We start from the raw sequence: 72,089 nt of genomic DNA on the forward strand, positions 1-72,089 counted from the left end.
TTTTCAAGCTAGGAATATACTTACTTTAAATAGGTGCTATTCAAATTTTATATTTTCTCCAGAGTTAGTTTCATTAATTTGCCTTCCAAGGTACTTCTTAGAAGTTATCAAATTTATTTCAAAAATCCTTTTAAATTCTGTAAAATCTGTGATATTGTCTCCTAGGTCTTGATATTTCAATTTTAAAAATGTATAATTGATATTGTGTAATAGTAAGTAAAGGTCTAAGGGATCATGGGAGGTGGGAGAGGTAGGGGAAAGGAAAGAAGGGAAAAAATATGAGAAAAGGAAAAAAATGGAAACAAAATCTTTGCAAATAGGGAAGGGTGGAGGGGGTGAAGGGAGTGCAGGGGAAGGGGAAAAAAATAAGAACCAAGATACTCATGTAATGGTGCAAGATCCCAATGATGTATGTAACTGTATTTTATACCTAAAATGTACCAATAAACTTAATGGGGGAAAAAAAAAGAATAAGCATGAGTCATTTGTAGGAAAATGGATGCAGTTTAAGACCATAATGCTGGGCCAGGGATTTAGCTCAGTGGCACCATGCCTGCCTCACTAGCGCAAGGTGCTGAGTTCGATCCCAGGTACCAAAAAAAAAAAAAAGAGAGAGAGACCATAATGTTAAGTGAAGTAATCAGACACACAAGCTTAAATATTGCATGGTTTCTCTTATGAAAAACTCAATATATAAATAAAGTGCAAAATAAAAGATAATGGGAAGTAGTGAGAGTTTTGGCATATGGTAAGATAACCAAGCGATGAATGGAGGGAAGTGAAATGAAAAAAGAGACTGGAGAATTTGAAGTGCTATGTAGATGCACCAAGTCCCTACTAGGAATGTGATCATTATGTAAAAAAATTGATTGATAGATAGATAGATAGACAAACAGCTGGATGGATGATAGATTTAGAAGTGGTCTAAGACACGCAGGAAGGTAGGAGGAGAGGGGAAAGGGTTAAAAAAGGAATTAAGAAACATCATGTACATGCACCAACTTCCCGCAATGTCAACCATTATGCACTAAAACATGTACCAATAAAAATATATAAAAATATGAAGCTACTAAGACTTGAATCCCACTGCGTACCTCTCCGATTCTCCCTCCTTTCATGCGGTTTAGCCACTGACCTAAATAATTTATGTATCTCATATATATCTTCTTGCATGTTAACTATATATATATATATATCCCACGTCTTTAAATACATATGTTATCTATTATTGAGTGATTGTTTTGCATATTTGTAAACTTCATGTGCAAATTATCAAAAATTTGTATCCTTACGTCCTCAAGAAAGGATATGTTGAGGATTGTGTCCTCAAAAAAAGATATGTTGCAGTAATAACAACCAGAATGACTGATTAAGACTTTATCTTGAAATAGAGAATGTGAATGCAATCAAGTTGAGACATACAAGAGTACAGTGGGGCCTTAATGTGAACAATGTCCATATATAAGTAAGAGAAAGAGACAAAAGGTAAAACACTATGTGAAAATGAAGAGATTGGAGTAATGTATTTTCAAGCCAAGGGATAATAAATATTGATGGCAACCACCAGAAACTAGGAGAGGCATAAAACAGACTCTGTCTCAGCCTCCAGAAGGAATCAACTCTGACAACACCTTTATTTCAGACTTATGGCCTCCATAACTATGAGATAATTAATATCTATTATTTTGAGCCAGAGTTGTGGTAACTTCATATGGCAGTGCTAGAAAATGAACACATCCTTCCCAGAATTGGGTTTCAGGAGGCTAAAAATTCATCTCTTCCCCATTCCAGACCTACCTATCTTGTTCAATTTAACATTTTGCTAATCAGTTTTTTGTTTGTTTGTTTGTTACTCTGACAAAATATCTGAGATAGCCCAACTTAAATGAGCAAAGATTTATTTTGGTATGATGGTATCAGGATATCATTTTGCGCTCATAGTATCAGAGATTTCAGTCCTTGGTTAGTTTGCCCTTTGCTCTGGGACAACAACAATGTTGAGACAGTACGTCATGGCATGGGCATGTGATCAAGAAAGCCGGTTACATCATGGCAGCTGGGAAGCAAAGAGAAACAGGAAGGTGCCAGGGTCCTGATATCCCCTTCAAGGGAACATTTTCAATGACCTAATATCCTTTCACAAGGCCTTACTTCCTAAAGATTTCACTACCTCCCAATACACTCTTGGGTTAGGGATGAGGCCTTCAATACATGGACCATTGGAGAACATTCAGGGCCCAAAACCTAGCACATAACAAGTCAGTGAAGTAAGACTGCTACGGCTTTACGTGAAGTTCTGTGTCTCCCTCCATTATGTTCAAGAAGTGGTTTTCTAAGTTTTTGTGTACAGAACCACACAGAGAACTTGTAAAACCCTGAATGCTTGTCTGCCTTAAGAATCTGATTCAGTACATCTGACATGGAGACTGAGAAATTATTCCAAACAAGTTTTTGGCTTCTGTTAGTGCTACTGATCCACAGTAGTGCATTAGTATCATTTGGTCTGCTGACAAACTAGGTCATTCATAGACTTTAAATAAAATGTAGTAACTTCTAGACTCTATCTCTTTCATTACACAAACTGTTTATAACTTTATATTTTAAATTATTTTGGACTACAGTAAAATAATTTAAAACATGTTGGCCAAACACAGGAAGGAAATGTGCTTTGGGCCAAAACAGAAGTTAAAGATACAAAGATAGCTTTGTGTCAGCGTTATTCACATACAAAATTCTGCAGGTTATACATTTCAAACTAGATTTTATTTTTATATGAACATATGCACTCAAATATATCTTTAAGAAGACAATTGTAAAGTAAGATGTCAGTTGAAGTCATTTCTATGTGATGAACTTTGAAACAAACCCAGAATTCTGGGCTACTGAAAACTACACAATTCATGAAGAACAAATTCATTTTTTCCTTTCTCCGTCCATTTCTTTCTATGCTTTCCAACTGTAGGATGAAATAAGAGACAATTAATGTTTATACACCATTAACACACACTAATGACTTTTAAAATCTGACCTAATCCTATGTACACCTGCATCTCAGTAAGGTCAAACAAACAAAAAAACCTTTTCTTCTTATAACACAGACTCTTTGCTATCAGAGTGCTCAGTAACTTAATGGCTTCAATAATGCGATCAAAACAATCTTACTGCTTTTTTGGTGAGCACTATAAATGCCTGGTTGTTTTTCTTTGAGAAGCTACTCTGTGATTTAAATAAATCTTTCTGCTTGTGTTTATTTCATTTACATAAACTATGTATATTTCCTTAAACTCCTGGGTCTTCCGTTTTCATATATGCAAAATGAGAATGAGGTTATCAGATGTCCACAGATCTTAAAAAATTCAGAAAGAAACAAGTAGAGGTGTATAGATGAACTTCTAATTCAGTAATAAACAATAATCTGATTGTTTCTTTTTGTTTGAATGCTCTATGAAATCTAAAATGAACCAGTATTTCTGGATTGGTCACGAAGTGTCTAACTTGAACTCCTCACTGCTTTCCTACTCTGTCAACAGTCAACCTTCTGAAAGGCATTGTTTTAATAAGAGACTATATTTCTGTGATCATGTGATGAAGACCCACTTAGTACATGGCCCACCTGCTTTAGCTGCTGCTTCTGGTGATCTTTCTCTACTGGTCTGCATTGTAAAGGCTGTTAAATTTCCTGTTTGTAGTAATTTTTATAGCTACAATAAAGGTCTTTAGATAAAGGTACTTTAGAATGAAGTACATGTCAGAATATGTTGGTTGCCTTCTCTTTATCTAATACACAAGCACATTGTTAACATTAAACTTTTTAAAAGTAAATTTTAGTAATATTTTATTCACTGAAATTTGAAAACATAAAGCTATCAGTACCAGCAGTATGTGAGGAATGGTTAGTTAATACTAAAGGATATAAACCAATACCTGAATTCCTAAGAGATGTTGACCTGTCACTACAGGTACTTTTGGTGTCCTTCTTCCAGTTCTTCATTTTTGTCCTCTTTCTCTTCTTCTTTCCCTTCACCTTGTTGATCTTCTTCATCCAAAGATTCATAGTAATGTAGCAATGCTTCCTCAGCAAGGAATGACAGAGACTTCGGGGCCATGACATCATGTGAAAAATATTACAACTTACACACAGTTTCAGCATCCAGTACCTTATACTCTGAAAAACCTGTAAAGTAGAATCATGTAAGAAAAAATAACAAAGAATATTGGGTCCCATTCCTATTGGTTGATACAATACTTCCATGGCTCTCACATTTCTTCTGCTCAACAGTTATAGTGACATTTCCCCCTCTTTCTCATTCCCTGTGTTGCTTATTTTTTCTGAGTCATGGGACAAAAGGGATCAGAATTATCTGAGTCTGATCATATATGCTAGGTTTTTTTGTCAGAATTTTCTTGAAAAAGAATTTGTTTGACTTAAAGACAAATTTATGATGAAGTTCATTGGTTCCTCAAGCCCTGAAAATGTAAGTTTTACACTTTTCAACCGGTACATCATTTTCCTGGTTCATCCTACCAATAATTTTTACATTTTTTACAGCTGTCAACCAAAAGTGAGGAACGAAACTATTTACCTTTCACCCTGAGTTTCTCCTTCCATTTCCTCCCAAGCACCTTTCTGAACATCTGCTAAACAGTAATTCAACTTCTGTCTGTTGTACACTGAGTATCTTCCATCCCTCATCAAACACAAAGCGGTAGAAAGCAACATTCTTTTTTTCATGACTGTAACTTCTCTAGAGATCTGGGCATCTTTGGGGCACACTGGGCCATAAGATTTTTGACAACACATTTGAGAGATGCAAATGAAAACAACGCTGAGATTCCACCTCACCCCAGAAAGAATGGCTGCTATTATGAAATCAACCAATAACAATTGGTGGCGGGGCTGTGGGGAAAGAGGAACCCTGCTCCACTGCTGGTGGGAGTGTAGACTGGTGCAAGCACTGTGGAAATCAGTATGGAGATACCTCAAAGAGCTAGGACTGGAAGTCCCATTTGACCCCACTTTTCCCATGCTAGATATCTTCCCCAAAGAATTACAAGAATCATACCACAGTGATATATGTGCGCCCATGTTCATAGCAGCACAGTTTGTAATAGCTAAATCTTGAAAACAGCCCAAATGCCCACCAAGTGGAAACTGGATAAAGAAAATGTGTTTTTTTATAAAAAAGAGTACTACTCAGGCATAAAGAATGAGAAATTAGAGACATTTGTAGCTAAATGGATCCACACTGAGGGGATACTCTTAAGTGAAATAAATAGGACACACATGTGTAAATACGGAATAATTTCGCTGGTGTGAGAAACTGAAAGTGTAAATAAGGACCAAAAGGTATAATAGATAATGTGAAATGGAAGAAAAGGGACAAAGGGGAAGGGGAAGAGGCAGTGGTAGGGGAAAGGAAAGAAGGGAATGGAATTAATATGAGAAAATGAAAAAATGGAAACAAACTCTTTGTAGATAGGGAGAGGTGGAGGGGTTGAAGGGAGGGCAGGGGAAGGGGGAAAATATAAACCAAGATAGACTATGTAAAGGTATAAATTTCCAATGATAAATGTCATTATATTGTATACCGAAAATGTACCAATAAGATTAATTTTTAAAAAAAGATTTTTGACAACACTGACTTGCTGCTTAAAGCCAGACAAACTCTGGACTTGGCCTTGCAAGGGAGTCAGCTGCAGCTACTAAGGAGGCAAGGGCGCAAGGACTTTGCTGCCACTCCCAGCCTTGACCCCTCTGTTAGATGCCCAGTCTCTCTGGACATGAGCCATCAGCTGGAATCTCATCCCCTTGGACTTTGGCTTCCACTGCCATTTCCTCTGCCTTCTGGGATGCTGCCCTAGCCATACGGTCCCTCTGCCTCCCACCACAGGGCTCCTCTGCTGGGTATTCATCCCCCCAGCCCTCGGCTCCCACTCCCGGCTCTTCCTGCTCCCCGTGCACAGGGAGGTTCCTCTCCCAGGTCTTCAGGTAACCCTGGGGTGGTGCCTTACTACCACCGCCATTTGAGGACAGGGTCATTTTAGCAGATACTGGATACAAGGGACCAGGCTAGATCACAGGAGGGGGACCACAAAACCCAGGAATCACTCACTGGTACCTGCCGCTTCTCCCCGCTCCTCACTGTCTTCTTCCTCGCGTTCTTTTTCCTCTTCATCTTTCTCCTCTACCGGCCCCCGGTCCTTGTCGAAGGCGGGTTGGGCCACCAATTGCTCACTCTCCTTTTCCTCAAAGTTTCGGAGAACCATCTGAAAGGCTAGAAGTCCCACCGCTCCCGCCGTCAAAACCAACAATTCCGCAGGCACCTCGACATCATGGAGGGGTTTCGGGCCCAGGCTTGTTTCTTCATCAGCTTGGCTCTGTCCTCCTGGGGCCGGGTCGTCCTCACCGGTAGCAGACACGGCTGAAGCAACGTGCAAGGAGGACCAGAACAGGAGTAGAGATCAAGCGTTTGTTTCCGACGCTGGCGAAGATGGCGGCGCTGCTGGTTGCCACGCGGCCTGCTGGGAGCGTTGAGGGCATTGAGGCCAACGGTTGCCTAGGGAACAACAGACTGAGAGAGCACAAGTAGAAATCTGGCCACAGTAAGGACAAATCCATTACGACTGTGCCTTTAGCCCCTGGTATGGAGAAAGGCAGGAAAGGTTTGGATGTGCAGATGGTGGATGAGGTGACAAATATTCAGATGTGCTATTGATCGACAAGGCAGAAAGGTTTGGATATGCTGGTGATGAGAGAAGAGCCTGGAAGGGTCAATAAAGGATTAAGCCCCCCTCCCGCTTTCCTGAAGCTCTTTGAGCTCATTTGCTGGGTAGTGAACTTTAATAGGTAGGCCCTGTGTACAATGAATGAGCAAGATCCTCAGTTTCCCTTAAGGAGTTTGGTCCCTGGGCTAGCCTAAAAGCTTACATGAGCCCTGTTGTTTTTATGTTGACATTGCTGGCAAAACTGATGTATAGTCTTCCAATAGTCTGGCGCCCTAGCAAATGAGAAATGTGATTTGTTTCACAGTGTCAAAGTGAGGACAATTTCTATCAGTCTGCTCACAGTCATTTATTGTAAAAAGCATATAAATTAAATATCAGCAATGTGTAGAAAGAAACTGAGACAGAGGGAGAATTTGGACACTGTAGCATAATTAAACCCACTTAGAAAACATACATGTTAAAATAAATTCTATCAGAATGGAGAATTGAGATGTTAAAAACAGTTCCTGGAAGGTGTTTAATGAATGCTCTATAATTCACTTCCAGCCTAAGAAGAGTAAAGGAGGGAAAGGTACTACTTTTAACGGTCCAGGCCTAAATATCACAGATAGTAAAAGACGATGCTCCTAGAATGATTTTTGAGTCAGCAATCCAAGATTCTTTGTTGTATTCACTTCTGCTTACCAAAGATTTTGGGTGTAAATAATTCTTAAAATTATGAAGAAATAAAATCAATTTTATACTTACTCTACCATTATTACTGTGCATAAAACCCCAAAAAAATACCGACAGTGTAAATCATATTTCATCCTGTCTACATTATATTCCAACAACCCTTAGTCTTGCATGGTAATCAGGGTCTGTTTGTCTTATTGGTAAGTAAACTCCTTTCTTTGCCTACTGAGCCACTCCTTCGAGGAACTGGAGTGGTCAAGTAGTAGTAGTAACTTCACATTTAGTAGAACACTACCTGTGTCACTTACTGAAAAGTTGTTCTTGGGGCTCAAAATATTTAATCTAGCTCAGTAGAAAAGTTCAGGGCTGTGAAGTACTCATTTTACAAGTGTGCTACATAGAATGGTGGTGAAAGAAGCTGTTGGAGACACTCTCCAAATGAAGGATAGGCCCCTATCCCAGCTAAAATTTGTTTCAGATTTCCATACTGTTGACATACTAAGAAAATATGACTTCATTACGTAATTATGCCTTCAGAGAAGAGAAGGGTTGGTTCTGAAATTCAGGGTGTGAAAAATGGCTTGACAGAATGGAGAAAGAAAAGTGGCTTTGGCTTTTTGTTCTAATGAGGGAGTAGAGCCATGATGACTGTTCTGATGGAACAAAATAGGGTTTGAACCTCCCATTGGTGCTCAAAATAAATTACCTGAGATTCCTTGGCAGCTTGCCCAGATGTGAGGTGGAGGGGAAGAGGGAGCACCAAGACTTAAAAAGAATTCAGCAATACAATGTCAAACAATGGATTCAGAATCCTTTCTGTACCCGCCAATTTGACTTTTACTTCTTTATTCCAGATTTGTGTACTCTAGATTTGGGGAATACATAGTCAAATACTGGTTTTTAGGCCAGTGCACATACTAGATATTGGAGGAAAGTGTCACAACTGTAGATTTTGTTCCTGAACTGATTCATTAATTGAGCCATTCCACCTGGCTGATAGAATGAATTTAAACACAAAGCAGAAGTTGGTGAATGCTATAATTGTCCCCAAAGACTCATGTGATAAAAACTTGGTCCCCAGCTTGGCACTATCGGGAGGTAGTGGAAACTTTAAGAGGTAAGTCTGGTGGGAGGTTTTCAGGTTCTTGGAGACATTCCCTTGAAGGGGATTTTGGGACCCCAATCTCTCACTTTCTTAACATGAGTAGAGCAATTTTGCTGCATCATGAGCTTCCACCATAATGTGCTGCCAAAGGCCCAAAGCGAGAGGGTCAACCAATCATGGACAAAACCCTCTGAACTTGAGCCAAAATAAATCTCTTTACTTTATAAGTTGATTGTCTCTAGGTTTTTTTATAATCACAGAAAACTGATACAAGGATTGTAGTCTTTGCAATTACTGTATACATATGTGATGATATGAAAGATCCTTTGGAACTGGTTTATGGGAAGAATTTAGAGAAGTTTGGGGGACTCATCAAACAAAGAGCCTAGAAAGCTGTAAATGTTGCTTAATGTGAGATTCTTGTGGGGCTTCAGAAGTCCAGAATACTGATAGAAAAGTAAACATGAAAGGTGATGCTGAGGTTTCAGATGGAAATGAGGATTTTTGGGAATTGGATTAAGGGCCATCATTGTCACACTGTGGTAAAGAATTTGTCTACATAATGTCCATGCCCTGAGATTTTGTGAGAGGCAAAGCTTAAAGCTGATGGATTAGTTTTCTTGGTAAAGGAGATTTCAATGCTGCAAAGAATTCAGGCAGTGCTATGGGTATTACTGGGTCATTTTAGCCACATTCACAGTAAGAATCAGGAATAAAAATAAGGAGTACAGAAAGATTTGAAAAACTGAGTTTGACCGGAAAAGGACCTTATGTAAAGAAAGGAATGGCCACAGAGGGACTTTTGTACCAGGACAATAGGAAAGACACCTTCAGAGTATCTTAGTAATCTGCAAGACCATAGCCATCAACATAAGCTCTGAAGTGTAAATAAAAATACAAAATTGTTTTCAAAGACTTTCCAGAGCATAATCTTTTGAGACAGAGCCCTGAATTGCCCCTTATGTCCCAAAGTGCCTACTAGATATTTGCTTGCCGGTGTTCAAACAATATGGCACTAAGAGGCCAATGCAGCTGTGGTTCAAGTACTCTCAGATACATCTCACACTGTTGGAAGACCTTGGTATCATCCATGCAGTACTAGTTTTGGAGGCATGCATAATGCAAAAGATATGGGATCATGGAAGCCTCCACTAAGCTTTCAAAGGAAAGCCTGAGAAGCCAGACATTGTGTCACAAGGTCAGGAACCCTGCAAGTAGTCCCTAACAGGGTGATGCATGTAGCTGTGAAAGTGAAGCCAAAGCTATACTGGAGGACCAATAAGGTAGAGATGCAAGGAACATGGAATGTCACCTAGGAAAGCCACTGGCAGTGAGCAAAGCCAGCCCTAGGGAGGAGCCCTGTGAGCTGCAACCAGCACTGCAGTAGGGTAGGGCAGCCCAAGCCCTTTGGAGTAATATCATGCCACCACCTGTCCCAGATGTCATACATAAAGCTTTAGAATTTAATGTTTGCTCTCCTGGGTTTTGTTCTTTGGTCCAATTCCTTTCTATTCCTCTATTCCTTGATTTTGGAATGTTTATCATATGCCTGTACCACCATTGCATCATTGAATAATGAGACCTGATTTTCATTTTTACAGAGTTTCATATTTAAGTTAGCCTTGAATCTCAGAGGAGACTTTGTACTTGCACTTTTGAGCAATACTGAAACAATTAAGATCTTGGGACTCTGTATATAGAATTAATATATTTTTCATTGTGAGATGGACTTGAATCTTTTGAGGCCAGGGACAAAATGCTGCAGTAACAATGTAATGCATTGTTAATATTCCTCAGAGGGCTATATGTTGACTTGTTGTCTGGTTAGGCACTATTGGAAGGTGATGGAATCTTTAGGAGGTGGAGCCTAGTGGGAGATTTAAGATCACTGGAGGCATACCCTTGAAGGCGATATTGGGACACCAGCCCCTTCCTTTTTCTCTCTTGGTTCCCAGACCTAAGTTAAGTGGTTTTTCCCTTCTACATTCTTCTGCTATGATGTGCTTCCACAGGCTCAAAGCAGTGGGACCAACCAGTCAGGCACTGAAACTTATAAAATTATCAGCCACAATAAACAATTTATCTTCATCAGTTAATTATTTTACACAAAAGGATGTCTTTTATATATCACTAGTTATCTTCATGAATTCAGACAGCTAAGCTATTAACTACTACCCAATAGTCAGTGAAAATACAACATGCATTTATCTTAGAAGTATTCCTTAGGATGGCAGCATTCAAATTAAGCTATTGTGCTGACTGTCCCTCACTATGGGGCTTCCAGTGTTGTCACTGGGGCTCACTGATTGCTGATGCCCAGTGATATCATTCACTTTTATTTTGGCTGACCCATCAGTAACCCAAGGCCAAACGACCTTGGAGACCTCTTTTTTTTTAATGAGAAAGAAATTTTTATTTATTTATTTATTTATTTTATTGGTACAGTTTAGGTATACAATTCGTTTACATTTATCTTTGGGTGTTTGTACCTGTACATGGTATATCTTGGTTCTTATTTTTTCCTCCATTACCTGTGCACCCTTCACCTGCTCCACCCTTCCCTATTTACATAGATATAATTTCCTTTTTTTTTTCTTTTCTCATAGTTTTTCCTTTCCCTCTTTTCCTTTCCCCTTCCCCTCCCTTCACTCCTTCGTCTTTGGACCTTTTTTCCTATTTCAAATTATCAATTATTCATTTTAATCATTTTAACTCTTGTTTACACTATCAGTTTCTCACACTAGAGAAACTATTCGGTATTTACACATGTATGTCCTATTTATTTCACTTAAGAGTATGGCCTCAATATGCATTCATTTAGCTATAAATGACTCTAGTTTTTCGTTCTTTATGGCTGAGTAGTACTCCATTTTATAATAAACAACCACATTTTCTTTATCCAGTTTCCAATTGATGGGCACTTGGGCTGCTTCCAAGCTTTGCCTATTACAAACTGTGCTGCTGTGAACATGGGTGCACATATATCACTGTGATATGATTCTTTTAATTCATTTGGTAAGATACCCAGCAGGGGAATAGCTGGGTCAAATGGGACCTCTAGTCCTAGTTCTTTGATGTATCTCCATACGGATTTCCACAGTGGTTGCACCAGTCTGCACTCCCACCAACAATGGAGAAGGGTTCCTTTCTCCGCACAACCCCGCCAGCATTTGTTATTTGTTGATTTCTTGATAGCAGCCATTCTTTCTGGGGTGAGGTGGAATCTCAGCGTTGTTTTCATCTTCATCTCTCGAATGACCAGTGATGTTGAACACTTTTTCATATATTTGTTTGCTGCTTTTACTTCTTTGTCTGAGAAATGTCTGTTCATTTCATATGCCCATTTTTGAATTGGGTCTTTGAATTTTGGGGGGTCTGATTTTTTTCAATTCTTTATATATTCTAGATAGTAGTCCTTTGTCTGAGGTACAGCTGCTAAAATTTTTTTCCCATATTGTAGGTTGTCTGTAAGCTCTGTTGGTGGTTTCTTTTGCAGTGCAGAAGCTTTTTAAAAAGATGAGATCCCAGGTGTTGATTTTTTCTGCTAGTTCTCCTGCTGCTGAGGTTTTGTTCATGAAGTCTTTTCCTATGCCAATGTCTTCAAGAGTTCTACCTAACTTATCTTCCAGCAAGTTTACTGTTTCTGTCTTAATATATATATCTTTAATCCACTTCGATCTTAGTTTAGTGATAGGTATGGGTCTAGTTTTAAGCTTTGGCAGGTTGAAATCCAGTTTTTCCAGAACCATTTATTAAATAGGCTATCTTTCCTCCAATGATGGTGCTTGGCTCCTTTGTCAAAGATGAGGTGGCTGAGTATGTCTGGACTTGTTTCTGGATCTTCTAATCTATTCCACTGATCCTCAGGTCTGTTCCTTTGCCAGTATCATGCTCATTTTATCACAGTAGCTTTGTAGTATAGTTTTAAGTTGGGGATTGTGATACCCCCAGGCATGTCTGTGTTGCTTAGGATTGCTTTAGCTATTCTAGGTCTCTTATAGTTCCAAATGAATTTTTGGATTGTTTTCTCTAGTTCTGTGAAGTATATTGTTGGAATTTCAATTGGCATTGCATTGAATCTACATAGCAGTTTTGGAAGTATGGCCATTTTCACTATATTGGTTATTCCTACCCAGGAGCAAGGGATGTCTTTCCATTTTCTTGTATCCTCTTCGATCTCTTTTTTCAGATTGTTGTAGTTTTCAGTGTAGAGCTCTTTTGCTTCCTTTGTTAGACTGATTCCTAGATATTTCATTTTTTTGGATGCTATTGTAAAAGAAATTGTTTCCCTAATTTCTCTCTCAGTGAGTCTGTTATTTGTGTACAAGAAGGCTATTGTTTTTTGAGTGTTGACCTTGTATCCAGCTACTCTACTGAATCTGTCAATTAAGTCTAGAAGTCTTCTGGTGGAGTTTTTTGGGTCTTCTATGTAAAGTATTATATTGTCAGCAAATAATGACAGTTTAACTTCTTTTCCTATCTTTATTCCTTTTATTTCTTTCTCTTTTCTAATTGCTGTGACTAATGTTCTTGCAAGCATGCTCCCCAGATAGTTAAAAGGCTTCCTTTGTGAGTGAGCAAGAGTAGGCCCCAGGTCCTATAGATTTGCCATCTTTTGCATGAGGAGGACACATTTTTGGTAGCAGATTTGCTTCTCTTTTAAATATACTATTTCAACTTAATAATATAAAATGACTGTTGTCCCCCTGCAGCTTTCCTGTTATCATCTGAGTGGAACAAATATAAGGTGGGGATTTCTTGGTGAAATGTCACCTGATAGTCCTGAATCAGACTCTCATTCTCCAAAGCAGCCCACTGACATGCCAGTAGCTGCTTACCAAATGGAGTGCTACAAATGGCTGGATCAGGGAGGCAGTGAGTTCAGAATATCAAGGAGTGCTTCTAGGTGGATGTTGTCATCTTTGATAAAGGTTTAAATCATTTCAGTCATCAGTAGCAAATACCTGTAATCCCAAGGGACTCCTGGGGGTTTACAGGCCCGTTGTTCTTCCTCAACTCTCCTCCTACAACCGTACCCAGTTAAATTTGCTGGATTTTCTGCTGAACACATATTCAGGGTATAACAAAATGCCTAGATGAAGGACATACTGATTCCAATATCCAAACAGTCAGATCTAAGCATGGGGCTTCTTTTAGGTAGCAGTGAGCCACATAGTGAGTGACTAACTCCCTTTGCTACATTGGAGATTGAGTTTTGAATATCCGGCCATATAATTCTCAAGAATTTGTCTTGAATAATTTGTTTTGAGTGGTTGGTCTTTTTTTTTTTTTTTTTTTTTTGGTACTGGGGATCGAACTCAGGTCCTTGCGCTTGCACAGCAGGCGGCAAAAGCACTGAACTAAATCCCCGGCCCAAGTGGTTGGTCTTTATACCTTATAAGGATTAATAAGTGACCTTGCTTTCATATGAGTCAGCAAACAGCCAATGCCACCTGTTCTTTTTTGAGGCCTAACAGCATGATGTCATCTAAGTATTAAACCAAGTTATCCAAGAAGGGAGAGGGATTTGTTTCATATATCTCCATATGCATAGGAGATAAACAGCAGTAAAATCCAAGTTCACCAGAAGCAACATAATAATCGTGCATTTAGATCTTAGCTGAATCAGTTGGCAGTAACCCACCTTAACTCTCACCTGCCAATGGTCTTTTTTCATTGGAAATTCAAAGATTTTGTTTTAAAATGTAGATGTTATCAATACTTATACTGCCTTTAGGTTCTTCAAGATATTTATTGCCTTTTCTCTTCCTTGAATTCCATATTATTTCCATAGTAGAATATGGGAGAAAATTGGAAGTCTGGTTCTTGATTTTAGTATAATCTTCCCACTATCACTACCCTACAAGAAGCTTTTCACAATTGGGAGAATTTCCTCTTGGAATTTCTGAGTGCTCACAGTCTATGCATATAAAATAGCAATAACAATTATACATCAAGCAGTAAAGTTTAACAGCAGTGGACCATAACAGGATTCCAAATGACTGCACCCAGATGTTTACAGTTATTACCTTCATTATTTTACTATATTTCCAAATTCATCCATATCAGCAGTGACCCTTGTCTCAAAAAACATCCAGACAGTTTTTTGAGTATTGACATTGAACAGATCAAAATAGATTTCCTCTCCTATGTTTACTTTTGCTTTATTATAGCCTTATAGAACAGAAGTATAAGGCCTCTGGGCCCCACTGGGAACAGAAATTCTTTGATATCACTGGAAATCAGGATACAGGAGCTTAGAGTCAGACAGTGGAAGTGCTGAGGGAGTACTTTGTCCTGTGATAGCCAATTGGTTTCTTTCCTTCTTCCTATGAAGAGAAGTTTATTTCCGTGGAGGAATCTGACTCTATGTAGACATTTTCTATTTCAACTGGATAGACAATTGCCTGTCTGTGCTCCTTATCCCTAATCCACACAGCTCATGTATGGACCAAATTGCTTTAGCACTTAACACATTAATCTCTTTTTTGAGAAAACTGTTCTACAGACAATTCCATATTGACCATTGACTACATTCCTTTATAAGAAATTTATTCTTATCCACATCCTTTGTCTTATCTATGATTTCAGAAAAACTTGCTTGCTTTAATATAGTTGGATTTGGAAATCTTGATTGCCGTTACATTGGGTGTTTTTTAGTCTAAAATCATCATAGCCACCTATTCACTTTCACTTTAGGGAAGCAGAGTCTAGATATTTATCAGTCATATACTGGATGATAGGTTCATTATCAGTGTTGTTGTCCTGTCCATGGTGCTGTCAGTTCAGAGCAGCTATAGTTATTATATTTAAAACAGCTTCTTCCTTTGTATCCACCCCAAGTTTGTCATCATGTCATTGAAATAGAAAATCAAAGCAGCAAGCCAGGTTTGGAACATGATGTTCTCCTGCCTGAGTAGCCTGCATGAATCATGAGGTCATGTGTGAAAGGGCCTACTTGCTTTTTGTCCTCTAAGAATATAACAGTTCTCATTTCAAGTCCAGATACACTCACTGAATCTTAAAACAGTTTCTCAATCTTGACAGAAGCAATCTCAGGTTTTCTTCTTTTGCCCCTTGAGATGAATCATACTACTCCGTTTGGAGTCATATTGCACTTCTACAGAATGGTTGTAGTTGTCTTCCTTCCTTCCTTCCTTTTCTTTCCATGTGTGATTCTAATGATTGAACCCAGCACATTCTTACTGTGCTACTTCCCGAGCCTTTTTTATTTTGAGATAGGGTCTTGCCACATTCCTAAGTTGCCCAGGCAAGGCTTCAACTTGTGATCCTCCTGCTTCAGCCTCCCAGAATTCTGGGATAACAGGGATGCACCACCAGTAGTTGTGGTTTTCTTTCTTTTTTTTCTTTTTATTTATTTATTCATTTATTTTGGTACTGGGGATCAAACTCAGGACCTTGTACTTGCCAGGCAGGCTATATCCCTGGCATGCTGTAGTTGTGGTTTTCAAACAAGAGGAATTGTGCCTTCCTCCTTAACAGAAATCAAAGGTGATCTCTCTGTCTCCTACTGTGTAGGAGAGAACACCATTTGGGCAACTCATTGAAATCTGACTTCTTGCCACTCAGTGCCTATTTATCTACTCCCCTTATGTTATGAAAGCAGACCACTAACATTATCCTTCTTATACTATTTGAGCAAACGTATTCTCTCCTAGTTCTTGGTAGTTTCTCCATATACTTTATTTGGCCCATGTGTCCCCTGCCTCCTCTCACCCACAGTCATTGCTATATTGGCATTTTGCTATGCCAGTCATTGTAGAAACCCACCTAAATAAAGGACAGCATGAAGCAGCAAGACTAAGATTACTTAAGGACATGACTAGGTAAACAAGCCAAAGAAGACAACAAAATTCAAAGGATAAAAACAAAAACAGTTTATTACTTACAGCAAAGCAGAGAGCTGGAATATCAGCCTGGTAACACCACTTAACCTGTCACCAAGTTCCACTGTGTGACAATATAGAAGTAGTGTCACTGTAGCAGCTCCAATCCTGCTCCACTGATTTCACTACAGTTAAATAATCTGGGCCATGAATTTAGTGCCTTTATATAGCAAGCAGTTAACCAGCCATCCATTCTCTCTCAGGGAGCGAGGGTTCACACAGCAAGTATAAGTTCCTCAAATAGTGCTCATATCTTTGAGCCAGATTTTCCACTTCCTTTGATAATAAGATCTTTCCTCCCAGAGCAGCGATTGCTCTTCCCTACTCTGCCTGTAACACCACCTGAGAACATACCCTGCGAAGAGACATCTAGGCAATAAGAGTGTGGGCATTGGATGTGTCATCATGTACATCTCCCATGTTGAAAATGCATGTGCAGGGCCTGCAAACATGGAGAGGTTACTCCTATCTAGCAAGTTGGAAAGGTAGGTGTGGGAGTACTGCTTATGCTGTTCTGTAAAGTTAAAAGGACCTACCTAATGGTTCAAATTTTCAGGTTCTTTCATGCCAATCTCCCCATCTGAAGCATCATGAGTCTATTTTTCATGAGGTCCCTGCTTTGAAATAATGAATCCCTTCAAGTCATATATCCAGTGTTATTTAAAACCTCTCCCTCCCTTGCAATTAGGTCTTGGCCATAAGTTTCAGCTCCATCTTCCCTTTTGCTGAGAAAATTGAGGATCTGGCTAAGTACTGCTTTAGAAGCCTTCTAGATGTTACAAGAGGCTTGGACTAATCCAAGCCTGTGAATTTCTTTTAATTTCTACTTTTATTAATTTTTTTGAGACTGAATCTTGCTATGTAGTCCAGGGTGACCTTGAACTAACCACATAGCCTAAACACACCATCCTCCTGCCTAACTCTCAAGTGCTGGAATTACAGACATGTACCACTGCCCTCAGTGTGTACTTTTATGAATTTCACTGAAGTATAACTTACATTAAAAATGAACAAACTAAAAATGTACAGTTTGATGAATTTTCACTTTGAATACACCCATGCACCAGCCCCAAGATAAGAAGCAGAACATTGTCCCATCCCAGAATCTCCCCTCCTGCCTGATTCAAGTCATTAAACCTCCCAAGGATGAACACTAATTCAACTTCTATCACCACACATTAGTTTTGCCTACTCTTAAGCTTTATATAAAAGGAATCATATAATATATCCTTTTATGACTAACTTCCTTTGCTTAACACACTTTTGTAAGATTCATTTTTTGTGAGTAGCACATTGTTTTCATTGCTGTATGCTATTTCATCATATGACAGTACCACAATTTATGCAACCATTCTACTTTTCATGTACATTGGATGAGTTTAAAATATTTTGGCTATTATTGATGATGATTACATAGACATTCTCACATGTATCTTCTGGTGCACATATGCTTTTATTTCTGTTAAGTAAATACCTAGGAGTGAAATTGCTGCATCATAAATTGTGCAAAAATTCATATATATTAGATTTTGCCTAAATTTCCAAGAAGTTTGTGCTCATTTTCAGTACTGCAAAGGGTGTGTACCAATTCCAGTTGCTCCATTTCCTCACAATGACATGAAATGTCTATTATTTTTTAATTTTTCCTATTAAAGTATAAGAACAAAAGCTTTACAATATGGCTTTAATTTTCATTTCCTTAATCTTGATGAATAGTGACATTGAGAACCCTTCCATTTGTTCATTATACATTTGTATTATCCATTTTTCTGAAGTGCCTATTTTTTCCCCATTGAGTTGTCTGCCTTTTCTTATGGATATGTAGAAATACTTTATATATTCTGGCCACAACTCTTTTGTCAGATACATTTATTGAACATAAGTATTTATTCTTTCTAAATAATGTCTTTGATGAGCAAATGTTTTTAAATTTTGTATAATCCTCTTTTCTTTATTGTTATCATGCTTTTTTCTTTTTGATGTGTCCTGTTAAAGCAACTGTTGTCTACTACAAAGGCAGGGAGACATTCCTTATTTTTTAAATAACTTTTAAAATATTGACATTTATGTCTGCAAACCTCATCCAATTGATTTTTGCTCCTAGTTTGAAAAATGACTAAGATTCATTTTTTTCCAAAAGGATATCTAGTCAACCAATGTTACTTGTTTTAAAAATACCAATCTTTCTTTACTGTATCTTAGTGTCACTTTTGTAATGGATCTGATAACTCTATCATGTATATACATGTACCTTTTATGTTCTTCGTGAACAATCAATGTGTGCATATATACAATTTAAATATTCTCCATAATGTACAGAGGGTTTGTCTCTACTTGACCAATACGCATGTCTTAATTCTTATAGCTTCATAATAAATTCAAAAGGTAGTAATCTATGTCCTCTTTTTTCAAGATTACTTTTGTATTCATGTTGCTGTTCCCTCTAAAACTCATGTTGAAATTTCATTGCCATTTTCTAGCAGTACTAAGAGGTAGGACTTATAAAAAGTGATTGGGTCATGAGGCCTCTACCCTCATAAATGGAATTTGTCATTATCATGGGAATGAGTTGGCAATAAACCATGCGTTTGATACATTTTGTTCCCTTTGTCTCATCTGTGCTCATTTGTCTTGCCATCTTGATATGTTGCAGCAAGAAAGCCCTCATCAGTTATAGCCCCTAGATCTTGAAATTCCCAGCCTTCAGAGCAATAAGGCAATAAATTTTATTATTTATAGAGTATCCACCCAGTCTGTTATATTCTGATACACAAGGAGAAAAAAGATTAAGACACATATCATTCTGCATTTCTTTTTTTTTTTTTGTACTAGGGATTGAACTCAGGACTTTGCACTTGCAAGGCAGGTTGTGGCACCACTGAGCTAAATCCCCAGCCCATCATTCTGCATTTCTATGTACTTCCATTGTCCAATATGGTGGTGACTAGACACAAATAACTATTTACACCTAAAATAAATCATATTACATTGGGTTTCTCAGCCACATTAGCCCCATTTCAAGGGCTCAATATCCAGGTAGTGACTATAATAATGAGTAATACAGACAGAACATATACACTGTCACAGAAAATTGTAACATAGAATGCTATTAACACATTTTAAATAAGTTTGTCACTTATCATACATATACATAAAAGCTACATTTTGCTTGAGTTTAATCTTTAGTTCAACTTGAATGGTCAGATGTCTTCATAATAATGAGTCTTCCAATTCTTGTGAACAATCTTGGGCTTGGTTGGTAGTATCTGAGTTATGGGTAATTAATGCTACATAATTAATGTAAAAGAAGGCAAGAATATAGAAAAAGAGGAACATAAGAGCGAATACCTTATATCTTCCACAGTGTATTACTCAGAATATCCATAATATGATACAAAATTACTAGGTACACAAAGGAGAAAAATGTGATCCATAATTAAGAAATTTAATAGCTACTAGAAATTAATGAATAGATGACACCTGTCTTAGTTATTTTTCTCATTCCTGAGACAAAATACCAGACAAACAAAGTTAAAGAAGGAAAGGTTTATTTAGCTCACAGTAGAGGTTCCAGTCCATAATTGGCTGGCTCCAAGGCAGCGTGGCACTGCAGACAGGCATCACAGAGGAGAAACAGTTCATGGTTGGCAGAAGCTGTTGATCACAGCTTTTTCTATCCCTTATATCTTATCAGGGCTACTTGAGATGAGCAGCCCTCACACCCTTAAACCTAGTGCCCTTGATCCTAGCATTGACCATGAATCCATTCCAGCATCACACATTCTAGATCCAGCCACCTGTGAAAAAGCCCATGACTCCATGAGGTGAAACACAGACCATAACATTCCACCCCTGGCTCCCTAAAGACTCATGCATATCCCGTTATACAAAAGACATTTAGTACATCTATAAGAATTGCCAAAATCCTAACAGTTTTAGCTCTACTGAAAAGTCCAAGTCCAAAGTCTCCTCTCAGATTTAAGGTAAACTCTTAGCTACAAGCCCCTGTACAAATGAAAAAAAAATTAAACACTTCCAATATTCAGTGGCACAAGACAGACATCTCCATTCCAAAAGTTACAAACGGGGATAGCAAGAAATGAAACCAAAGCAAGTCTAAAATCCATCAGGGCAACCATTAAATCCTGCAGTTCCACTTCCAGCATCCCCAGCAACCTATGACAAGTTGTGAACTCCAAAGGGTTTGGATGGCTCTGCCTGTATGACACTGCCCATGGTTGTAGCTTCCATGTCTTCTCTCTGAGGCTTCCTCTGCTCTGTCCTTGCAGCATTCCTCAGATGATCCTTGTTCCTCGCTTCTCTGATCTTCTGGGATCTCCACTGCACCTTTGGCTTCACACTCACAGCTTCACACACTGCCCTCTCAGGGGCAAACTGCCTGGCTTCCCAAGTCTTCTTATGAAATCTGGGTGGAAGCCTTCCTGACCCCACAAGTCTTCCATTCTGCATGCACCTAAAACCAGTACCACATGATTGATGTCAAGGTCTGCTGCCAGCTGGAGTAGTACCAGTCTTCCTTCTCTCTTGGCTGTTGGGATCTAGTGCCTATGAACCAAATCCCAAGAAACAACTTCCTTAGGCAACCTCCATTCTGGAACATGGTGCTCTGGGGCTCTCTTCTTAGAGCAATGACTTTCACTTTTGCAATTTTGAGGCTGCAAAGGGTGGTGTCCTGCTGCTTCATGTGATGCCACCAGGTTATATTTTCTATTCTCCCTTTCCTTCTCAGCAATCAAACTCTCCTCTGCTCGGTCTTTACAGTGCACAGCTTTGCTAGAGCTTCCTTTCTGGCCAAACTCAAAATGTTTTAAATCATTCTGCTGGGCTCTTTGCACTTATTTCAACATAAATCTGGCTAAAAACTTTCAGCAGTGGCTATGCTACAGTCTCAACATTAGACTGCCTTGAAATTTCTTCTGCCAGGTTAATTAGTCCTCCACCTTTAATCTCAGTCTCAGGCAAAGTCTCTGGACACGAGCAAAAAGCAGACACATTTTTTTGCCAAGGCATAACAAACATCATCTGGAGTCCAGCAGCCAGTGCAGTCCTCCTTCCCAGCAGAAACCTCCAGTGCCTGGTCTTTACAGGCAGCATTTCTATCAACCTTCTGGTCTGAGCACTGACCAGAATCTCCCATCAAGTACAGCCTCAGGCGTTCCAGCTTTGTTTTTTCAGCCAACATCTCCAAACCTTTACTAACTCTTCCCCTTCCCATAAGCCAGCTCCAAAAGCTCCTAAACTACATAATCAGGTACAGTCACAGCAATGACTCCACTTCTCTGGCACCAAATTCTAAATTATTTTACTCATTACTGAAACAAAACAACCAACACCCAAAGTTAAAGGAGTAAAGTTTTATTCAGCTCACAGTTCCTAGAAGTTCCAGTCCATAATTAGCTGGCTTGAAGGCAGGGTGGCACTGCAGATAGGCATCACAGAGGAAAAATAGTTCATGGTGGGCAGAAGGTAACAAGACAATGAAGGCTGACCACAGCTTATTCTATCCCATATATTTTATCCAAGCTACTTAGGACGGTAGCACTCACACCCTTAATCCCAGTGCCCTTGATCCTAGCATTGCACCATGAGTCAATTCCAGCATCACACATTCTAGATACAGCCACCTCTGAAAAATCCCTGCCTATGGCTGCATGAGGCTTTTAGAGAACATCTGGACACAAGCGATAACCACACCCATGCTGTAATCAGCAGTAATGATACAGAAGAAATTAATCCTATCAAAGTACCTAATTTGTATTTCTAAAAGGCTATACCTGAAACATAAATACCTTTCACTTAGATTAACTATATGGCAGGCCATAAAACAAGCCTCAATAAATTCAAAAGATCAAAAACAAAAGGTATGTTTTCCTACAACATAATTAAATTAGAAGTCAATGATAATATGCTATCTGTAAAATCTTCAGAAGTTTGGAAATGAGCTGAACAACATCATTCAAAATATCCCAGAGGTGGAAAAAGATACTACAAAGGAAATTGAAAAACAGTTTAAGCAGACTGTTTTGATAAATGTCATCAAGTGGTGGTTTAGAGCCATCTAACACCAATTCTTAAAATAGAATGTTAGAATCTTTTCCCAACTCTGCTTTTAGTGTCATCATGTTGATAAATATAAATCAGCCACAGTGGGAAATTTTACTCCAGAGAAATTGACAAATACTAAAAATCAAACTTCTTCTCAACATCCACCCCCTAACCTAGAGAAATGTTTTCACTGGTGAAAACCACTGAATTCACCAGTGAAGCTGTTTGGAATGAGAAATTTCTGTATGGAGATCTTACTATTGTATTTATTGAAGTATAAGTTTTCTATCATATAATTCACTATTTTAAAATGTGCAGTTCAGCAATTTGTAGTTAATTTTAAAAGTTGTATAATTATCCCATAAATCAGTCTGAGAATACTTTCATCAATTCAACATGTTCCTTTGTGCATATTTAATTTTTATCCTTAGTCTCCAACTCCTGAGCCAGAAAAATCACTAATCTACTTCTTTTATCTTTATAAATTTGTATTATATGGATAAAAGACATATGGAAGTATAAATATATGCAATATATGGTCTCATGTCTGGCTTTTCTCATTGAACATATTCTTAAGGTTCATTCATGTTGTAGCATACATCAGTATTTATTTGTCTTCATTGTTGAATAGTATTCCCTTTTATTGAATCAATCATATTTTATTTATCCATTCATAAGTTGGTGGACCTTTGAGAGATTTCTGACTCCTGATTATTAAAATACTTCCATTTTCATTCCTATATGAGTTTTTATATGGACATGGTTTTATTTCCTTGTATGTAACTAGGAGTTGAATTTCTGTTTCATAGATTAACTCAAGGTTTAATTTTCTGAGGAACTGCCAGAATTTCCAGTGTATCTGCACAATTTTACAATCCTGTCTCCAATGAAGTTTTCATTTTCTACACATCCCTGATAACACTTGTTAGTGTCTATCTTGTTTGTTTTAGTCATCATACTCCTTGTTGTCAAATAGCATCTCACTGTGGAATTGAGTGGGATTACCCTAATAACCAATAAAATTGAACTTTTTTGTGTGTTTATTATCTATTTATATATTTTGAAGAAATGTCATTTTAAATGATTTTCTCATTTTTTCATTGTTATTACTCTCTATATTACTTTATTTTCAGAGTTCTTATTATATTCTGAATCTGATCCCCAAAACAAATATTTTCTATCCTTTTACGGGTTGTCTTTTCATCTTCTTGATGTTGTTTTTTATTTTTATTTTATTTACTTATTTTTTCAATGCTGAGGATTGGACCCACAGAGTGATTTTTTAAAGACAGAGTCTCACTAAATTACCCAAGGTGACCTAAAATTTGTGATCCTCCGGCCTCAACTTCCCCAGTACCTTGGATTATAGATGCTTGATACATTGCACAGATTAGTGGTGTCCTTTAATGTAATGGTTGATTGTGTCAATTTGAGTTAGTAACACCCAGCTAAATTGGCTCAGCATTGTTCTAGATGTGGAAGACCCACCCTAGGAAGGATTATTGCCAGAATAGTATAAAAGGGAAACAAAGAAGGAAGGAGTGCTTCTGTTTTCTTTTGAGGAGCTCCAGTCTTCACTTTCACTTAGGATGCCATTGCCTGCCTTCCAGTGCAGACTCTTCAACCTTCCATCACAGACCCTTTGGCCTCCTGATATGGACTCACACAGGACACTACACTGAGCTCCAGGTCTTTGCCTGGATCCTTTGGATTCCTGGTGTGCAGACAGACCTTTTTCACTCTTCCACATCCAACTTTGTGGGTGGCCATTGTCAGCTAATCTTGTAAATTCTCATATATTTGTACTTCTTGTATTAAATCTGTTTCTCTAGTAAGCATTTACTGATACATTTAAAGAACAAATTTTTAAAATTTTTTAGTGAAGTCCAATTTATCAATATTTCTTTGTTCAATTATATTTTTGGTACCCTATCTAAAAAGCCCTTGCCTAACCATTCTATTACCTGCCTTATAAAGTAGCCACTGAGCAGGAGATTAGTGCTGGCATCGTAAGGTAAGTACAGGATGATTGAGGCTGGTATTTTTGATCTTCAGTTTTCAAAGCTGGTTATTTTATAGGTAGGTCTTATTTTGGGGGAAACAGAGCATTATGCAAATTGTATTTAGTTCATCTCTAACAAACACTAAAGTCTTAACAGTTGCAGTATTGCTGAAAAGTATAAGTCCAAAGCCTTCTCTTTATAGTCAAAGCAAACCCTTAGCTGTGAGCCCCTGTAAAAATGGAAAAGAAAGTTAAATACTTCCAACATATAATGGCATAGGGTACACATTCCCATTCCAAAAGAGAGAAACTAGGGTATAGAAAGAAATGGAACCAATACAAAAACAAAACCCAGAAAGGCAAATCTCAAATCCTGCATCAACATGTCCAGCACCCAGGGAAAATTGTGGTAGAGATGTGTGTTCCAAAGGGCTTGGAAGGACAATTCAAATTACTACCACCTCCAAATACCTAGAGTCTCCACTGTACTTTTGGCTTCATTTTCACAGTTTCATGCATCATCCTCTCTGGGGTTCCTTCACTGGCCTCCAAGCCCTACCTCTGAAATCTGGGTAAAAGCCTCCATGACCTTACAACTCTTGCATTCTGCATGCCTTCAAAACCAACACTATGTGGATGATGCCAAAGTCTGCCACCAGCTTGGGCAGTAGCTGAGCACCTATGGAACCTGGGTGCAGTGGCCACTGAGTGCCTGGATGTCTGAACTCTGAATGTCTGAACTTGGAGGAAATACATTCCTAGGCTGCTGTGAATGACAATATACCCTGGAGCTCTCTTCTCAAAACAGACTTTCAATAGAGTGCAACCTTTTAGACCCTTGAGCCTGCAAAGGCTGGGATCTCGGCAATTCCTGAGATGCCATTAAGTCATCTTTTTCTATTATACTGATGCAAGGTACTTGGTTTCTTTTTAGTACCAATCTTTTCAGCAACCATGCTCTCCTTGTACCCAACTTTGCAGCCACTTCCTTCTTGGTGAAACTGCAAACTTTTCATATTTGCTGTTTCGCTTTGGCTTCCTATTGTAGATCTGGCTAAAAGCAGCCAATAGTACCCATGCCACAATCTGAATGTTGGACAGCCTTAAAATTTTCTCTGCCAGATCAATTAATCTAACATCTTTAAATTCAGCCTCATGTAAAATCTTAAGCTATGGACAAAACAGACAAATCCTTTGCAAGAACAATACATGTATGGCCTCTAGTTCAGTTTCCATAGAATCCTTCCCATTTGAAACCTCATGAGATTGGTCTTTACTATCTCCATTCCTATCAGCATTCTGGTCTTCTGAGATCTGACCAGAAACATCCATCAACTTCAGCTTACAGCATTCTAGAGTTTCTCTACTCTGCATCTTCAAACCTTTCTAACCTCCTCTTGCAAAGCAGTTGCAAAAGCTGCTAAACTACATAGTCAGGTACAGTCACAGTAACAAGCCCATTCCTGGTACCAGTTTTCTATATTAGTCACCTTGTTTGTTGCTCAGACACAATATCCCAATCCACAAGTTAAAGGAAAAGAGGAATATTTTTGGCTCACAGTTGCAGAGGTCTCAGTCTATTCATGTTTGTTTGGCTCCATAGCAGAAATAGAATGGTGGAAGGACATGGTGGAAGGACATGGTGAAGGAAGGCTGTTCACCACATGACATCCAGGAAGCAGAGAAAGAAAGAAGGAGCAAGAGATAAGAATATACTCTTCCAGGTTACACTCCTTTGACCCACCTCCAACCAGGCCTCACCTACTAATGGCACATTCAGCTAGTGAACTCATCAATAGATGAATCCACTGATGAATATAGTGCCTCCATGATCCAATCACGTCCAAACACAAGACTTTGGGGAAACATTTTAGATCTAAACCATAACATGTTTGAAGGACAAGGGCTCAATAAACTGCCCAAGTTGGCCTCAAACTTGTGCTATTCCTATATTAGCCTCCTGAGTAGTAGGGATTACAGCCACGTGCCATTTCATCCATTTTGGTGGTATCCTTTAAACAACAGTTTTAAGAATTTTTGATGAAACCCAGTTTAGCCACTGTTTTTCCTTTGCCTACACTATTGGTATCATATCTAAGAAGTCCTTGCCTAACCCTGGTCATAAATATTTACTGATATATTTTTATCAAGGACTTTATTTTATTTATTTATTTTTAGTACCAGGGATCAAACTCAGGACCTTGCGCTTGTGAGGCAGGCAGCGGCACCACTGAGCTAAATTCCTGGCCCGACTTTATTTTTGTTTTCTTATGAGTGAAAATGTCATTTTACATTTTCTTGCTTCATGAGAAAGAGCATTCTAAAAGCAGTGTAGCCAGCATACAATCACAATGCTGCAGAAAACTGAATAAACATGAGCTTTGTAAAAACCACAGGGCAGGGACTGGGATGGTAAATTGTTAAAATTCAGAAAGAGTCCAGAAGAGTAGGAATAGAGTGTAGTCCCCAGAGTGGGAATACTGGTGGAAGTAACCCACTCCTGGTGTTAAGAACAACACTGGAATGGAAACATTTTAGTTGAAAGTGGCTATTTTCACCGACTTCTTTTGGCAAACTACAGCTAGCTTCACAAATCCCAAGAGTCCTGTTAATCAACATTGGTGTTTCAAGTTTAGGTTATTAAAAAGTTATTTAATATGTCATAGGTGGTGATTCAAAGAAAAACAAAAGTGATGCTTAAAATTTTGCAGGCATTCAATAAGTGTGCATTAGAGGAATGGATAGATGGATAAAGGGTCCTAAGATTTCATCCACTAAATCCGGTAAGGAAACAATTTCTGGTGGGAGCTAAGGCCTAAAATCTAATTTCACAAGATGTATTCTTGATCTACTACTAGTAGATATCTTATTGAAGCACCTGAACCAATAAACACTTATATACTCATATAAGAAACCTTAGGCTCAAAAAAATATATGTTTTATAACAGAGCTCTAAGGCACACAAAATACTAAAACAAGTCAATGAATTGCCCTATATTACATATTCAATAAGCAGAAATCTACTGCAAAAGATGGTCTATCAGTGGACATAGAGTTTTTTACAATCCCTTCATATTCCTTTACTTGGATAAGTTAAAAGTTTTAAACTGATATTTGCACCATATATATTATTTTAATAAGTTATAACGAGTTTTTCTTTAGAGAGCCTTGCATTTGCACCACAATGACAAGTGTTAGCAGTTGTGGCTTCTTCCTATGGCATCCAGGGGAGAAACACCATTTAGGTTTCTATACTCTTGAAGAATCTAACACTTTGAATGCTATAGCACCTCTGCATTTTAACAAAATCCAGTATTTCATTGAAGGTTCTTGTTCCTAACATTTTATTTAGGTAATCCTTTTTGTTTTGCTATAAACACAAGTCAACAAAATAGTGAGAAAAATAATGGGAACCCTAAAATGTACGAAGGACTATTTTTCTTGTTACCTACAACATAGGCAGTTTTTAAAGAGAAGTTGAATTCCCATTTCTCCAAATCCAGTATACTAAGATTAATGAATAGATTAGTTCTAGATAGATGAGAACTAATGTTTATAATACCCTTTCTACTATTTGACTGAGAAATGGGGAGATGTGATGATAATGGAGAACTTGTTTTCAAAAGATTTCCATAGAATTTCTTTTTCCCTTATTCTTCATTAGATTGGATTGCAGAACAGTCAAGACAATTTGGGATGGGTAGAGTTCTGGCTACTAATTTTTGCATTTTACAACCTTGAAACATCAGAAGCATTTGATTCCTCCGAATCCCATTTTGTCCCATTTCCTTTGGGAAACATCTTTCATGGGTTATATTGATAAAGCTGGGATAAAAGAAAATTGAGGCTGTTGTTGACCACACTCTTAGTGAAAAAAAAAAACAGTGTTGATGATAATGTGTGCCAATTCCAATTTTAGAGATAAACTTTTTGGTACCAGGGATTGAACTCAGGCCATTGCACCTGCAGGGCAGGCGGCGGAACCACTGAGCTAAATCCCCAGCCCCTGAGATAAACTATTTTACATAAGTAGCTAATATGCAATGTGAAAGGACATATTGAAAGAACATAAACCGGGCCGGGGATTTAGCTCAGTGGTTCTGCTGCCTGCCCTGCAGGTGCAAGGGCCCGAGTTCAATCCCGGGTACAAAAAAAAAAAAAAAAAAAAAAAAAAACCTAAACCACATATGGGATTCAACTACATATTGCAGTTAACAAGATGAAACACTACACAACAAGAATAAATTATTTCCCTTGTATGCAAATATGCACAAACAATAGACAATAGGATTCTTATACTATACTAGATTTCAAGTTACTTTTAAAAATAGTAAGTGCTTTTAAAATATATATTTACAATTTATGAACAGCCTCCAAACATTACTAACAAAAATGATTTTCTACAGCAGGAAGTATTTTAACAGAGAAAGCAGTTCATTTGTTTATTTCAAAGGTTCAAAGGAATATGGCAATTTTCTAGCTATGATTGGAAAATGTTGGAACAATGGCACCATGAAATAATAATTCAGCTTATTTTTAACTGGGTCAATATGGTTAAGCACCAGCAGCTGTGTAAAGTTAACACTGTGTGTCTTGATTTTACATCATAGAACATGAACCTGTTAAATTCCTCTAAAAATGACTCGATTCATAGTGAACAGACTTAATTTAAAGCACCAAATTGAGTGATTCTACCATGGTTAACACCTAACCAAAACATTTCTTTGTGTATTCAAAATTATAAAACTTTTATTTTTGCTTAAAATGTGCACTGAAGGACCCTTGTTAGCAAGACAGACCCCATATTGCTGCTTGACCCAAACTGCCTGTCCTTTAGATGAACTCAGAAGGAGAAAGTTTAGAAACCTCCTCCCCTTAGAGAGTCTCTTAGAAACAACAATTAATCAACTATTGTCTTACAAATGTTCTAACAGCAGGAAGTTCCGCTTCTGTACCTTTTGCTTGCTTTACTAGTCCTATCCCATAGGGGGCCCTAGAAACTGTTGGCCTCAAAGGTGTGTAAAACATGTTTGTCAACCCCCAGTCGGGGCTCGAGTCCGATGCTCGGCTCGGTAATAAACTCCTGTGTGGATTTAATATCGGTCTCTGGTTGGTTCTCTCTCACTGGGTACAACATGCACCTTCTACCAATTGTCAAAATACCGTCACAGTTAAGTACTCAACGCTTTAAAAAAAATTTTTTTACCTCAGACTTGAAACGGGGGAGATGAAGATACGGTAAACAATAACATGGCTTTCTTTTAACAGCACCTTGAAAAAAATAGCACTAGCAAAAGCATTGAGAAGGGGACAGAAGCCTTCAGACCCAGTGGTTATAGGGCCCTGCGACACGTGTGAGAGTGTAAGGGGACACCCTGACAACGCTGTCGTGGTTAACATTAATACTTTGTGAGAAGGGATTTGGTTCAATTCAATTACTTCAGGGAATAAGGCAGCGCCCTCATCAGCTGCCCGCTCTTTCTGCTCCGAGGCCTTCGTTTTCTCATTCTTGGCTTCTTTAGCCTCAAACTTGATCTTGCTGAGTACGAAACCGTGTTGGGGCTTATTTGGGTTTTTGTGCTGGTAGAAGACGAGGGAGAGGCGTGTGGGGTGGTTGCGGTTGGGGTTGGCCGTGGGTTGGTGGCGTGAGCTCGCGGCACGCCGCCCACGCTGGCGTCCAGGAATATGTGCTCATTGTCCGACCAGTACTCGTCCAGGTGCGGCAGCTTCTCCTCAGCAGGAGACAGAAGCTCGTGGGACAGCGGCTCTTCCGCTTCCCAGTGCTGCTCATCCTCTTCCACCGCGAGCTCGAGGGCAGACGGAAGGAAAAGGGGCTGTTGGCGGGATGCTCAGCGGGGCCGGGGGGAGGCTTGGGGTGAGCCAGGGGCTCCAGCATGCGTGAGGACAGGGTGGGGACAGGAGCTGCTGCGCTCTCCCCTGCAGCTGCATGAGCATCTGCCGGTCTTGCAGGAGGAGTGGTACAGGGGGCAGCGCTGCTTCTCCCGGGCCGAGCCTATCTCAGGGTACCTAACTGCAGGTGCTGTCAAGGGAGGAGGCTTCAGAGGACAGAAGACTGGAGACAGGTTTGGCTCCTTCACGGGGTGAGGAATGGATGGGACGGATGAATAGCTTTTGTAGTGTTGTCTGAACCTGGGATGGGCAGTGATTTCACCTTGCTGTTGTTGCCCAAGGCAGAGTTGTTCTTCTGCTTGAGCCGAGGACTCTGCTTCTTTTCCACCGCCCTGATCTTGCCCTTCAGGACTTCAGTTATCATCACCGCCCGCTTCTTCCCGCAGAGAGGCACCGGCTGCGTGAAGCGCATCCTCTTCCTGGGTGTGGACTGGAGGACCTGCGCGGCCCCTGACTGGATCTTGGCTTCCATGCCTTCCTTGGAGCCGAACTCATCAGTGTCGGAGAGTCTGCACGCAAGGGAGGAGGTGGAGGTGCTCATCCTCAGGGTCGACACCCAGGGAGCGGTTGTCTTTCCGAGCCAGAGTGCAAACCGCAGTGCTCGTGTTGTTCATGTTATGGATGTCCCGATGCAGATGTGCACAGAAGTCCAGGCATGCAGTGACCCCAGAGAAAGGACGACCTTCCTTGCGACCAAGCCGGCATTCTCGGGCTACGTGTTCATATTCCACCTGGTTTTAGTAAGCAACAGGTGCATATTGCTTATAAATTGGAGCTAATTCTGTAGCCAGATTCTGTAAATTACCTTCCAGGTTCTTTTCCATGGCCACGTGCTCCTTACAGACTCATTCTGGTTTCGCATGTCTTCTTTCTGGATTACGTCCTTTAGTAATTCTTTCATAGTAGGTGTGTGAGGGAGAACTTGAATCAATTCTAAATCTTCTGGGGCTTGGGCTTCTACCAAGTTTGCACCCATTGAAATACATGCTCCATGAACAGCCAAAAGAAAACAAAGCTCCACACGTCTCTGGGTCAATTCCTTGATATGTGCAGGTATGATTTGCATCTTTGGTCTGTCGGGTGACCATTGTATGACTTTAGGTTCTCAATGAGCTCCGTGTACAGTCTGTCCGCCATCGGCAGTGGGATGCCATCCCACATGATGAGCACCACTATCACAGCTGTCTCACACTGGTGGCCTGGGCACTGCCAGACCAAACGAAAAACCTTCTCTTCCTCACTGCTTCTTCTGATAGCCCACTTAGCGACTCGACACCTCTGAAAGCTTTTTCCTTCTTTTCCCATATATACAACTTTGTCTATCCTTATCGCCTTTTCTTTTTGGCCGTACCTATTCTCCATGATTTCCCTTACAGCAGCAACACTTGGTCCTGCCCCCAGGTGTGTATAATATGGACCTTTGTCTTTTTGTGTACTTCAGTCAGGACAGTCACAGACTGGCACTTCCGCATCTTTTGTTGCACTCACTAGGTTTTTGGTAGGATTAGTGCAAGACTTCATGGCATAATCATGAAAATTCTGTGCACTGTCTACAGGGGAAAACTCAGATGCTCCGACACCAGGTGAACAGACTTCCTCTTTGCTTTTGGGAGAAACCACTGTAATTCCTCCTGAACTGACTACATTCACGTTCCTGAGAATCTGTGCCTGGTCTGGCAAGTGGGTGTTGCTGCCAGTCTCTGCGGCTGGAGGTGCTCTTGGGTATCCTGCGGAAACTGTGTTTGGTCACTGCCAGCCAGGTTAGTGCACTGGTTAGGTGGACAGGAGGGTGGGGGCAAAGGGTAAGCTTTCAGGTTGCCATTGACTGCTGCCTGTACCTGAGGACTGTGGGCTTTATCCGCACACGCCTGCCAGTGGGATTCAGGCTCAGGATGAAACACCGGAAGAGAATTCAATGGTTCAGCCTTCACCATTTTCTCCGATGCTAATTCAGGATATCACTCAAATTTGATCTGACTGAGGGGAGGAAATAATTTTTTGTGTTGTAGCGTGGTACTGGCTTGAGCCAGTGGTTTCAAAACTTTGGAAAAGGAAGGAATGTTTCCCAGCAGAAGAGGAAAATCATGCAGACCAAACTGAGCAAATCTTTGAAATTTGGATCTGATCCAAATGCCATGTAACTTACTATATTCATAGGACATATGCTCCTGCTGTTTCTGATCATTTTCTTGACAGGTTATGACTGTGCGCTCCTTTTTCTGCCCATCTCTTGTGGGGGTAGACTTCACCTTTTTCTGGGTTGTGTTCTTTTGCTTTGCTAATGATAGATATGATTGTTTTCCACACTTGAAGGTGGTTTCTGTGGCACTGTGCCCTTCTCCTATGTTTTTGCTGTGCATTATGGGCAACAACACTTGTTGGTGGACTCAGCATTCTTGTCCTCTGCCTTTATATAATTGCATTTAATTATTGATGCAAGTTGTGTTCATTGCATTGCAACATCTTCCTCAATTTGGCTGTAAGATGTGTCCTGACTTGATGAATCTTCCTTGGAATTCAAATTTTCACTGCTGTCCAGCAATTGGTTACAATATCCCAATTTATTACTTGTGGTGGCAACTAATTCAAATTCTGAGAACCATCATCAAGACCAGTCCTACTTCCAGTGACACTTTTATTAGTATCGATTTTCGAAGATTTGGGTTTTGGTATTAAAAAAGATATTGAATTTTCTTCCCATTAAGTTTACTGGTACATTTTAGGTATACAATACAGTTACATTCATCATTGGTATCTTGTACCTTTACATGATGTATCTTGGTTCTTATTTTTTCTCCTTTCCCCACCCTCCCTTCACCCCCTCCACCCTTCCCTATTTACAAAGACTTTGTTTCCATTTTTTTCCTTTCCTCATATTTTTTCTTTTCCCTTCTTTCCTTTCCTTTCCCCTACCTCTCCTACTTCCCCTACTCCTTTAGAACTTTTCTTCATATTTCACAATATCAATTATACATTTTGATGCTTATGTACACTTTTAGTTTTTCATACCAGACAAACTATTTGGTATTTACACATATGTGTCCTATTTATTTCACTTAAGAGTATGGCCTTAATGTACATTCACTTAGCTAAAATGTCTCTAGTTTCTTGTTCTTTATGGCTGAGTAGTACTCCATGAAAAAAAAATCTTTATCCAGTTTCCAGTTGATGGGGAATTGGGCTGTTTCCATGTTTTCACTATTACAAACTGTGCCGCTATAAACGTGGGTGAGCATATATCATTGTGGTATGATTCCTTTAATTCTTGTGGGAAGATGCCCAGCAGAGGAGTAGCTGGGTCAAATGGGACTTCTAAACCTAGTTGTAAATTTTTGACTTCTGAATGTTCAGGAGGCATGGTGGGTACTTGGTTAGTAGTGGGGCCAATCTGTGGCTTGGACAGGGTGTTCTGGCCATTGAACACCGCTGTGGAACATGAACTTTGCTTTTCCAGAGAAGGACAATGAGGAATGCTTTGAGGCTCTCCATGGAAGTTAGGATCTTGGAGGTCTTTTCTTATGGAGTAGAGGATGGCTTTGCAGCTGTTAAGCAAACTAGCTGTTCTCTGAGCTGTTTCGTCCTCCTTCTCTGACTTAGATGATGAGGAGTTCTCTGATGGGGCTTCAGAAAGTTGTATCAGGGCCTCAATGGGGACCACTTGCTCCAGCGTGAGCCTCCTGTCATTCATGAGAGAGAAGAGCATGGGCTACATGGGGGAGCCATCTTGAGGGACTTTACTCGCTTTGTTCTCAGGGGTTTTAGGCTGGTCACCTTCACAGTGTGTGCTGGTCTGACTGTTTAAATTTGGGGAATCTTCAGATTTGCAATTAAAGCCAGGCTTTTGGAAGATGAAGATGTTACTCTTGTCCTTGAGGTGATCACATCTTGTACCAGAGACAGTGGAGCTCATGGCATTGTTATGGTTCGCAGTGTGTTTCAGGAGTTTGTAAGGATGGTTTCCCAATGCCTTGCCAAATTGTTCAATGCTGAATTTGTTAAATGGTGCATTTTCTTCAGCTACTAGACAGAGCACACTTTTAATGCCATTTCTTATGGTTTTTGCAAAAATTTTGGAGGTTTGGTTTGATTCTTGTCATCTTTGGGCTGTTTTGATTTTTCAGCTTCAGTGATGTTTGCACAGAAATTGCCATTGACGTACTCGGATAAATGTGATTTCTTGTTTTGTGTCCACCTGTCCACCTCAATACCTGTCATACTTTCTTAATTTTTCATCACATTTTTAAGGTGCTGTGTGTTCACTTCCAATCTTTGTTCTTCTCCATGACCACCACTGTATTCCATGGATTCTGACTTAAGGCCATTTACTGGGTTGTTTTCAAAATCTGCCTTTAAAATGTTGGGCTTTTTTCCCCCTCTTGGGCCTCTTGTTTTCTTTTATAACCTCCAAATGCACCAGAACTGATGGCTTCTTTTTCAGCTCCTCGAACTTCCTCTTCTTGCAGATCTGATGGCTGGTCTTTCTGTTCTTGCAGTAAGTGCATTCGCCACAGTTAGTCTTCTGCTGGCAAGGCCCACAGACCCCGCAGTGATTCTGCTTCTTCTTCTTCAAAGTGGGCAGGAGGGTGGTATAGGAAGAGGAGGCGGTGGCGCTGGCGAGGAACACCGATGTGAACACCCCTGTGGGGCTGACATAGGCCAAGCTTGTTATGCTGACCTGGGGGCTCTGATTTTCCACAGTTCCAGCACTTGCCTAGAAGAGCTGGACAGCACATGGTGGTGCCCAGGGAAATCCTCTCCCAGGGCCATACTGACAGTTGGAGTGGCAGCTGCCTGAAGGCCCATGTGAACTTGCTCCTCTATCTCTGCATTGCTTGCAGCTATTACCAGAGGTGTTGAGCTCAACTCTGAGCCTGATGAAGGCTGAGGAGCTTGTCCTGGGCCTAAGGGCAAGATCAGCACAGCACCCTGAACTTCAAGGCCATAGTAGACAGCACTCAGGGGCTCTGGTCACTGTGGGAGAAATGCAGCCATTGAATTTGGAAGCAGGGGAAGGAAGGCAGCCAGGTCTGGGGCAGCACATGCACCTGCACCGAGGGCTTCCTGTGGTTGAGGATAGCACCAAACACTAGTGTTTGGACTGAAGTAGCACCAGGAATATGTGAGGGGCCTGGGGACACCCCAGGAACTGGGTTACCATGCGGTAATTCCCACTGATGTGGGACAGCCCTGATGGTGAGTCCCAGGACAGAGGCAGGGTCAGGGGCTCCCTCTTGAACTGGGGTGGCATTGAGTGCCTACTAGGGATGGGGTTGAGCACCAAAGGCTTGTGGCTTTGAGCCTGCCAGGAGGAACTTTATTAGGGCCATGGGATAAGGACTTTAAATTTTAGCTATTATGTTCATGTCTATGATTCATTTCACATTAATTTGCCTATGTTGTCATACAGAATTCCACATGTATTTTTAAATTAAGTTTATTGGGTTCAGACAGGCAAGTCTGGGGAGGCCATAGCAAGGTCCCAAGCTGCGTGGAACACGCCGATCCAGCCTATGCCCCGGCAGCAATCCACTGGACACACACACACCCTGCTCCTCTGGCCTCTTGGCTGTACTGCCACCTGGTTCCACACTACAAAGATGCAGAGGACACCAGACCACCAGACCACTGTATTGGGTAAGTTGGAGTCATCATCACCTCCCATCAGAATGGGGACTATCTTCAGGGGAAGGGCAGCTGGAACCTGCAGTACAACCCTGCAGAGTTCAACCCTACAAGAGGACAGGGAGCTCAACTTGGAACTTGCAGCCAGAAATCTCCCTGAATCTCACAGGTCTGCGACTGGCTTGCTGAGACTCATTGACTTATATCTGCACACTGCTATCCACGTTGTCTATTGTGACAACAGTGACATACCCTGAAAGAGGCCCTTCATTTTCACTTTTATTTTTTATTGCCAAAATTAGTATTATTGGTTTGTTTTTTGTCTCTTTTCTTTTCTTTTCCTCCTATCTTTAATGATTTTTTTCCTACTCTTGGCAAATATTTGTTTTTCTCTCCTTTTTTTCTTTTTTCTTTTGTTCTTCTTTCTTTTCTCTTTTCTTTCTGTCACTCTTACACTCACTCTCTTGCTCTCCCACATTGTTCATCTCCCTTTTGTCCCTGTTCTGTCCCTCATTCAGAGTTCTTCTTTATTTTCCTGTTATTCTCTTTTTGCTTCTCACCTGTGTCCTCTGGCCTCACTGCTAACCTTCCCCTATCCTTCTACCTATCTATCCCTCCCTCCCCATCTCTTTCTAACTCCCCATCCCAAAGAGTAAAGTTGTTATATTGAAGAGTTTATTCACTATTTGTTGGGTTGGTCCTTGATCTTGATTTAATTCACACAGCTAAAGGTGATAGATTAATAACTACCACAAAATGTCATTTTCTATGATGTACTTGAGGCAATGGTGCTGCTGATTGTCTCACTTGGGCTAAGGTGTTATGATTGATTTAGTCAGTGATCCTTCCTAGTATAAGGAAAATGAGAGGCAGTGTTTCCAGTGCGTGGCTGGTGCTCCTGGTGGCTAATTTAAATGCACTGTGCTTCCTGTGTTTCTTATCAGAGCTACTGGAGGCCGTGTGTGGGATCCTGTCCTCCTCACGCATGTCCCCCGCATGGATCCCAAGGTATTGGAGCAGCAGCCGCTCCTGCACTTATTCTTGTGATAAAGAAGCTGGCGTGCTTCATGTTTGGCTGTGTCTGTCCGAGCTCCTAACCTCAGTAGATAGAGTTAACACAGTCCTTGCTGTATTCTTCTCTTGCTGCTTTGTGAAGAGCCAGGGAGAATGATGTGACCCTCTGAGAGACAACCTCACAAGAAGACAATCAGGCAAGACACACAGATATAGAAAAGAGCTCTACATTCTTTAAAAGTATTCACTAAGGAGGTCTGCAGATGGCCTACCAAGGTAACGAGTTGCACGGAAAATGCTGAATCAGCCCGTGCCCCGGCAACAATCCACTAGACACCCCCACCCCAGTCCTCTGTACAGCCACCTGGTTCCACGCTATGAAGACGCAGAGGACACCGGACCACCAGAACACTGTACTGAGTCCCGCCGCTCCCGGCACAGAGGTAGGGGGTTCTGAACCACTGTCCCACTGCTCCTGGAACAGAGGAAGGGGCTTCCCAGCCACCATCCCTCCCGCTGCTCCCAGCCCACAGGAAAGGGCTTTTGGGCCACCATCTCTACCACTGCTCCCGGCGCCTGTCCCACCTCTCCCAGCTCAGAGGAGGTAATCCATGCAGGTGCCAACAGCCTCCCCCTCCAGTCAAAATGAAGAAACACATAAATAAGTCTCAAAACCAGACATCCAGATCACCTACAGCAACACCAAAGGGAAATGAGATGGAGCACTCTGATACTCAACCAACTGGACCAACAGAACTGGCAACAAAAGGGGATCTGGAAAATATGAAATCAGAAATAATTTCTCAGATAACAGGAGAAATTGTGCTCCTAGTGCAAGACATGATTAATAAATCTAGAGAGGAGCTCAGGAACATGATGGAATCCCAATATAGGAAACAAATGGAATCCATAAAACAGATGCAAATAGATTTCCAGGACATGAAAAACTCCATTGAAAGTCTACACAGCACAATGAGCCAATGTGAGGACAGAATCTCAGATATAGAAGATAAGATTGCAATTAGTGACCAGGAAAAGAAAAATTGCTTCACAATTATAAGGAAACATGAGAAATCAATCCAGCAGCAGCTAGATGACGCAGAGAAGAATAACAAGACTGATTGGAGTCAAGGAAGAAACAGGAGAGAGTGCAGATGACATAAAAAAATCTCTTCACAGAAATAATGGCAGAAAACTTCCCAAGCAGGGGAAAAGAGACTGACATACAGATAAGCGAGGCATATAGGACTCCAAATAGCCTTGATCAATAAAAATCTACACATAGGCATATAAGTGTTAAGATTCCAGAAACTCAACAGAAGAACAAAGTTCTACAAGCAGTTAGAGAAAAGAAACAAATCACATACAAAGGAAAGCCCATCAGAATCACAGCAGACTTCTCAACACAAACCATCAAGGCAAGAAGAGCTTGGAGTGACATATTCCAAGCCCTAAAAGAAAACAGCCTCCAATCCAGATTGATGGACCCTGCAAAACTATCTTTCAAAATGGATGGAGAAAGAAGATACTTTCATGACAAAGAGCACTTTAGGAACTTCTTGAATACCAAACCAGCACTCCAAAGAATTTGACACAATATCCTAGGAACAGACATTGAGGATCACAACCCCAGGAAGCAAAGCAGAATGAACCCATCTGGCATGACAAGAAATTAAACGTAGAGGGGGAGAACCCAACAAAAAGAAAAAGTCATGGCAATGACAAGTCAATATGTTTCAGTTATAAACATCAACGTTAATGGTCTCAATTCACCAATCAAAAGAAACAGACTGGCAGAATGGGTCAAGAAGCAAAATCCAACAATATGCTGCATACAAGAAACACACATAATTCAAAATGAAATTCGTGGACTGAAAGTCAAAGGTTGGAAAACAATACTCCATGTGACGGAAACCCAAAAAAAAGCAGGAGTAGCTATCCTCTTTGCAGATCAAGTAGATTTCAAACCAACACTGATTAAGAGAGATGAAGAGGGACAGTACAACCTTGTAAAGGGAAGAATGCAAAAGGAAGAGATGACAATCATAAATATCTATGCATCAAACGTTAGTGTGCCCAACTTTATAAAACAAATACTAACAGACATGAAAAGTCATATATGCACTAATACAATTGTACTGGGGGACCTCAACACCCCACTGTCACAAATAGATAGATCAACTAGACAAAAAATAAGTAATGAAATACTACAACTCAATCCAACTCTTGAACAAATGAACTTAACAGATGTTTACAGAGTCTTCTACCCCACAAAATCAGAATACACATTCCTCTCAGCTGCACATGGGTCATTCTCCAAAATAGACCACATACTCACACACACAACATGTTTAAGTAGGTGCAAAGGAATTGAAGTTATCCCCTGTATATTATCAGACCATAGTGTGATGAAATTGGAGATCCATAGCAAAAGAAAATGGAAAAATTTTATAAACACGTGGAAACTGAACAACACACTTATGAATAACCAACGGGTCACTGAGGAAATTAAAGAATAAATCAGACATTTCCTTTCATTAAATGACAATGACAATACAACATATTGGAATCTATAGGACACAATGAAAGCAGTCTTATGAGGGAAAATCATAGCAGTGAATACGCATATTAGGAAAACAGAACAAGCCCAATTAAACCACCTGACACTGCACTTCAAGCTTCTAGAAAAAGAAGAGCAGGACAACCACAGAGGTAATACTAGGGAGGAAATTATAAAGATCAGAGGAAAAATCAATTCGATGGAGACAAAGAGAATGATACAAAAAATCAATGAAGCCAAGAGTTGGTTCTTCAAAAGAATCAACAAAATTGGCAAACCCTTAGCCAACCTTATCACAAAAAGGAATGAAAAGGCCCAAATCCATGCAATTAGGAATGAAAAGGGTGAAATGACAACAGACCCAGCAGAAATCCAGAGGATAATCAATACCTACTTCCAGAACCTATATGCCAATAAGATGGACAACACAGAAGAAATGGACAGCTTGTTCAATATAGTTCTGGAAACATTAGCCATAGCAATTAGACAAGAGAAAGAAATAAAAGGAAGATAGGAAATGAAGAAGTCAAATTGTCATTATTTGCAAATGACATGATACTCTATATAGAAGATTCCAAGAACTCCACTAAAAGTCTTCTAGACTTAATAACCAAATTCAGTCAAGAAGCTGCTTACAAGGTCAACACACAAAAATCAATAGCTTTCCTCTAAACAAATGACAGACTCACTGATAGAGGAATAGGGCAAATAATTCCTTTCACAATAGGATCCAAAAAACTGAAATACCTAGGAATCAACCTAATGAAAGAAACCAAAGACCTCTTCTCTGAAAACTATGGCACTCTGAAAAGAGAGATTGAAGATGATATCAGAAAACAGACAGACATCCCCTGCTCCTGGGTAGGAAGGATTAATATAGTGAAAATGGCCATACTTCCAAAACTATTATGTAGATTTAATGCAATTCCAATTGAGATCTCAGCAGCATACTTCATAGACCTCGAGAAAACAATCCAAAAATTCATTTGGAACAAGAAGAGACCCAGAATAGTAAAAGCAATTCTAGGTAACAGAGACATGGCAGGGGGTATCACAATCCCTAACCTGCAAATATACTACAAAGCTACTGTGATAAAAACAGCATGGTACTGCAAAGAAACAGACCTGAGGACCAGTGGAACAGATTAGAAGATTCAGAAACAACGCCAGACACACTCAGCCATCTCATCTTTGATAAAGGAGCCAAAAACGCTCACTGGAGGAAAGATAGCCTCTTTAATAAATGGTGCTGGAAAAATTGGGCTTCACCTTGCCAAAGAATAAAACTAGACCTATATCTCTCACCATGCACTAAACTAAAATCAAATTGGATTAAAGATCTAAATATTAAAATAGAAACTCTGAACCAGTTGGAACAGAGGTTAGGTAGAAGTCTTGAAGACATCAGTGTAGGAAAAGATTTTATGAACACAACCTCAGTTGCCCATGAACTAGCACAAACAATCAACAAGTGGGATCTCTTCTTATTAAAAGACTTCTTCACAGCAAGAGAAACCACCAGCAATGTGAAGAGACAACCCACAATGTGGGGAAAAATCTTCACCTGCTCTTCCTCAGAAAAAGGTCTGCTATCTCGAATCTATAAAGAACTTAAAAAGATTAGACCTCCCAAATTTAAAGACCCAATCAGAAAATGGGCATCTGAAATGAACAGGCATTTCTCAGACAAAGAAATAGAAATAGCAAATAAATACATGAAAAAATGTTAAACATCACTGGTCATTTGAGAGATGCAAATGAAAACAACGCTGAGAGTCCATGTCACTCCAGAAAGAATGGCTGCTATCATGAAATCAACCAATAACAAATGCTGACAGGGCTGTGGGGAAAGAGGATCACTGTTCCACTGCTGGTGGGAGTGTAGACTGGTGCAGCCAATGTGGAAATCAGTATGGAGATACCTCAGAAACTAGGACTGGAAGTCCCATTTGACCCCTCTATTCCACTGCTGGGGATCTTTCCCAAAGAATTAAAAGAATCATACCACAGTGATATATGTGCACCCATGTTCATAGCAGCACAGTTTGTGATAGCTAAAACTTGGAAACCACCCAAATGCCCATCAACTGGAGACTGGATAAAGAAAATGTGTTGTTTTATTAATGGAGTACTACTCAGCCATTAAAAATGAGAAATTAGAGACATTTATAGCTAAGTGGATACACATCGAGGTGATACTCTTAAGTGAAATAAATAGGACACACATGTATAAATACTGAATAGTTTCTGTGGTGTGAGAAACTGAAAGTGTAAATAAGAACTAAAATGTATAATAGGTAATGTAAAATAGGAAGAAAAGGGGCAAAGAGGAAGGAAGGGGGAGTGCTAGGGGAAAGGATAGAAAGGAATGGGATTAATATGTGAAAATGGAAAAATAGGAACAAAATCTTTGTAAATAGGGAGGACTGGAGGGGTTGAAGGGAGGGCTGGGCAAGGGTGAAAAATAAGAACCAAGAGAGACTATGTAAAGGTGCAAATTTCCAATGATGAATGTCATTATATTGTATACCTAAAATGTACCAATTATTAGAATGAATAATCGATAATGCAAAATAGGAGGAAAAGGTCCAAAGGGGTAGGGGTATTGGGAGGGGCAGGAGAAAGGAAAGAAGGGAAAGGAAAAATGATGAGAAATGGAAAAAATGGAAATAAAGTTTTTTAAATAAGAAAGGGTGGGCGGGGATAAAGGGAGGGCTAGGAAAGGGGAAAAAATAAGAACCAAGATGCATTAGGTAAAGGTACAATTCCCAATGAGAAATGTAATTGTGTTGTATACCTACAATGTACCAAAAAAAGAATTTAATAAAATGCAAAAAAAAAAAAATACACATTCTGTTTGGCTGCACATGGGTCATTCTCCAGAATAGACCGCATGCTAGCTCACAGGACATGTCTAAGTAAATGTAAAATAATACATGTTACCCCGTGTATATTATCAGACCATAGTGCAATAAAATTGGAGATCAATAACATAAGAAACAGCAAAAACCCAACAAACACATGGAAACTGAATAACACCCTCTTGAACAACCAATGCGTCACAGAAGTAATTAAAGAAGAAATTAAACACTTTCTACAAGTAAATGAAAATGGCAGTGCAACATACAGGAATCTATGGGACAATGAAAGCAGTTCTATGTGGGAAATTCATAGCACTGAAAGCCCATATTAGGAAAACAGAGAGAATGCAGATAAATAACCTAATGCAGAAACTCAAGCTCCTAGAAAAAGAAGAGCATAATGAATCCAAAGCTCATACAAGAGAGGAAATTATAAAGATCAGGGAAGAAATCAATGCAATGGAGACTAAGAGAACAAAAAAATTAATGAATCAAAGAGTTGGTTTTTTCAAAGAATAAATAAAATCGATAGAACTTTAGCCAAACTTATCCAAAAAAGGAAAGAAAAGGCACAAATGCATGCAGTTAAGAATGAAAAAGGTGAAGTCACAACAGATCCAACAGAAATCCAGAGTATCATCAATACCTACTTCGAGAACCTCTACTCCAATAAAATGGAAAACACAGAAGATATGGGCAAATTGCTACATACATATGAATTGCCAAAGTTAAATGAAGAAGATATACAAATTCTAAACACCCCAATTACAATGAGAGAAATTGAAAATGTAATAAAATATATACCAATGAAGAAAAGCCCAGGTCCAGATGGCTTCACTGCTGAATTTTACAAGACATTTGAAAAAGAACTAATGGCATTACTCTTTAAACTCATCAAGGACATTGAAAGGGAAGCAATACTTCGAAATTCATCCCTGGAAGCAAGTGTTACTTTGATTCCAAAACCAGGGAAAGACCCAACCCATAAAGAGAACTACAGGCCAATCTCCCTAATGAACATAGATCCAAAAATCCTCAACAAGATACTGGCAAACAGAATACAGAGGGTCATCAAGAAGATCATATGCCCTGAGCAAGTTGGATTGGTCCCAGGGATGCAAGGGTGGTTCAACATACATAAATCAATAAATGTAACGCACTATATTAACAGAGTCAAGGACAAAACCATATGATCATCTCAATAGATGCAGAAAAGGCATTCGACAAAATCCAGCACCCATTCATGATAAAAAGGTTACAAAAAATTGGAATAGAAGGTCTTTATCTCAACCTGCTTAAGGCTATCTATGAAAAACCAACAGCCAACATCATACTAAATGGTCAAAAACTGAAAACTTTCACGCTAAAATCAGGAACAAGACAAGGATGCCCACTATCACCACTCCTGTTCAAAATAGTTCTGGAAACATTAGCCATAGCAATTAGAAAACAGAAAGAAATAAAAGGAATAAAGATAGGAAAAGAAGAAGTTAAACTGCCATTATTTGCTGATGATATGATACTTTACATAGAAGACCCAAAAACATCTGCCAAAAGACTCCTAGATTTAATTGACAGAATCAGTAGAGTAGCTGGATACAAGGTCAACACTCAAAAAATGATAGCCTTATTGTACACAAATAACAGACTCAGTGAAAGAGAAATTAGAGAAACAATTCCTTTTACAACAGCATCCAAAAAAATGAAATATTTAGGAACCAATCTAACAAAGGAAGCAAAAGACCTCTACACTGAAAACTACAGCACTCTGAAAAAAGAGATCGAAGAGGATACAAGACAATGGAAAGACTTCCCTTGCTCCTGGGTAGGAAGAGCCAATATAGTGAAAATGGCCATACTTCCAAAACTACTATATAGATTCAATGCCATGCCAATTGAAATTCCAACAATATACTTCACAGAACTAGAGAAAACATTCCAAAAATTCACTTGGAACCATAAGAGACCTAGAATAGCTAAAGCAATTCTAAGCAACAGAGACATGGCTGGGGGTATCACATTCCCCAACTTGAAACTATACTACAAAGCTACTGTGATAAAATGAGCATGATACTGGCAACGGAACAGACCTGAAGATCAGCAGACTAGATTAAAAGATGCAGAAACAACTCCAGACGTGCTTAGCCACTTCATCTTTGACAAAGGAGCCAACTACCATCATTGGAGGAAAGATAGCCTATTTAATAAATGGTGTTGGAGAAACTGGATTTCACCCTGCCAAAGATTAAAACTAGACCCATACCTATCTCCATGCACTGAACTAAGATCAAAGTGGATTAAGGATCTAAATATTAAGACAGAAACAGTAAATTTGCTGGAAGATAAGTAGAACTCTTGAAGACATTGGCATAGGAAAAGACTTCATGAACAAAACCTTAGTAGCACGGGAACTAGCTCAAAGAATCAACAACTGGAATCTCATTTCATTAAAAAGCTTCTGCCGGCTTGGAGCCCCACCTTCATCCTGTGCTCCTCTCTCCATGTCAGCCAAGCAGTGTGAAGCTCCTCAGCTGTGTTCCAGTTCCTGCTGACAGCACAGTGAGGTCCCAGGTATGGCTTGGAGCCCCACCTTCATCTGGTGCTCTGCTTAGCTGTGCGGGGGCCTGCAAGGCCCAATTCCAACACCCCCGCCCCCGCCTTCCAGCTCTTCTGCTTCCTGGTACCACACTACAGAGGTGAACAGGGGATTATACTTCACATAGTTAAATGTGATAGATTAATAACTACCACAAATTGTCATCTTTTAAGCTGCACTTGATGCTATGGTATTGCTGATTGTAACATTTGGCTTAATATGTTGTGATTGATCTAATCAGTTTTCCTTCCTGGTATTAGGAAAATAAAATATCCTCAGAGTCATTAGAGCCTCAAAAACTAAACACAAGCCATATCTGGAAGACACCTCTGAAAAGCAATCATTCCACAAGGGTTTTAAGCACAAGCAACAAAGATACCTGCATGAAGCAATTTTGAAATATCAACCCAGGAATTAAACCAAGGACAGTACCAAAAACAAAACTGAGAAGACATTTAAGCAAGGCACAAACGCAGGCTTCCACAGTACAAAAAGGAAATTCTGGGGGGAAATGAGGGGGAAAAGTCAGATAATCAACCACCTGGACACCTTGAACTGATAGCACAGGAAGTAACAAAGCAGATGCATGAGGCTCTAGAAAAATTCAAGGCAGAAACAATCTCGCAAATAAACACAGAAATGGTGAGTAGAGTGAAAGACATGATTAGAGGCTCTAGACCAGAAACAGATAAAAAAAGAGATGAGATCAGAAACATGCTGGAAGCCATGAATGCCCAGCATAAGAAATAAATGGAAAATATGATCGCCCAACATAAGAAAGAAATGGAATCCATGAAATAGATTCAAACAGATATTCAGGAGATTAAAAACTCCATATAAAGCATACAGAGCAGACTAAGAGAATCTGAAGACAGAATATCAGACACAGAAGACAGGATCACAGTTAAGGACCATGAAAACAGAGATTTCTTAAAGATAGTAAGGGACCATGAGAAATCAATCCAACAACTGCTAGATGATGCAAAGAAGAATAACATAAGACTGATAGGAGTCCATGAAAAAACAGGAGAAAGTACAATTGACATTTTAAAAACTGTTCACAGAAGTAATAGTAGAAAACTTCCCAGACAGAGGTGGAGAATTGGACACACAGATAAGTGAGGCATATAGAACTACACCCAGCCATGATCAAAAAAAATCTACACCTAGACATATAATAGTCAAGATCCCAGAAACCAAACAGAAGAACAAAATTCTACAGGCAGTTAGAGAAAATTAACAAAGCACCTACAAAGGAAAGTCCATCAGAATCATGGCAGATTTCTGAACACAAACCCTCAAATCAAAGAGAGCCTGAAGTGAAGTATTTCATGCCCTAAAAGAAAATAACTTCCAACCTAGACTGTGGTATCCGGCAAAATTACCTTTCACAATTGATGGGAAAATTAGATGCTTTCATGACAAAGAACACCTGAGAAACTTCATGAGCACCAAACCAGCACTCCAAACAATTTTATGCAATATCCTAGAAAAAGACAATGAAGGTCACAACTCCATGAGGCCCAACAGAGAGAAGACACCACGCAAGGTAAAGCACTAAAGGAAAAGGGGGAAAAATTTAAAAAGAGCCAACAACAATAAAACATCATGAGAAGAATGAGTCAGTATCTCTCAATTATAACTATCAATGTTAATGGCCTCAATTCACCAATCAAAAGAAACTGACTGACAGAATGGATTAAGAAGCAAAACCCAGCAATATGCTGTATACAAGAAACACACCTAATTCAAAAGGAAATTCATAGACTGAAAGTAAAAGGATGGAAAACAGTTCTACACATGACAGGAACCCAGAAAAAAAGCAGGGGTAGCAATCTTTTTTGCAGACAAAGTAGATTTCAAATCAAAACTAATTAAGAGAGACAAAGATGGTCACTACATCCTTGTGAAGGGAACAATCCAAGAGGAAGAGGTGTCAATCCTAAATATATATGCACCAAATACGAATGCCCCCAACTATATAAAACAAATATTAATGGACATGAAAAACCAAATAAACAATAACATAATTGAAGTGGGGGCCTCAACACCCCTCTATCACAAATAGACAGATCATCTAGGAAAAAAATTAACAATGAAATTCTAGAACTGAACCAAGCTATTGAACAAATGAACTTAATAGATGTTTATAGAGTGTTCCACCCCACAAAATCCAAATTCACATTCTTTTCAGCTGCACACGGGTTATTCTCCAAAATATATCACATCCTAGCTCATAGGGCAAATCTAAGTAAATGTAAAAGAATTCAAGTTATCCCCTGTATATTATCAGACCATATTGCAATAAAATTGGAGATCAATAACATAAGAAACCACAACCCCCCCCAAACACATGGAAATTGAATAAAGCTCTCCTGAACGACCAATGGGTCACAGAGGAAATTAAAGAAGAAATTAGACAGTTTCTACAAGTAAATGATAATGCCAGTACAACATACAGGAATCTGTGTTACACAATGAAAGCAGTTCTATGTGGGAAATTCATAGCAGTGAATGCCCATATTAGGACAACAGAGAGAACTCAATTAAACAATCTAATGCAGAACCTTAAGCTCCTAGAAAAAGAAGAGCATAACAAACCCAAAGCTCGTGTGAGAAAGGAAATTATAAAGATCAGGGCAGAAATCAATGCAATGGAGACTAAGAGAACGATACAAAAAATCAATGAATCAACGAGCTTGTTTTTTGAAAGAACAAATAAAATCGATAAACCTTTAGCCAAACTTATCAAAAAAGGAAAGAAAAGGCCCAAATCCATGCAATTAAGAATGAAAAAGGTGAAGCCACAACAAATCCAGCAGAAATTCAGATGATCATCAATACCTACTTTGAGAACCTGTACTCTAAAAAAATGGAAAACACAGAAGAAATGGACAGATTCCTAGATACATACAAATTGCCAAAGTTAAATGAAGAAGATATAGAAATTCTAAACATCCCAATAACAATGAGTGAAATTGAAAATGAAATAAAAAATTTACCAACAAAGAAAAACCCAGGTCCTGATGGATTCACTGCTGAATTCTACAAGACATTTAAAGAAGAACTATGACCATTACTCTTTAAACTCATCAAGGAAATTGAAAGGGAAGCAAGGCTTCCAAATTCTTTCCTAGAAGCAAATGTGACTTTGATTCCAAAACCAGGGAAAGACCCAACCCAAAAAGAGAACTACAAGCCAATCTTCCTAATGAACATAGATGCAAAAATCCTCAACAAGATACTGGCAAACAGAATACAGAGTGTCATCAAGAAGATCATACACCCTGACCAAGTCAGATTTATCCCAGGGATGCAAGGATGGTTCAATATCCGTAAATCAATAAATATAATGGACTATATTAAGAGGCAAGGACAAAAAACATATGATCATCTAAATAGATGCAGAAAAGGCATTTGACAAAATCCAGCACCCATTCATGATAAAAAAAAACGCTACAGAAAATTGGAATAGAAGGTCTTTATCTCAACCTGCTTAAGGCTATCTATGAAAAACCAACAGCCAACATCATACTAAATGGTCAAAAACTGAAAACTTTCACGCTAAAATCAGGAACAAGACAAGGATGCCCACTATCGCTACTCCTGTTCAATACTCTTCTGGAAACATTAGCCACAGCAATTAGACAAGAGAAAGAAATAAAAGGAATAAAGTTAGGAAAGGAAGAAGTGAAACTGTCATTATTTGCTGATGATATGATACTTAACATAGAAGACACAAAAAACTCGGTCAAAAGTCTTCTAGACCTCATTGACAGATTCAGTAGAGTAGCTGGATACAAGGTCAACACTCAAAAAACAATAGCCTTCTTATGCACAAATAGCAGGCCCATTGAGAGAGAAATTCAGGAAATAATTCCTTTTACAATAGCATCTATAAAAATGAAATATCTAGCAATCAACCTAACAAAGGTAGCAAAAGACCTCTGCGCTGAAAACTACAGCACTCTGAAGAAGGATATTGAAGAGGATATAAGAAAATGGAAAGATATCCCTTGTTCCTGGGTAGGAAGAACCAATATAGTGAAAATGGCCATACTTCCAAAACTACTATATAGATTTAATGCAATGCCGATTGAAATTCCAACAATACACTTCAAAGAACTAGAGAAAAAAATCCAAAAATTCATTTGGAAGCAGAAGAAACCTAGAATAGCAAAAGCAATTCTAGGCAACAGAGACATGGATGGGGGAATCACAATCCCCAACTTGAAACTATACTACAAAGCTACTGTGATAAAAGCAGCATGGTACTGGCAAAGAAACAGACCTGAAGATCAGTGGAGTAGATTAGAAGATGCAGAAACAACTCCAGACATACTCAGCCACCTCATCTTTGACAAAGGAGCCAATCACCCTCATTGGAGAAAAGATAGCCTGTTCAATAAATGGTGCTGGAAAAACTGGATTTCAACCTGCCAAAGATTAAAAGTAGGCCCATACTTAACACTGTGCACTAAACTAAGATCGAAGTGAATTAAAGAGCTAAATATCAAGACAGAAACAGTAAACTTGCTGGAAGATAAGTTAGGTAGAACTCTCAATGACATTGGCATAGGAAAAGACTATGAACAAAACTTCAGTAGCATGGGATCTAACACAAAGAATCAACAACTCAGATCTCATCTTATTAAAAAGCTTCTGCACTACAAGAGAAAAACAGAGCTAAGAGACCACCTTCAATGTGGAAAAAAATTTTTAGTAGCTGCACCTCAGACAGAGGACTACTATCTAGAATATGTAAAGAATTGAAAAAAATCAGATCCCCCAAATTCAAAGACCCAATTCAAAAATGGGCATCTGAAATGAACAGACATTTCTGAGACAAAGAAGTAAAAGCAGCAAACAAATATATGAAAAAATGTTCAACATCATTTGTCATTTGAGAGATGCAGATGAAAGCAACACTGAGATTCCACCTCACCCCAGAAAGAATGGCTGCTATCAAGAAATCAACCAATAACAAATGCTGGCAGGGGTGTGTGGAGAAAGGAGCCCTTCTCCATTGCTGGTGTAAGTGTAGAGTGGTGTGACCACCATGGAAATCAGTATGGAGATACATCAAAGAACTAGGACTAGAGGTCCCATTTGACCCACCTATTCCCCTGCTGGGTATCTTCCCCAAAGAATTAAAAGAATCATACCACAGCGATATATGTGCACCCATGTTCATAGCAGCACAATTTGTAATAGCTAAACCTTGGAAGCAGCCCAAGTGCCCATCAACTGGAAAATGGATAAAGTTGTAGATTTTTTAATAAAATGGAGTATTACTCAGCCATTACAAATGAGAAACTAGAGACATTTATAGCTAAATGGATCCATACTAAGGACATACTCTTAAGTGAAATAAACAGAACACAGATGTGTAAATACCGAACAGTTTCTCTAGTGTAATTGAAAGTGTAAATAAGAATTAAAAGGATTAGAAGGAATAATTGATAATTTGAAATAGGAAGAAAAGTTCTAAATGGGTAGGGGAAGGGGGGAATGGGAAAGATAAGAAGGGAAAGAAAAAATTATGAGAAAAGGAAAAAATGGAAACAAAGTCTATGTGAATAGGGAAGGGTGGGGAGGGTGAAGGGTGCACATGTAATGGGGAAAAATTATGAACCAAGATACATCATGTACTGGTACAAGCACCCAATGATAAATGTAATCATGTTGTATACCTAAAATGTACCAATAAAAGAATTTATGCAAAAAAAGAAATAAATCAAACACACATGTTTAAATTTTAAAAAGTAAAGAATGAAGTACTGACGCGTGAAACAATATGAATAAACCTTGAAAACAATATGCTAAGTGAAAGAAGCCAGTTACAAAATACCAAATATCATAAAGTAAATTTATACAAAATGCTAGGTTAAGCAAATTCATAAGGATAAAGATAGAATAGTAATTACCTGGAGACTAGGAATGCGTGTGGGAAGGGACTTTCAAAAGTTATAGAGATTTTCTTTATAGAAATTTTTTAAAGTACTAAGATTAGATAGTAATGATATTTGAACAGTTCTGTAAATATAGTAAAAACTACAGTATTGTACACTTTTAAATGGCTGATTGTAAAATATGCAGATTATGTCAGGGAACTGTTTAAGGAGAGGAGAGAGAGAGAGAGATACAGAGAGAGAGGAGTCATGGTAAAAAGGGCTAAAAGATGTGCAGTTGTGGTCTCAGAAGGAGAGAAGCCAAAGCATTGGCAAAATAAATAAGGAAAATTAAAGTAAAAAGAATATTTTAGAATAATGTAATATATAAGCCACAGATTCAATATATGGTGCAAACTCAAAGCATATTGCATACAAAAAAAACCAAACATAGGCACATTGCAATAAAACTACTAGAAAGGAAAAAAAATTACATAGAATAAATTGATGAAATTTACAGTTATTTAAATAGAATTTACAATAATAAATTGGTTAAAATAAGTGTTCAAAGTCCAGAAATAGCAACCACTTCAAAGTTTGAGAAAGCAACATGGATATTTTGATAAGACTTTTCTCAGACCTCTAATTTTAAAAAGAATGCCCAATTAGGTATGCCACATAAAACTACTTCTTAGAGAAAAGAACCCCTACAGAATTGAGACTTGTGTATTTGAAGCAAGGTAGTTGCATGATAACAATATCCCTCCATATTTATAGAGAAACATATTTGTAAAATTGACCTATCTATTAAATCCACATATTCCTGTTTGGATGGAATTATTTTATTAGGGTGACAGAGAGAACCCAGAAGCAGAGGCAAGATGCAGTTTCCCTCTCCCTTCTCCAGACTTCCTGTCTACTTCTGTTGCCCACAGTGAGTTTACCCTAACAGAAAGTCAATGGTAAGGGAGACATAGGGTTGTCAGAACCCCTGCTGGATTTCAAAGCAGAATATGGAATGTTGAGATTAGAGTTTCAGCTCTCCCTTCCTTACCAATTGATTCTTCCTAAGCATACATTATTTCAAAGAAAACCTCAATAAACCTTCAGATATTATGTCATTCTTTTATTCTCTATAAGTTAGATTTCACCCATAGAAACAGCAACAGTAGATAGATGAAAGAAAAACAAACTGTCGGACATAAAAAGAATATTTATTAAAAGGAAATTAAATATGTGAATATGAGTGTTGGCTAAGCAAATTTAAAAATCCATAAGATATGCAGGCAGAAAGAGAAGAACACATGCAGAAAGGAATTCCGTGGTTCTGGGCTGATGCAATTGATAATTGGCAATTAGGAAAAGATATACAGGGAATAGTTAGTCTGACTCAGGAAATACCTACATCTTCTTTTAAAGGTTTCCACTGATTAACCTGCCAGGATTATCTACTTTACATAAAGTCAACTGATTAAAGATTTTGATTATACCTGAAAAATCCCTTCTTAGCAGCAACCACAGTAGTGCTTGACTAAATAATTGAGAAAGGTGTCTGTGTGCTACAAGATGGCCACTGCCTTCCCTTCCATCCCCATGGTTTAATCTAGCCAATTTAAAATATTAGAAAACCATCACATATTTGAAATATACTTAATACAAAGAAAATAACTATGACATCCATAATATCTACTACCAAAAATAGAACCACAAAATTTAGATATATAATTCAAGACTTATTTCATGCTAAAGAAGCTATTTACAGGCTTAAATAATGATGTGACTAAACCAAATATGTTCTTTAAAACAGCAGTTTCTAAATGGAGTGTGGGCTAATGCAGGCAATACATAATCTATTCCATTGAGGATCCATAAAGAAAATATTTCAATTTTATTTTGTATTCACGTGTCTGTCATCCTTTACTAAGCTCAAATTTTGTATACTTTATAATATGAAATATTATTTACTTACAGTGTATATGTAAATACATATACCCCCATACAAACTATTTATTACAAGGAATTTGAATATATAATCGATGATTGTGGGGGCTATTTGTTATAAATATAGATGCATCTTTTGAAGTTATCTTCATATACATTTTCTTACACAGTGATGAATGATGAGAAATGTTGGCAACCCTTTTTAAAAAAGAATTTATTCACCATATGGCCCTCCTACTACTGTTCTTGTTTTAGGACATAGAAACTAGGGAGTGAAGGTAAAGCCTGGTGACTCAGTCACTAGTATCCTCTCAGTATGGATTGCCAACATCTCACCCACTAGATGAAATTAAGCTCATTTATAGCTAAAAAAACAACTCCCTTTCTCTCAACACATGGCCAATAATGATACAAACCAAAATTATCTTGATGTTGAAGTTAGTATCCCACACAGACTGACTGTGAACATCTTTGCTGAATGTTTCAGCTTCCTCAAAAAATGAAGGAGTCCTCCAAGAACAAATAGTCTTAGTTGTCAAAGAACAACATCTTCTGGCAACGTCATCCTACTATAGTATCCAGGAAGTAAAACTTCATTCACAGAAGCAGAGTCATAATGACCAACTCAGCTACTTACACCCAGCCTGATTCAATATACAGACGAGAGACAGAGACAGACAGAGCAAATATTAGAAGGCAACAAAGGGAATGGCATTAGAAGGCAAAGTTAAAGACTGGATTAGGGATTTAGTATATAGTGGATAAAATTTTTCTTCTCATTCAACACGGACATTATTTGCTGTCCCATCCCATGGAAACCTTAAAACTGGCCATAACACACAGCTGTACTAGAAGAGATCTCATAGGCCTCATAACTCCAAATTGCTACCCAGGCACCATTTTATGAAAATATGAATCAAATAACAGGAGAATAAATGCATATGTGATACACTTGTCTCTCCTTTTTGTAAGTGCCTCAGATCTGAATCACATACCAGAAGACAAAGTCATGAACTCACAAAAATTGAGTTACCTAAGGACTCCTGATTTCTGAAGTTAGCATTCAATGACTCCCATTTCTTCTTATCTCTGCTAAAACTTTGTATTTCTAGACAAAATAATGAATATAGTCACCAGAGAAAGATTTTTGTTTGGGCCACAAGATTAACATCTTTTTTCTGTGGCATTTATCTTTTCTACGTTGCTTTAGAGTAGAAATTTAAGCCATGTTATCTTTTATATCTAGATGTCCCCCAAGAGCATCATGCACTCCCAGGTACGGCTTTTGAAAGGTAATTGAATCGTGGAGTGATATAGCTAAATGTGAGGTTAGGAGGTGGGGCCGGCCTGGTCCAAAGAAGCAGGTCACTGGGTGGGGCATGACCTGAAAAGGGTATATCTCCTTCCCGGGTCCCATCTCTCTCTCTCTGTCTCTCTGTCTCTCTGTCTCTCTCTCTCTCTCTCTCTCTCTCTCTCTCTCTCTCTCTCTCTCTCTGCTTCCTTGTTGCCATGACTTCTGCAGCTTTTCTCCACCCAGGCCCTTCCACAAAGCCTTCCTTTATTCCATTGTGCTCAAAGAACACACTTTTTGGGGCCAGAGATTTAGCTCAGTGGTTCTGCCTCGTGCCTCACAAGCACAAGGTCCCGAGTTCAATCCCTGGTACCAAAAAAAAAAAACCACACTTTTTGTCATTTATATCTGTGGCAGTTAGGGTCCAGTGTCATCTTGATTGGCTTTGAGACATAACTTGGGGATTGGTGGAAAAAACTTCTGGGTATGTCTGGGGGACTATGGAGGTGTTATTTTGGGTACTATATCTGGTCCCTGGCCCCTTCCTCTCTGGCACTATTGCCTTGCTCTGCTTCCTGGCCACCATAAACCAAACATCTTGTTCCACTACACCTTTCTGCCATAATGTTCCTGCCTTAAAGCCATCCAACCATGGACTGAATTACATGAAACTGTGAGCCAAATTAAATCTCTGTTCTTTTAAATTTTGGGTGTCAGGTACTTTGTCTCAGTGACAAAATAGCTAATCCTTTCAAATGTATTGAGTTTATTTCATGAACTAGAATATAGTCAAGCTTAGAGACTGTTCCATGTGCAAATGAGATTGTGTGCTCTGATGTTGACCAGAGTATCCTAAAAATGACTGTTAGATCAGTTGGCTTATAGTTTTTCAGTCCTTCTATTTTCTCATTGATCTATCTAGTATTTGAAGAAAGGTATTGATGTCTCCACCTATTACTGTTTCTTCCTCCCTTACTATCTGTCAGTTTTTGCTTCATGTATTTTGGTGCCCCCTTATTGGTGAATACATGTTTATAATTGCTATTTTCCTGGTTGATTGATGCTTTTATCGATATAAAATGTCCTTTTTTCTAGTAATTTTTTAAAAAATTGATTAGTATAGTCACTTTGGCCTTTTTGTGACAGTGTTTGTATGACACATCTGTTTCATTTCATGTCTTTAAATCTAAATTATATCCCCTATAAACATACAGCTAAACTACTTTTTAAAACTCAGTCTGACAGGGCCGGGGATTTAGCTCAGTGGAGCTGTGCCGGCCTCACAAGCACAAGGTCCTGAGTTCAATCCCCCGTACAGCAAAAACAAACAAATAAACAAAAAACAACTCAATCTGACAATCTCTATGTTTTGTCTGAATTATTTGATCTATTCATATTAAATGTTACTGATATATTGGATTTGTATTTTCTTTTTGCTTTTCATCATGTCTTATATTTTGTTTCTCCATTCATTAGTGGGATTTTTTGCATTGACTGAATATTTTATGTTACATTTTATTTCAATAATGATTTTTAATGCATTTTTGTGGGTTTATCATGGACATCTTAACTTATCAAAATCAGCTTCAGATTTATACTAACTTAACTGCAATAATATATAGAAATGTAACACCTCAACAAACTAAGATAAACTAGCAGTATAAATGAAATGGATGAGCACATATATTGAAATGTTTTAAAACAATGGAATATGTAATTTAGGGAATTATATGAACTTCTCTCCCATACTTCCTATTTACTTCATTTATAATTTTCTCTTTATTTGTATATATGCAGTCTGGAAAAAATATATACATCAGGAAAAGAAAAACATATAAATGTTTTAATACAAAATTTATTGAGACATCATGAGATTAAGACAAGTTACCTTTGGCCTCTACAATCACAAGAGGTGCTCAAAGTGGTGGCCATTAGTTTCTAGACATTCATTAGTACAGGAAACTGCTGGAGTCTGTACACAGTTTTTGGTGGACTCTGTGTATATATATATTTTTTCTCATATAAGACAAACCATGTGGTATTTGAGCTTGTGTGTCTGTTTCATTTATACTGCTAGTTTACCTTAATTTGTTGAAAAGTTATGTGTTATATCTGTTTCTTTGTTGTAAGACTCTTTTTGGTTTATGTCTTGTACTCTGAGTAACTACTTCGAAGATAATGATACGTGGTGTATTAACTATTGTTATTCTCTTATTATTTTGTTATGAATTTTTTTGTTTTTTCATAAAATAAAAAAGAAATGTTACTCCTATGTAGCTTTATCCCTTCCCTACCTGCTCTATGGTATTATTGTTTTATATATTATACCTATAAATGTCACAAACCCAACAATATATTGTTATAATTATTTCTTCACCAAGTCTCATCATTTTCTTATCCCATTACAACTTTACTACCACCCACCTGCCTTGTGTTGGCAAATACATTTCACATGCCTTACATTTCTCCATGTTTTTGGTCCAATAATACATTCTACAATTTTGTTTTATATATTGCTCTTGAAATCAGAGAAGAAAATATGGATTAATATCATTTGCTGTAATTCCACAAATACTTTAATCTGTGATCTTTGTGAATCAAATCTGTGTGGATCTGAATTATCATATTGCTTCAGCCTTAGAATTTCTCTTACTACCTCATTACTGCTTCTCAGCCTTTTGGCTAAGATCAAGTGTAATTCTTCTTATATGGCAGGTAGACCGTACTAAGAACAAATTCTCCCAGTATTTGTTTATCTGAAAAAAGTCTGTATTTCACATTAATTGTAAACATTAGCTCTTTTGGATAAAGGATTCTTGATTGAGAATTTTTTAGCTTGATTTTCATTACATTTCAGATATTTTTAGCTATTATTTCACAGACTATTTTTTCTTCTTCCTCTCTCCTCTCCTGTTTTCACCTGTTGTTTGATGTTATGACAATTTCCAGAGGTTTTTCATTTCTTTATGATTTTTCCTGTTTCACTAAAGAGAGTATTAATAGAGCTCTTTGTGCCATGACATGAAAAGTCAGTCTCCTCCAAAAGCTGAAAATATTAAGGCCTACTTAAGAGGTTGATAAAAAGAATATAGAACATCACTGACCTTATTTAGAAAGATACACAGAGAAATAACTATAAATATTTAGCAATAAAAATGACATGAGGGAAAACCAAACCTATCACATATTAAAGTATAGAAATACAAGTATTTCAGCCATGCCCTACCGAGGGCCCGAGTCACATGGAAAACCCCGAATCACCCCGCTGCAGACAGGCAGGTCTCCCCAGGCCCTACCGAGGTCCCCAGTCACACGGAACACGCCGAATCAGCCTGCTGCAGACATGCAGGTCTGTGCACACCCTACCGAGTTCCCGAGTCACACGGAAGATGCCGCATCACCCCGTTGCAGACAGGCAGGTCTGCCCAAGCCCTACCGAGGTCCCCAGCAGCGCGGAACACACCGAATCAGCCCGCTGCAGACAGGCAGATCTGTGCACCCCCCACGAAGGTCCCCAGTTGCTTGGAACCCACCGAATCAGCCCGCTGCAGACAAGCAGGTCTGTGCATGCCCCACCGAGGTCCCCAGTCGCAGGGAACACGCCGAATCAGCCCGCTGCAGACAGTCAGGTCTGTGCACACCCTACCGAGGGCCCAAGTCACACGGAAGACCCCAAATTACCCTGCTGCAGACATGCAGGTCTGCCCAAGCCCTACCGAGGTCCCCAGTCATGCGGAACACGCAGAATCAGCCAGCTGCAGAGAGGCAGGTCTGTGCATGCCCTACCGAGGTCCCCAGTTGCTCGGAACATGCCAAATCAGCCCACTGCAGACAGGCAGGTCTGTGCACGCCCTACCGAGGTCCCCAGTCGCACAGAACATGCCAAATCACCCTGCTGCATACACGCAGCCACCTGGTTCCACACTACAAAGACGCAGAGGACACCAATCCACCAGACCATAATACTGAGTCCCGCTGCTCCTGGCCCAGAGGAAGGGGCTTCCGGGCCACCATCCCTCCCACTGCTCCCAGCCCAGAGGTAGGGGCTTCTGAGCCGCCATCCCACTGCTCCTGGTCCAGAGGAAGGGGCTTCCCGGACACCATTGCTCCTGCAGCTCCCAGCCCACAGGAACGGTCTTTTGGGTCACCATCACTACCACTGCTCCGAGCCCCTGCTCCCACCTCTGCCAGATCAGAGGAGGTAATCCGTGCAGGCGCCAACAGCAGCACCCTCTAGTCGAAATGAGAAAACACATAAATAAGTCTCAAAACCAGACTTCCAGATCACCTACAGCAATCCCAAAGGGAAATGAGATGGAACACTCTGATACTCAACCACCTGGACCCACTGAACTGTAAACAAAAGGGGATCTGGAAAAAATGAAATCAGAAATAATTTCTCAGATAACAGGAGAAATTGGGCCCCTAGTGCAAGACATGGTTAATAAACCTAGAGAGGAGCTCAGGAACATGTTGGAATCCCAACATAGGAAACAAATGGGATGCATAAAACAGATGCAAATAGATTTCCAGGAGATGAAAAACTCCATTGAAAGTCTACACAGCAGAATGACCCAATGTGAGGACAGAATTTAGATATAGAAGATAAGATTGCAATTAGTGACCAGGAAAAGAAAAATGGCTTCAAAATTATAAGGGAACATGAGAAATCAATCCAGTAGCTGCTAGATAATGCAAAGAAGAATAACATAAGACTGATTGGGCTCAATGAAGAAACAGGAGAGAGTGGGGATGACATAAAAAATCTCTTCACAGAAATAATGGCAGAAAACTCCCCTAGCAGGGGGAAAGAGCTTGACATACAGATAAGTGAGGCATATAGGACTCCAAATAGCCTTGATCAATAAAAATCTACACATAGGCAAATAAGTGTTAAGATTCCAGAAACTCAACAGAAGAACAAAGTTCTACAAGCAGTTAGAGAAAAGAAACAAATCACATACAAAGGAAAGCCCATCAGAATCACAGCAGACCTCTCAACACAAACCATCAAGGCAAGAAGAGCTTGGAGTGACATATTCCAAGCCCTAAAAGAAAACAACCTCCAACCCAGATTGATGTACCCTGCAAAACTATCTTTCAAAATGGATGGAGAAATAAGATACTTTCATGACAAAGAGCACTTTAGGAACTTCTTGAATACCAAACCAGCACTCCAAAGAATTTGACACAATATCCTAGGAACAGACATTGAGGATCACAACCCCAGGAAGCAAAGCAGAATGAACCCATCTGGCATGACAAGAAATTAAACATAGAGGGGGAGAACCCAACAAAAAGAAAAAGTCATGGCAATGAGAAGTCAATATGTTTCAGTTATAACCATCAATGTTAATGGTGTCAATTCACCAATCAAAAGAAATAGACTGGCAGAATGGGTCAAGAACCAAAATCCAACAACATGCTGCATACAAGAAACACACTTAATTCAAAAGGAAACTCATACACTGAAAGTTAAAGGGTGGAAAACAATACTTCATGAGACAGGAACCCCCCAAAAAGCAGGAGTAGATATCCTCTTGGCAGATCAAGTAGATTTCAAACCAACACTGATAAAGGGAGACAAAAAGGATACTACATCCTTGTAAAGGAAAGAATCCAAGAGGAACAGATGACAACCATAAATATCTATGCATCAAACACTAGTGTGCCCAACTTTATAAAACAAATACTAACAGACATGAAAAGTCATATATGCACAAAAACAATTGTAGTGGGAGCCCTCAATACCCCACTATCACACATAGATAGAGCAATTAGACAAAAAATAAGTAATGAAATACTGGAACTCAATCGAACTCTTGAACAAATGAACTTAACAGATATTTACAGAGTCTTCCACCCCACAAAATCAGAATACACATTCTTCTCAGCTGCACATGGGTCATTCTCCAAAATAGACCACATACTCACACATAGAACATGTTTAAGTAAGTGCAAAGGAACTGAAGTTATCCCCTGTATATTATCAGAACATAGTGCAATGAAATTGGAGATCCATAGCAAAAGAAACTCAAAAAATTTCATAACCACGTGGAAATTGAACAACACACTTCTGAATAACCAATGGGTCACAGAGGAAATTAAAGAAGAAATCAGACAGTTCCTTCAATTAAATGACAATGACAATACAACATATCAGAATCTATGGGACACAATGAAAGCAGTCTTATGAGGGAAATTCATACCAGTAAATACGCATATTAGGAAAACAGAATAAGCCCAATTAAACAACCTGATGCTGTACCTCAAGCTTCTAGAAAAAGAAGAACAGGACAACCCCAAAGCTCATACAAGGGAGGAAATTATAAAGATCAGAGGAGAAATCAAAGCAATGGAGACTAAGAGAACCATACAAAAAATCAATGAAGCCAAGAGTTGGTTCTTTGAAAGAATCAACAAAATTGGCAAACCCTTATCCAACCTTGTCAAAAAAAGGAAAGAAAAGGCCCAAATCTAGGCAATTAGGAATGAAAAGGGTGAAATGACAACAGACACAGCAGAAATCCAGAGGATCATCAATACCTACTTCCAGAACCTATACGCCAATAAGATGGACAACACAGAAGAAATGGACAGATTCCTAGATACATATGAATTACCAAAGTTGAATGAAGAAGACCTAAAAATTCTGAACAACCCAATATCAACCAATGAAATTGAAAATGTAATTTAAAACTTATCAACTAAGAAAAGCCCAGGCCCTGAGGGCTTCACTGTTGAATTCTATAAGACAGTTAGAGAGGAACTGCTGCCATTACTGTTTAAACTCTTCAATGAAATTGAAAGGGAAGCAATACTCCCAAATTCATTCCTGGAAGCAAGCATCACCTTGATCCCCAAAGCAGAGAAAGACCCAACTGAAAAAGAGAACTATAGGCCAATCTCACTAATGAACATAGATGCAAAAATCCTTAATAAGATAATGGCAAACAGAATGCAGAAGATCATCAAGAAGATCATACACCCTGATCAAGTGGGATTCATCCCAGGGATGCAGGGATGGTTCAATATAAAAAAATCAATTAATGTAATACACTAAATCAATAGAGCCAAGGACAAAAACCATATGATTATCTCCATAGATGCAGAAAAAGCATTTGACAAAATCCAACATGCATTTATGATAAAAACCCTACAAAACATTGGAATAGATGGTCTCTACCTCAAACTGATAGAAGCCATCTATGAAAAAGCAACAGCCAATGTCATACTAAATGATCAAAAACTGAAATCCTTCCCACTAAAATCAGGAACAAGACAAGGATGTCCACTATCACCACTCTTGTTCAATAGAGTTCTGGAAACATTAGCCATGGCAATTAGGCAAGAGAAAGAAATAAAAGGAATAAAGATAGGTAATGAAGAAGTCAAATTGTCATTATTTGCAGATGACATGATACTCTATATAGAAGACCCCAAGAACTCCACCAAAAGTCTTCTAGACTTAATAACCAAATTCAGTCAAGAAGCTTCTTACAAGGTCAACACACAAAAATCAATAGCTTTCCTCTACACCAATGACAGCCTCACTGAGAGAGAAATAGGGCAAATAATTCCTTTCACAATAGCATCCAAAAAACTAAAATACCTAGGAATCATCCTAACGAAAGAAATCAAAGACCTCTTCTCTGAAAACTATGGCACTATGTAAAGAGAGATTGAAGATGATATCAGAAAATGGACAGACATCCCCTGCTCCTGGGTAGGAAGGATTAATATAGTGAAAATGGCCATACTTCCAAAACTGCTATATAGATTTAATGCAATTCCAATTGAGATCCCAGCAGCATACTTCATGGACCTTGAGAAAACAATCCAGAAATTCATTTGGAACAAGAAGATTCCCAGAATAGCAAAAGCAATTCTAGGTAACAGAGACATGGCAGGGGGTATCACAATCCCCAACCTGCAACTATATTACAAAGCTATTGTGATAAAAACAGCATGGTACTGGCAAAGAAACAGACCTGAGGACCAGTGGAACAGATTAGAAGATGCTGAAATAACTCCAGACACACTCAGTCATCTCATCTGCGATGAAGGAGCCAAACACCCTCACTGGAGGAAAGATAGCCTCTTTAATAAATGGTGCTGGAAAAATTGGGCTTCAACTTGCCAAAGATTAAAACTAGACCTGTATCTCTCACCATGTACTGAACTGAAATCTAAACGTATTAAAGATCTAAATATTAAAATAGAAACTCTGAACCAGTTGGAGCAGAGGTTAGGTAGAACCCTTGAAGACATCAGTGTAAGAAAAGATTTTATGAACAAAACCTCAGTTGCCCTTGAACTAGCACAAACAATCAACAAGTGGGATCTCTTCTTATTAAAAGGCTGCTGCACAGCAAGAGAAACCACCAGCAGTGTGAAGAGAAAACCCACAATGTGGCAAAAAATCTTCACCTGCTCTTCCTCAAACAAAGGTCTACTATCTCGAATCTATAAAGAACTTAAAAAGATCAGACTTCCCAAATTTAAAGACCCAATACAAAACTGGGCATCTGAAATGAACAGACATTTCTCAGACAAAGAAGTAGAAATAGCAAATAAATACATGAAAAAATGTTCAACATCACTGGTCATTTGAGAGATGCAAATGAAAACAACGCTGAGATTCCACTTCACTCCAGAAAGAATGGCTGCTATCATGAAATCAACCAATAACAAATGCTGGCGGGGCTGTGGGGAAAGAGGAACCCTACTCCACTGCTGGTGGGAGTGTAGACTGGTGCAAGCACTGTTGAAATCAGTATGGAGATACCTCAAAGAACTAGGACTGGAAGTCCCATTTGACCCCGCTATTCCACTGCTGGAGATCTTCCCCAAAGAATTCAAAGAATCATACCACAGTGATATATGTGCGCCCATGTTCATAGCAGCGCAGTTTGTAATAGCTAAAACTTGGAAACAGCCCAAATGCCCATCCACTGGAGACTGGATAAAGAAAATGTGGGGTTTTTTATAAAACAGAGTACTACTCAGCCATAAAAAATGAGAAATTAGAGACATTTATAGCTAAGTGGATGCACATTGAGGCATACTCTTAAGTGAAATAAATAGGACACACATGCATAAATACTGAATAGTTTCTCTGGTGTGAGAAACTGAAAGTGTAAATAAGGACTAAAACCTATAATAGTTAATGTGAAATAGGGAGAAAAGGGGCAAAGGGGAAGGAAGTGGGAGGGCTAGGGGAAAGGATAGAAGGGAATGAGATTAATATGAGAAAATGGAAAAATAGGAACAAAATCTTTGTAACTAGGGAGGACTAGAGGTGTTGAAGGGAGGGCTGGGCAAGGGTGAAAAATAAGAACCAAGAGAGACTATGTAAAGGTGCAAATTTCCAGTGATGAATGTCATTATATTGTATACCTAAAATGTACTAATGATTAGAATGAATAATCGATAATGTAAAATACGAAGAAAAGGTGCAAAGGGGTAGGGGTAGTGGGAGGGGCAGGGGAAAGGATAGAAGGGAAAAGAAAAATGATGAGAAATGGAAAAAATGGAAATAAAGTCTTTGTAAATAGAGAAGAGTGGAGGGGATAAAGGGAGGGCTAGGAATGGGGAAAAAATAAGAACCAAGATGCATTATGTAAAGGTACAATTCCCAATGAGAAATGTAATTGTGTTGTATACCTACAATGTACCAATAAAAGAATTTAATAAAAAAAATTTAGCAGAGGTTGCCTGCTCCAATAAACATTTTAAAATGTGGGAAGCATGCTCAAAAAAAAAAAAAAGAAAAAAGAAATACAAGTATTTCAAAATGTTAGCAGTAACTTGAGCTATTTAGCAAGTGATGTCATGAAGAAATAAGAACGCTGGAAAACAGAATCAAAGAAGACTAAGTAAAGGTATGATCCCCCTTGAATCGCTATGGGAGAGCAAAACAAAATCCAATAATTATGTAAAAAGATAGCCACAGTTTCTGAATAATAAACTAAATGCAAAGATGTACAGTAATTAGATTCCTATCCCAAAGTCCTCATCTACCCATCTTTTAACCTTTGGCAAAGAAGCAAATAATGACAAATTGTACTATTGTCCAAGATTGAGAAATGAGGCACTGTCGGATGCCTTCTGTAGATCACACAGCCGGAAATGGGAGAACCAAAATAAGATCCTTGTTTTATCTGCCTCCACAGATCACCCATCACCCCTCCTGGACTTGAAATTTGGGCTCTGTATTACAATCTAAGCTTAAGTTTGCTCTCTCTGTTTCTCTTAATTTCTCCTTTTGAAAAAATAAAATAGAAATAAATATCAAAACCAGAGGACCCACCCTACACAGATTGAGGCAAAGATGATAGACCAATGGCAGTGAGCCATATTGCTAACGTGTACATATTTAGCCTTCATGGGCACAAGGAACTTTTTACCACATTTAGTTAAAGAGAAGAATGTGCCTATGTAACTAAATGGGATTCTAACTTTCACTGTAAGTTTTCCCCAGTAAATGGGATCATTACTCTATGCCAGTAATGGCATACCTTCTAGCACTTTCAGTGGTACAAACAGCCTGCTGTGGCATGCATGCCATAGGTTTGCCAATGCGGTCCTATGCCATTCTACAATTTTCTTTTTTCTATATTATATAACACCTTTCCATGTCAGTACAAATAATTCAATCTCTATTTTTCTTTCATAATTGAGATTTTATTGATTGTGTGAAGGACCTGTACATAGACACTACACTTTGTACATAATTCTGAATACCCATATGGAAAATTGAAAAAGCCATGTGTTACGTTTGTTTTTTAAAACTTATTCCAGTGACTTTCCACATTCAAATTTGGAGGTGAATTTTCTTTAAAGAGCTATCAAGTACCAGTATTTTCAAATGCTACTAAATGTTACTTAACTACCATCATTTCACAATTTTATTATCATATACTACAAAACAGTCAAATTTTCATCCTTTCACAGTACATTAAGAAAATTATTAGGAAAATTGGACTACTGTGACCAAACATGTTACAGCATACACATAATTCTGTCAGAGCAATAATCAAGGAGCAGTCTTAAGAAACAATTCTAAAAAACATGGGACAAGAAATATTAAATGCATGACTATGACATCAAATTACAATTTAATATGTGTATTACTTTTCTCATCTCTTCTATACAATACCCAACACCCACAACTTAAAGGAGAGTTTTAATTTGCTCATGGTTTCAGTGTGTAATCACCTGGCTCCAAGGCAGAAACATCACTGCCAAAGCTGCTTAGTTCATAGTGGCTAGGGAAGCAGAGAAGGAGAAGAGTGCTGGAGAGGAACTGACTGGGAACCACATACAAGACTCAAGGTCATGCCTCCATGACTCACCCAGACATACCCAGAAGCATGCTTTACCAATCTGGGAGTTTCTTAATCCAGTAAAGTTCACAAAACACTATTGATGGTCATAAAATGCTTTGTATAGTAGAATATAAATGTAATTTCCCACACCTATAGAATGTGAAGCTGACACACAACACAAGGATTCTCACAATTCAGTATCCCACTGTTTTCTTGTTATACCAAACAATAAACAATCAGCAAATGATTTTACTTCTAAAGAAAATCATTTACACTTAAAAAGTAGGATGAGGTGGGATTAATTCCTTCAAAAAAATGTTTCTTGAGGTACTAAAAAACTTGCATTTACAAAATAGTTGATAAAATATTTCTGGATTGTATAGGAAGCGAGACAGGAGTCATTGATAATTAATACTATATAATTAATGAGACTTCACTTGTTTTTCTTCTGCTGCTTAATCAGAGGCTAGACTTCTTTGATTTTAGTTTCTCCATTTTCTGCAGATAAATCTTTCTTTGGTCTCTTGGTTAGCCACTTCAGCTGGTTTTCACTTCCCTCCCATTTCCCCTTTTGCTTGCACTTTCTGTCTGATAATTTATCCTTTCCCTCTCCATTTTTTGGTTTTGTTTCCACTTTTACAGGAGGTTTAGGTCACAATCTCATTGATTTAGGTTCTTCTTTCACAGGCCCTTAGGCAGAGCTAAACTTCTTGGACATCTTCATGGCACTGTAGACATATATCAGCATTGCATGCCTGGGCACACAGGAGCCTTGAATCTATGCTGCCTGGTTCTGCTGCCCCTCCTTCCACTTCATCTGCTAGAAACCCCAGCAAAGGGAGTGGGAGAATAGCTCAATCTCCTTTTTAACAACTTTATTGATATACCATTGAATGTGTATCTGAATATGAAAATGATTCCATGCATCATTCATACTCTATTAAAATAATTTTTAATATGTTCTCTCTTTTCTGAGCAACTAGATCACACAGCAGTCATATTTATGACATCTGAATAGATTAAGTCTATGTGGTCTGAAAGCCAACTGGCAAAAGAAACACATTTTGAGCATCCAGGCAATTAAAGATACCCGGTACATAGGCAGCATCGCCCCCCCCATGAAAATCCTACCTTCACCTAAAGATAGGAGTACGGTGTGTGTGTGCGTGTGTGTGTGTGTGTGTACATTTGCATGCACTTTATAAAAGAGAATGGAAGGAGTCACAAAATAAGATACGGTGTTTTCAGTTCAATTTTTTGTAGGTGAAAGAATATACATGAAAATAATCTAAAAACATGTTGAAAATGGTCAGAAAGGAACTATCCCCAATGACATCAATCAGAAATGTTTTTGATTAAAATATATATTTACAAAATATTTAATCTATTAATAAATATAAACTCTATTTTATTTTTTTATTTTTGTCACCAGGGATCAAACTCAGGACCTTGAGCTTGCAAGGCAGGCGCGGTACCACTGAGCTAAATCCCAGGCCCTATATAAACTCTTTTAAAAATATTTTTCTTTTGAACTCAACAGATTTGGACATGCTTCCATAACATTATATGTTTTCTTCTTTTGTGTGTGAACCACTTTCAAAAAATATTAGTTGTATATTTTTAAATATGTAACTTTGGTTAATTTTCTGAGTATAAAGCAATATGGAATTTAAATAAATGAAAAAGAGAAAGATAGTAAAATAAGAAAATTAATAACTGGTCATCCTACTCCTCCATACTTTTGCAAGATATCCTCTTAAAAATTTTGTCTCTCAATTATTTTCTTTTTCTCTTCCATCTGTGTAGGAATACAGTGCCTCTCTTCTCTCTCTCTCTCTCTCTCTCTCTCTCTCTCTCTCTCTCTCTCTCTCTCTCCCCTCCTCAATCCACTGCTGTATACATGAATTGATACAGATAGAGAAATAGAGGAAGAAATATAGATACATCAATATATAAACATAGTGATTTTGATCTCTAGCATTCCAAGAATAATGTATGCTGAATAACACAAATAATATTTCAACTATTCTCTAGTATTCACAGGTTCTTTTTTATTAGTATGTTTGAGATACACAATAATTATTTTTCCAGGGGAAATGGTACGTATACATAGCAAATCTTTATCATTTTTACTTGCTCTTTCCTTCTGCCTTCCTCTCTCCTCCCTTCCCCAGGTTTCCTTCTCATCTCCACAGAGTCTACCACTATTTCTTAAAACCGCTCTTTTATTTTGCTCCTTAAATTATATTTTAGGTCCCTCATATTAGAGAAACCATGCAATATTTAACCTTTTCTGTTTGATTTATTTTTCTTAGTATGATAATCCCAAGATCCATCATTTTCCTACAAATGACTCAAATATATTCTTCCTTACGATTAAGTAGTACCCCCATGTGTATATATACCACATTTATTTATTTATCCATTCATCTGTTGATGGGCATATAGGCCACATCCATGATTTAGCTATACTGAGTTGTGAGGCTATAAACATGAGTATGCATGTAGCACTTTAACTCTTTTGGAAAGATACCCATAAGAGGTATAGCTAGGTCAAATAGCATTTCTATTTTTTTTTGAGGAATCTCCATACTAATTTCAATGGTGGTTGAACTAGTTTACATTCATATCAAGAATATAGAAGAGTTCCTTTTTCCCCACAACCTCCCCAGTATTTGTTGTTTTTGACTCCCTCACTGTAGCCATTCTTACTGGAGTAAGGTAGAATTTCAGGGTTATTTTGATTTGCATTTTTCTAATGGCCAAAGATGCTGAAGATTATTTCTTGTATTTATTGTCCATTTGTACTTCTGAAAGGTACTTATTCATTGCAGTTGCCCATTTTTTAAAATGCGTTTCTTATTTTGTAGGGTGTAATTTCTTTTGAGTTTTTATATATATCCTAGAGTTTAGTCATCTGAGGTGTAGCTGACAAGTTTTTTCATTTTGTAGGTTGTCTCATGATTCTATTTGTTGTTTTCTTTGCTGGGGAGAAACTTTTTAATTTGATATAACTCCACTTGTTGATTCTTCCTGTTATTTGCTGTACAGTTAGGGTTCTTATGTTCAGGAAGTCCTTGCCTATGCTTATGATTTCAAGAGTTTAACAATTTTTTTCTTCAAAAAGATTCAGTGTTTCTGTTTTTATATCTAGCTCTTTCAACAACTTTGATGTTGTATTAGTACACAGTGAGAGATAAAAATCTAGACTTATTCTTCTGCATGCGGTTAACTAGTTTTCCCAGCACCATTTGTTCAAGAGACTATCTTCTTTCTAGCATATTTTATTTATCCCTTTGTCAAAAATTAGATGGTGGAAGGCGCTTGGGGTTGTTTCAGTATCCTCTATTCTATTCCATTGGCCAACATGTCTATTTTAGTGGCCACCACCTACTGTTTTTATCATTGTAGCTTTGTGGTATAACTTCAAGTCTGGGATTATGATGCCTCCTGTTTTTTATCTCAGCACTCCTAGCCACTACTTTGGCTATTCTGGGTCTCTTCTGGTTTCACATAAATTTTTTGACTGATTTTTTTCTAGTTCTGTAAAAAAATTGATGGATTTTGATTGGCATTGCATTAAATTTATATATCATTTTGGTAATATGGTTCTGCCTATCCAACAACAGATGCTGTTTTTCCATTTTCTAACTCCTCTTCAATCTTTTTTTTCAGAGCACTATAGTTTTTGTTATAGAGGTCTTTCACTTCTTTTGTTAGGTGGATTCCCAGGTATTTAGTTTTTCAAACTATTGTGAATGGGATTGTTTCCCTGATTTCCTTCTTGGTGGGTTGTTGATGTACAGAAATGCTACTGATTTTTTGTATGTTGATTTTGTATCCTGTCATTTTCTGATTTTGTTTATTAGTTCTAAGAGTCTTTTGTTAGAGGTTTTTGGATCTTCTAAATAAAGGATACTATATTCTGCAAATAAGGATAATTTGACTCCTTTCTTTACTATTCAAATTTCTTTTTTTTTCTTGCCATGTTGATGTAATTAAAGTTTCAAGAACTATATTGAACAGGGCACAGGAGTACAAGCTTCAGCGAGAGGCCCTCCATTCCATCGGTAAGTGCACCCAGATTGTGGGGAGCAGCTGTGTGGCCCAGACAGGCATGGCTGCAGACTGATCCCAGCCAGGGATCTGCCCCTACACCAGAGGCTCGGGCACACCTGGCCAAGCCAAAGCCCTGCCCAGAAAGGAGCTGCACAGGTGCACAGGTATCAACAGGAGGCCTGTTATTCCATCAGCCACAGCCAAGGACCCACCTGGAAAAGAGCTATACAGGCACAAAAGCAAAACCCAGAGGCTCACCCTGATACCACTGATAAGTGCGTGGAGACCCTAGCCAAACCCTGTGCAAACAACAGGAACTGAGGTACACAGCCTCCAGCCAAAGGCCCTCCCACACAACAGCTATATAGGGGCTGGAGCAAGAGGCATGCCTAGATACCATCCCAAGTGTGTACAGGCTCCAGCCAGAAGCCTGTCCAGAAACAGGTCAGCACAGGGATCCAGAAGGCCACCACTCTGAACCCAGGAATTGGTGTACTGCTGAGCAACAGAGTAAAGGCTATTCGGTGGCTTGCTGAGAATTTAAAACCACTGGGTGAGCAAAAAGTCACCTTAACAAATGCACAGCAGGCTGAATCTGTTGAAATGAGAAGACACTTAAATAAGTCTCAAAGCTAGACTTCCAGATCACCTAAGGCAACTCCAAAGGGAAACAAGATGGAACAATCTGATACTCAACCACCTGGACTCCCTGAACTGGCAAAAAAAGAGGATCTGGAAAAAATAAAATCAGAAATAATTTCTCAGATAACAGCAGAGATTGTGCCCATAGTATAAGACATGATTAATAAATCTAGAGTAGACACAGATAAAAAAAAATAAAGGAGCTGAGGAACATGATGGAGTCCCAACATAGGAAAAAAATAGAATCCATAAAACAGATGCAAACAGATTTCCAGGAGATTAAAAACTCCATTGAAAGTTTACACAGCAGAATGAGCCAATGTGAGGACAGAATTTCAGATATAGAAGATAGGATTGCAATTAGTGACCAGGAAAAGAAAAATTTCTTAGAAATAGTAAGGGACCATGAGAAATCAATCCAGCAGCTGCTAGATGATGCAAAGAAGAATAGCATCAGACTGATCAGGGTCAATGACCAAACAGGAGAGAGTGCAGACATTAAAAAATTGTTCAGAGAAATAATGCCACAAAACTTCCCAAATAGGGGGAAAGAACTTGACATAGAGATAACTGAGACATATAGGACTCCAACTAGCTATGATCAAAAAAATTTACACATAGGCATATAATAGTTAAGATTCCAGAAACCCAACAGAAGAACAAAATTCTACAAGCAGTTAAAGAAACAAATCATATCCAAAGGAAAGCCCATCAGAATCACAGCAGACTTCTCAACACAAATCCACAAGGTAAAAAGAGTGTAGAGTGACATATTTCAAGCCCTAAAGGAAAACAGCCTCCAACCCAGATTGATGTACCCTGCAAAACTATCTTTCAAAATTGATGGAGAAATGATACTTTCATAACAAAGAACACCTTAGGAACTTCATGAATACCAAACCAGCACTCCAAAAAATTTTAAACAATGTCCTAAGAAAAGACAATCGAGATCACAACCCCAGGAAGTCCAGTGGAATGAATCCAGTGGACACAACAAGAAATTAAATGCAAAGGGGGAGAATACGACAAAAAGAAAAAGTCATGACAAGGATAAGTCAATACGTATCAGTTATAACCATCAATGTTAATGGTCTCAATTCACCAATCAAAAGAAATAGACTGGCAGAATGGGTCAAGAAGCAAGATCCAACAATATGCTGCATAAAAGAAAGGCACTTAATTCAAAAAGAAACTCATAGACTGAAAGTTAAAAGGTGGAAAACAATACTCCATGCAGTGGGAACCTGAAGAAAAGCAGGAGTAGCTATTCTCTTTGCAGATCAACTGGATTTCAAGCCAACACTGATTAAGAAAGACAAAGAATGACACTACATCCTTGTAAAGGGAACAATCCAAGAGGAAGAGATGACAATCATTAATATATATGAACTAAACACTAGTGCACCCAACTATATGAAACAAATACTAAAATAGTAGTGGGGGACCTCAATACCCCACTGTCACAAATAAATAAATCAACTAGACAAAAAATAAACAATGAAATACTAGAACTCAAACTCTTGAACAAATGAACTTAACAGATGTTTACAGAGATTTCCATCCCACAAAATCAGAATACACATTCTTTACAGCTGCACATGGGTCATTCTCTAAAATAGCTCACATATGCACTCCTAGAACATATTTCAGTAAGTGCAAAGGAATTAAAGTTATCTCCTGTATACTATCAGACCATAGTGTGATGAAATTGGAGATCAATAGCAAAAGAAACCACAAAAATTTCATAAACATATAGAAACTGAACAGAACACTTCTGAATAAACAATGATCACAGAGAAAATTAAAGAAGAAATCAGACAATTTTTACAATTAAATGACAATGCCAGTACAACATATCAGAATGTATGGGACACAATGAAAGCAGTCTTAC

At 38.7% G+C, this 72,089-nt stretch overlaps 1 long non-coding RNA gene and 1 pseudogene across 2 annotated transcripts; both read right to left on the reverse strand.

Annotated features, from left to right (window-relative positions):
• Positions 1 to 2,772: 2,772 nt before the first annotated feature.
• On the reverse strand, positions 2,773 to 6,568 carry LOC147822546 (uncharacterized). Of its 2 annotated transcripts, none has more exons than XR_015445546.1 (3): positions 6,114 to 6,568; positions 3,925 to 4,174; positions 2,773 to 2,956 (listed from the first exon to the last, which is right to left on the reverse strand). It is a non-coding gene; the product is annotated as an uncharacterized LOC147822546 (long non-coding RNA). The 2 variants fall into 2 exon arrangements; XR_015445545.1 differs by having other exon boundaries at positions 6,120 to 6,563.
• A 23,157-nt stretch (positions 6,569 to 29,725) lies between these two features.
• Positions 29,726 to 34,708, reverse strand: LOC101713655 (methylcytosine dioxygenase TET1-like; annotated as a pseudogene).
• Positions 34,709 to 72,089: the final 37,381 nt, after the last annotated feature.

Source organism: Heterocephalus glaber, unplaced genomic scaffold, assembly GCF_053883595.1.
Source record: "Heterocephalus glaber isolate CG9 unplaced genomic scaffold, H.glaber_assembly_v1.0 deba00001613, whole genome shotgun sequence".
Taxonomy (NCBI): domain Eukaryota; kingdom Metazoa; phylum Chordata; class Mammalia; order Rodentia; family Bathyergidae; genus Heterocephalus; species Heterocephalus glaber.